Below are 72,089 nucleotides of genomic sequence, written 5' to 3'. Positions count from 1 at the left end.
GAGTGGTGTGGTGTCAGTCACTTGCAGTGTTGCTCACAGGGACCTGGGCCAAGGCCAACAACTCAATTCATGTTATTGGCTGAATAAGAAAAATGCCACTGGTGCTGACCTTGTCATAAATCCACAGCCCCTGTCCCCACGCCACCAGCTGTCCAGACCAGCCTTTTAAGGACTGATTGTATTTCTGGTTGCTAAAATTGTTTGGTTCTTTTGTTATTTCAACTCTGTGGTCTCAGAGGGACAAATTTCTCAATAATTTTGCCTTCTCATCCCCACTGTGTGCTGTGTGCCAGCAAGGCTGGAGAACAAGCCTGTCTTTAAATGAAAAAGCCCTGCCTTTTCCTCCTCACAGTCATACAGGTTAAACACGACTTCTCGCTTCTGTCATTCATCCTATTAAGAAAACCCCAGACTTCCAAGTGCACCCTCATTTGCCAGTTTCCAGGGGATGGCAGGCATTTATACCTGAATCATAAACCCTGAAGGAAGGGCCTTATCTGATGTGGTACACCAGGCTTAATGGGCTGGTCTGTGCAGCTGCAGCACCTTGGGTGAAAACTTCAACAGTGCCTCTTTAAAATAACCAGCTTGATGTTGCCTGCACTGTGCCGAAGGACACGGCTGTTTATGTTTAAAGACCTTGCACTTCACTGCTGCAAGTGGTTCTTTGGTGGCAGGATCTAATTGAGCAGTGTCCTAAACTGGTTGGATTCAGTTTGAAATTCCAGCTCTGCAGCAAGATTGAATGAGGTTGGACCAGTTATCACCCTGTCTTGCCTCTCTTGTAGGACGGAGATGCATTAATGTGTTGATGATGTAAGACTGAAGAAGACTTTGCTTGTAGCCATTATTGCTGAACCAGTTGTTCTGATGATTTATCCAGAAAGCCCTAAGTGTCCTTATAAAAGTAAAATTTCTCTGTCTTTTTTTTTTTTTTTTTAATTCTTGAGCAGATGGAAGACTTAGATGGAAAGGAATAAAAAACATAATTTGCCGAAGCTCTCAATTAATCATAATCAAGTTTGTGCATGTTATACTCTACAAGGGTAACAACAATGAAACACAAGGAGAAAAGGATGCTTTCCTCAGGCAGTTCTGGAGACATAAAAGCAATAAAGAAGCATACTTCAGAATAATGTGGAGATATATGACTGCCCTAAATAAAAATGCTTCTTTAACGTACTGTAAAAATAAAGATGTTTAGTTAGATTTATCATTCTTGTTACAAACACAAATTGATCCCTTGGACTACACCACTGGCTGTGAAAGTATCCAAGGGATGGTTGCAGCCCACTATTTTCTGTAATTACTCCAACATTGTTTTATTTGTTAAAGAGCTAACTGGATTATTCCTTGTTTTCACTCCAAGGTTAATATATGGGGCACTTGATCATGCAGATATGGATTTTTGACTTTTACACTATATTCAAGCATATTTATTTGGTATATTGAGAGGATTGTTTGCTTAGTATTTTCCATGAGTCACATCTAAACCTGTGAAAAGACATTTTTAAAACTAGTTTTACAAATAGCAACATGTGGTAATTGAAAGCCACCCCACTCCCCAAATCCGCTCTTGATTGACTTGAGAACATTCAAGACCAGTGAGATTCATTTCTGCAGCTTCATTCAACCATTGCAATGCGCAAATGAAACAATTGTTTTATTTGTAAGAGGAGATTATCCCTTGAAGGCAGATAGAAGGATACTGCCCACAGAACCCCATTTGCAGGCACAAAGAGCGCTTAGTCAATTTTTGGCAGTGATACTGAAGCTATTAGTTTTGGATATGAGTTCACTGATGTTCAGTGCTGTAGATTTCCAGTTAGTTCATGAAGGGCCTTTAAAGTTACACACAGAGCTTCATTAATTGCTTCAGAAAAGAAGCAACGAATATCAGGCCCTTAAAGTGTGTGTGCACAGAATGGCCATTGATTTCAATGAATGTTCCCCACTGGAGAGCTGGTCCTATGTCCTGGGAAGGCAATCACAGTTTGTACAGTAGTTGCATCAGCATTGCCTCAAAGTACAAGGGCTTCTGCAGGATCAGGCCCTGGTAGCTGTAATTTTTTTTTAAATTTCTTTCATTCTCTTTCTTTCTCTCTCTCTTTCTCTATATTGTCTATATACATGGTTTATGTACATGTCCACACACATACATGTGTATATATATATTTGTGATTCAGTGCATTAAAAGTTTAACAGTTAATGTGTTAAGTTAGAGACCAATAGAAGATGACAAAGTCAGGGCCTTTCAAAAGGAAAAAAATAGAAATTCAGTTCTCTAGTCTTAAAGAGTTTGTTTTTTTTTAATTTCCATTTGATAGAATAGTGCCTGAACATTTGTTCTACAATCACCTATCCATAAAGGAGAATTTCCTATGCCTTCCTTGCAAATGGCACAACCTCATGTGATCCCTGATCACAACAAATTGATTTATTTAAATAAAAATAATGATCTTTCCTTTCCCCAGCCCCTGCAGCAAAATCCCATGTAACCCCAATCAGCAAATTGATACAGTTATCTTTTTTTGCTCTCCTTTCTCCAACCCAAACAATACCACCCTGATCCCCAAGTAATAGGAAAATGATTTATGCAAACAAAAATAATTATCTTTCTTTGCTCTCCACCCTCCGACCGTATAATCTCAGAAGCTCCTTGCTTAACAAATTGATTTATTTAAATTAAACAAATAGTGATCTCCTTTTGACCTCTGTGGAGCACCTCTGTGGCAGACTCCTACCACTGCAACCATCTCACCCATATGCTTAGAAGGATGTATTTTAAAATATAACAGCACTTCAAACTAACCTTGATACTTTGTGACTCCTCTAATCAAAGCTTATGGGAGCTCTGTTCTTGTGAAATGAAATTAGGACACGTGTCATCTGAAAATTAGGAAAAGTAAGTTAAATGTCACTGGACATCACTGGCAAAACTTTTGAGGAGCAAGAGGCAGAGTCCTGCTTGTCAGTGGTTTCCTGCTTGACATGATCTTGTTCTGTGTTTGATAGTCCTGAAGGTGTATAAGTACATATATATGTACGTGTCATCCATGTATTTTTTTCCTGTGCTGGTTTTATTTTAATTTGTATTTTCTGTGCTGTCCAACCAATGCCTCTGTTTTGTGCAGCTGCTGCTTAAACAGTCATTTGGGCATTTTACAGAATTACATAATTATATGTGCCATAAGCAAAAGTGCAAATAGTCCCACTTAGCACCTAATCAGATGATATCTGTTGTGAAATGCTGGCAAAGAAGCCAATAGATATGACTTTGCTGTTAGCTCTGCTCCTTTGGAGGCGAGTATGGGCTGCAGCTGGAATTTGGCAGAGATGGAAGAGGGATTAAGTGATAGTGGGGGCCTGAGTGCATTGTGTACAGAAACATTCTTTCCTCCACCACTTTCTGTGCTGTGCCATGCTCAGAGCAGGACAGTGGTGTAAACCAGTCTCCCAGATTTTGAAATAGTTTGGTTTTTTGCAGTTCATTCACACTGTGTGTCTGCTTTGGTTTCAGACCCGCAGTGCTCCCCGACAGAAGACAGTGACATGATAGGAGTGGTGACACAAGGCTCTCACTGTTACATTCAATAATTGATTCTCCTGGATGGATTGTGACTCCCTAAAGGTTGCAAAGAGAGGTAAGAATGATTGGACAGTTTCAAAACCATTAGTTCCTTCCAAAGTCAGAAAGTTTTTACTCCTTTGCATCATTCTCCTCCATGTTCTCGCACTCTTTGGGTTGGAAATACATGGGAAAATTATTAAGAAGAGATTGTTTTATTAGCCAGGCATTTTTTTCATTCATTTTTGGGTAATTTTGAGTGTTTTTATTTTAAATGTTCAACACTGAATTGGGAATCACCATGTGAAAAAGCTGATTGTGTCAGTTTTTATGATTGTCACAAACTCTACATGGGAAATTCAAATTAAAAAGGAAAATGTTGCAGAAACTGCTTAAGTTTCAAAATAGAACTATAGATACCTCTTTTTTATTTTTTCCATTTGAAATATAATTTTTATTCTTCCAAAATCTAAATAATTGAGGTTTTTGCATCTGGACACCTTTGGAGACATGATCTCAAAATATACTTGGATATTAGTTTGAGAATTTTCTATTTCAAAGTTCAGTCCTTCCCATGCATTTTAATTACCTTTACTCCTGACTTGCACAAGCAAAATTAGGTGAGACTCACACTATAACATTATGCAAAAATGCTGCCATAAAAAAAAATAATAATCTTGCTCTGAAATTATACCTGGACGATTATTAGAGCTGCAGCCTTTTAAAAATTCAGTCACTGTCTATTGCCTTGCCAGAGAGGCAAGTATTTCTACAGATGGCTTGGAATTAGTGGAACATGAAATAATGTCAATGGTACTGGTAAGAGGATTAACCAGCAGTTCTGATGTTATTGAACGGTTTGCAGAGACCATATTAAACAGCCACATCAGTCCACAGGTCAGCCCTGCAGTTCTTCAGCTAAGCAAACACAGATGGAGGACTCCCTTTCATGGCCATCATTTCATGCCTTTGACATATGTTAGGCTCTTGGGACTCTGTGGCATATTTACAGCCTGAACATTAAAGATTCCTTTTCTTAGATCCTTAGTGGACACCGATATCTAAGTCAGCAGCAAAAGGAAAAAAAGGAACCCAGGACACTGGGGATGGACCCAGCAGCACAAATGTATCAGTGAGGAATTAAGCTGCTAGGAAGTTCCCTGATGAAATGCTAGGGCCTTTTTCAGTTGCTGACAAAAGTTCTCCTTAAGAATCCAGTCAGTTTTAAATCTCTTTTTCGTTCGGGTTGATCTTGTCTGTGTTTGGTCAAAGCTGCCTATGAAGTTGCAGTGGTTGAATTTCACAAGGAGAGAGGGTTCAGCTCATGTCAGCACTGCCAGGCTTCTGTGCTTGTTCAAAGTTTCTGCAAATCTGCTGGGAACTACAAATTGGCCAGAAGAAATTGAGGGAACAGTCTGTCTTACGAGATTCCCGCTCCTTTTCTATTCCAACAGAAGCTTTGGCACTTCTTTATTATTTTCCTCCGTTTTTTGTTTCTCTGAAACGAGGAGTCAGAAATAAAAAAAAATAAATAGCACAGCTATGTGATGAACAGGTATCTTTTAGATACACAAAATACATACTCATGTATGTCTAGTGAGCACAGGGTGGGACAGGTTCTTCTTGTCTATCTGAATACTTTTACCTGTCTCAATCCTGAAAACTTGTCAGTTTTCTGATAAAGATATAGGTATAGACATGCTTTGTTCAAAGTAAAATTCCTGAATGTAAAGGTTGCTGACAAAGAATTTGTATAGAAAGAAGATAAATCAAGTGATAAAATACAGAGCTTTTACTCAATAATTACTTAATATGGTGCAAATTTTAAGTGAAATTTCCATCATACAGCTGCTCCACGTGTAGCCACTTCTTCCTGAAAGAGGAAATAAGCACTCAACCAGAGAGTGTAACAATGAATTACATTCAACCTAGAAGTGCTTTAGCATGTCTTCAAGAGCTGCTGCCTGCTTCATTGATGGATTATAAGTTAGCGTGGAATCCCACAGGCATGTCAAGGTATTTATGGAGTGTTCTGATTGCTTGGACACTCCCAACAAATGTACAGTCAGAGCAGAAATCAGAGTATCACTGTCTCCCACTGTATTTTATTTATTTATATTTAGCGAGTGCTGGAATATTACAAACCACCAAGCACAGCTGTAGCTGGAATATACTTTCCAAAGCTTATTTACAGTAGCTCTCACTCACAATGGGTAATGGTATATTACTCCATAAGTAGTTCCATTGATTTCAAGAGATCCATTAGAGAGGTTCCACTCCTTGTACAGCTGAGTGTATCTTGATTTGGTCCCATGGTTGAAATGCAGAAAGAGCTCCTTTACTGCTGTGTTCTTAAATGCATCAACAGTTTGAAAAGAGCCCTACACCAAGCCCTCCCCCAAAAGCTCATAATAGTGCAAAATACTGATGAGGCTGGAGGCATAAGGTTTTGCAATATTTTATTTCCTTGCAGAAACAGTGATACATGTTCTTCAGTTATACATAGATGAATGTTCATTCCATGTGCTGTTTTCAGCTGTGTACTCACACCAGTCCAAAATCCCAAAGAGGAAAGTAAAAGCTGAGATTCACATCAGTAGCAGAGAACATCAGGTGATGTTGATTTAAAGAAAACATTAATCAATCCAGATTTGCTTGGAACGGGGCCCAGGTTCACTCAACAGGTTGGTGAACCTTAGCAAATGTTTCTGTGAATCTGTTCTGTGTTTTGACTTTGTAACATGATCTGAAATCATCTGAGTTTCATGTGGTTTTGTTGTGCACGTTTGGAACGCTCGTGGGGCGAATCCAGGGAAAGACAGAGGTGCTAAATTTTGCATGATGTGGAAAGGTAAGAAGTGTTTCAGTCTTCCTGACACTCCCTGACACCAAAGTGAACAACAGTTGATGCTGTCAGCACAGTTTTAAAAGAGGAGACAATCACTGTCTGTCAGGCTCCTTGAGTCTCCAGGAGTCTTTATTTTGGAGCCAACAGACAGTCTTCAAATCATATCCTGAAAAACCCTATCATGAGTTTTGGACTGTTAGATTCCTTTTCTCTGTTTCTGGTAAATGTCAAAAGTTTTACTGAATAGGCAGGTACTGGAGTTGTGAACAGTGTGTTATGTTTCTTGATGTATATTGGTTTGAAGAAGTTTTATAGTGCTTCTAAAAATTAGGTTTTTATGTTGAGTCTGTGGATGAACAACTTGTGTTTTAACTTTATTCAGTTTGTCTCTGAATTCATAAAAAGGTGTATTCAGCCTCCATAGCTGGATATAAAGTATTTAAGATCCATCTACACCAATCAGGTAAAAAATATGATGAGGTGACACTTTCTATTAATTTTATTTTTAGTCCAAGCTAGAGCCCAGAGCAATAAAGATGTGAGACACTCTGTGCGAAAAACAAAATCTAATTCATCAGAGGATGCCAAATTTTTCATTCTGTTTCAGGGTGAGCAACAGAATTTCGCTGGAGCTGAGATTTTGGAGACAAAGGCAGGTGGGAGGAGCTGTTTATTTTTTTACACTGATTCACATGTTTGTGGATCAGTGGGATGACTTAGGAGGAGCTTAGAGAAAAGGAGGCCAGTGAGTGTAGCTTAGTGGCCTGGCATATATATACAAGCTCAGAGTAGATAATTTAACTGTCTTTTCTGGCCTTAAACCTGAGGGAACTCAAAGGAAAAATCAAAGTCTGCAGAGGTTGTAGGTAAGAAAAAAATGTAACAGACTGGGGTGTCCTTTATTGCCCCTGAGGTTCAGCATTCCTTAGCACATCAAGCAGACTGGGGTACAGCCACGGAGGGAATGGTCCTGCCAGTCCATTCAGAAGTACATTAGGAAGGAAGAGCAGCTTGCCAGTAAAATTCAGGTTTAAATTGATCTCTTTATTCTCCTCTAAAAGAGTTCTGTTTGCACGCGCTCATATCATTGCATTTTTCCACTAAGGTTGTCTCGCTTATTTAACTTGACACAGGGAGCCCCCTCTGAGGTCTTTGAGATTCCAGCCAGCATTGGAAGTGACAGCCCAGATAAGGCAGGTAATCATATCAGACCTTGGGGGACCACACTGACTACTTTTTAATTGATAATTCCAAGTTTCTGTAATAAATTTATTTCTTAATTATGTACATCATGTCATACATGGTAGCTAATGATTACCACTAGTTTAAGTCTGCAGCCTTCAAGACATCTTTCTCCCTACCATATAATCACAATTTTCCTTCCAAATTAAGATTTCCTCAGAAAGAAAATGAACAAAACCTGCACATTAAATCCAATTCCTTCCAAATAAAATAAAAGTAGGTAAATTTAAGATTCTAAGTTAAGTAAGTGATTTTAATTAGTGGATAATTTCAGGAAGATCATAAAGCATTTAAATAACACTGAAGTTATGTATATTTAAGCAGTTTTATGGAGAATTAAAGTCTTAAATGGTAAATTTCATATGTAAATACAAAAGTCAATGCAAGAATGTTAATTGCTTTTCCTAAGTTTCTCACATGGCCTAGATGTTATGGGAGGTATCCAGAATTACATTCATAGGAATAATGTGCCCAATTCAAAGCTTATTAAAGTCCTTGGAATTTTTCCATGGATTTTAGCAGTCATTGTATGAAAACAACAAATGCTTTTCAATGTCTAACGTCCAGTACTGAGGAAGTCGCTTATATGTCAAAATTATATATGTGATGTCAGTATTCTAACATAATGGTAAATTTTTAGTTCAAAATTCCTTTTAATAGCCAAGAAATTTAAACTGACCTTGAGAACTTATCCAGTTACCTCTTTAACAAATAAAATTACATTTGGAGCAACAGACATTTTACACCAGCAGATTAGTTCATATAAAAGAAAACTTATACAGCAGGAGAAGCTGCTACAATTAGACAAGAAAATGTGCCAATAAATTGAATCATCAAGAATGTGAATTCTCCCATGCCTATCTGTAGGTCAGCAATACTCTTACATTAGTTTTGACTTAAATAGATCAAATGAAATCTTAATTTTACAGTTTGATACTAATGAAATGCGTAAGGCTTGAAAATAATGAAATTAAAATCGGGGGTAGGAAGGCTGAAAAGTCGTCATGTATACATTTTCTGAATTCCTTGTTGTAAGCCCCATGGAAATAAATGCCCTGTTGGAAGAATGAGCACACAATGTAGTCCTCAGCAGTTTTCTTTCATTCCCTGAAAACATTTGGTCTTCTGTGAGAGCATGGAAGAACCATGGGCACATCCCTCCCATGGCAGTGTCAGAATGTGGATGGATGTGATAACTTTCCATGCAGGCTTTTTATTCCATGAAGACATAGAAATCACATTGCAGGGACACCAGCAGTTAAAAAAACAAAAGTGTGAATACTGTCACTGGGGTCTCCTTGTGACTAAATTGTTGGCATGTGTGAGAAAAGTACCTCAAAGGGCTGGTAATTCTTAGTGGCCAAAAAAAAATCCAGAAAAAGCATTTTTTTTCATCTAGAGAAGGTTTTCCAGGGAAAAAGCTGTCCTGATGCAGGTGGGAGATGAGGCAATGCCCACATCTCCTGTGCCCCAGTGCCTGCTGGAGGCGATGCCAACCTCAAAGGCTGTCCAGAGCCTCCATGGGCATTTCTGGCAGAGGGACACGGCAGGAGTTCAGCCTCCTGGAGAAGCCACCCTGCCTGTCTGCGTGAGAGCAGGGCTGGAGGCAGCATAAACCTGGTCTTTTCTTTCTCTTCAAAGCATTTAACATCCCCATTACGCACAGTCCGAGGCACGCGATCCAGGACGTTGCTGTGCCTCTGTTTCTTCAGCTGTTGCATGGGGATATTATTATGCTCGTCTCAGATGCTGAGAGGGTTAATTAATTATGTTTATGAAACCCTTTGAGATTCTCAGATGAAAGGTGGCTTTGGAATTGTTAGGTGTTATTATAAGGAAAAAAGAATGATTTTATTGCTTTATGTTAATGGTTAACATCTGCACCACAAAACCTGCTTGATCACATAAAGATTCTGCTAAGCATTTAATCCTAATTTGCAGGCTGATGCATATTCATTTTATTTAGAAGATTAATTTAGTCATCAAAGGTTAATCTGCCTCGGGTTTGTAATTAGACAGAGCAGTGACTTGGTGTCTCTGGGCTCACCCAGGTTGCACTGGGTTTTCTGAGTGGGCAGGGCTGTAACTGTCACGTTTTCACTTCCAGGTAGTGCTCAGAGTGGGTTTAATTTGTGGAGAAATAGTGAGTGGTAAAAGCCTTGGCCAGTTTGAAGATTAAAAATAAAAGGAGAGGCACAAGCCAATAAACAGTCAATATAGTGAATCACAGAATGCTGCTTTGATTCATCCCTGGAAGGTTTACTCAATGTGGTGTCAGGGGGATAAGCAAGGGATTTTTTTGTATGAACACGTAGAACTGATTTAGCAGATTTCACAATTTTTGCTGTATGAATCCTGCTCCTCTTTCAAAATTACTGATTACCAGTATACAGAAAGTTTCTGAAATGAAAAACTGTGAGGCTTTCTGCTGAAAATCTCAGATTTTAACTTTTAGCTCCTGTTACGAGTCATTGTTAGAAGGTCATAAAATGTCACCTGTAGCTGCTTGTTCCCCTGAAAATTAATCCTTTTGTGCTTAAGTTTGGCTCCTTTAATCAGAGGTCACTAAAGAAAATGTGGTCCTTGTGGAGAACAAAAACCATGTTTCCTTTGCAGGTACACCAGAAGGCATCTTTAATTACTGTTTATGAAGCTGGCTGTGACTAAGTGTGAAGGATTATTAGTGCCAGGTACTGTCTTTTGAAGTGAGGAAGAACAGTGGCTGCCTCTGCCATGTGCTCATGGCTTGCCCTTTGTGCAGCAGTGGGGAGGGTGATATCAGAGGGTGTGTGCTGTGCCTCAGCACAGCGTGAGGCAGCCAGGTGGCCTCCAAAAATCTGGGGATGGGACACCAGGGTGGCTTGGGACGAGCTCATCCTCACTGTCAGGGTTGTCAGAGGGCAGCTCTGTGCCTCGGGGATGAAGCTCACGCAGGGCAGGACGTGGGGAGCTTGGAATGGGGGATGGAGCTGAAAATGGCAGAGGAAAACCTCGCAAATGGAAAATTTGTCACAAAAGTAGCGGTTTGCCCAATGTGAAATCAATACGTGCTGCAAAATAAGCGCTGTAAATGAAAATCATGATACTAGAATTTAGGAATTTGGCCAAAGCTTTACATTTCATTGCAGCTTGGCTTTGGTTGAGTTTAGAATCCAGATTCCATAGGGGTGGTTGCTCTTTTTCCCCAGCACAGCGCTCACATCTCTATTATGATTTGCCAATTTTCCCCTCCTCTTTCTGGTGCAGAACCTCAGAAGCATCCAAGAAGGGATTTTGAAGACCATAAACAGTTCTTAATTGAGAACAGCCCAGAATCAAGTTAAGTTCTAGCTTGACTACCAGAATATAAATGAAACTCTTTTATTAAAGCATTGTATTTTAATTTTTATGAAGAACAAGTGGCCTAACATGAAAAAGCTTTTAACATAGCAGTTATTTGCTTGATAGCTGATAAGTTAATTTTGGATGGGTGATTACATCTATTGCTTCTTGTCTTCTTCACTTTCATTTTTACTTGATCTAATAACTGTTTACTGATTTTCATTTGGGCTCGTGGTGAACTTCTAATTCAATTGGTAATAAATTCAGATTGGTTGAGGCCTGTTATTGCAATCAGGTTTCCCATTTCCAGTTTAAAAGGGCAGTGGAGTTTTACTGGTGTTTTGAAGGAAGTTGGAATTATTTTGAAACTGATGATTTGCAAAGCTGTTTGCAGGCTGACCGATTGGTAATCAACAGTGAGCACTTCTCTGTTCTTTACAAGAAGGATAACCAGCCATGCAATGAGAATACGTGATGGCAATTCACTAAAACCAGGAAAAAAACCCCCAACAGGCAGAGCAGGTGTCACTCTAGTCAAGTACTGAAAAATAATGTCACCCTTGCATTGTTCGAGCCCTTCATTGGTAGCCAAGAGACTGAAAGGGGAATTACACACGTTTGCTGCAGATTTTAGACAGTTTATGCTGTTTTAGTTCTCTCTTCAACCTGAGCCTTTAGTGTCTTCACTTGCATCTTAATCCTGAGCTGATTTGTCTGAATGGAAGACAGGTACCACTGAAATGTGGATCGTGAGCTTCATCTGTCATCCCTGCTGCTGTATCATTGACTTCAGTGAGCTTCCAGAGGAATGAGTCTGGCCCACAAGAGGATGTGAACTGTCAAGAAGATAAACCTCTTTCTCATCCATTTGAAATGTTTGTGGGAAAGAATGCCCTAAATATTTAGCAGCTTGTGTAATTTGAGAGGCAATGCAGGGGTTTTTTTAATTTTATTTTTCTCTCTACCTTTCCATTTTCTTTATTAAATAGAGGAAAACCTTGCCTTAGGCCCAGTGTGCTTATGACAGGGAAAAAATATCTGCCAGAATCTCTATTACTGCTCAGGCCTGTATATATTGCTATTGCTCTTGTATTTGTAATAGCAAAAAGCGACTATGTAGCTTATAAAAAATCCTATTTGCAGAAAAATATCCTCCTCCCTCCACTTTTTTCAAACCCAGCACAGTGTGTGAAGAATCCAGGAGCATTTATATTGGTTCTGTCAATGTAGCAGGGCTCAAAGCAGCATGGATGTAAGTACTGGGCACGTGTGCATTGAGTGATGCAGCTCCTGAAAACAGGAGGGAACAGAGATGTTTTAAGCTGCTTTAGCTTCCTCTCCTTTGCATTTTTGGGAGTCAGTGCAGCTGCACAGAGAACATCACTCAAATCTACTGCAGCCCAGCTTGGTTTCTGGTGGACAGAAGAAATAATGTGGGATTTGAGTGCTGCAAACCTCATATGTCCCCACTGGGGTCACCTATTTCAGCACTTCCAAAAGCAGCCAAGCTGATTGCTTGCTTCAGCCACCATCAAAGATCTTGCGCCTTCCTATTTCACTGCAAGGAGCTGCAGTGAGTCAGGCTTGGGTGGAGGGGGGAGATCCTCCACCCAGATTGCCAGCTCAAGCTTGCCAGGGCTTTATCTTGTGTTCTTAGGCAATGTGTTAGAGTTCTGCCTCTGGAAGGGCACAGGGTTGCACTCTTAGAGAAAAGCACAGTCCATCACCATCATGCACCAGTGCCTGGCTGCTGCCTCTTCAGTCCTGGGTGGAGCAGGACCCTGAGGGACCCCCATGTCTGTGCTTTAATGGAGCTGGTTTACATTTCATATGTGAAAGGGATGGCTCAAAGTTCATGAATATTCTCCCTGGGAGTGAGGCTGTCCGCTTGTGTGCACAATTGCAAATTCCCAGTCGGAGTGAATATGTAAAAATTCACATTTATGCACCATTAAATTTACATGATACTGTCCACAAAATCAACATTTTGGAGCTTTTAGACCATTCTTAGCATTTCTCCCCTGTGCAGGGTGACTCTGAAGCAGATTCTCCTTGACTGGGATATCTAGGCAGCAGGTCCCTGGCAGTGTATCTTTCTCTCCAAGAGCTGTGCCAGCTCCAAGACTGGTTGCTGGTACCTTCAAAGGATGAGAAGTTGGCACCTCCTTTGGCTCCTGTGCAACCAAGTGCTCTTCTTTCCCAGCAGAAGATCTCTGATTTCTGCCTTTGCCCTTGCCTAGGGCTGAGATGTCTTTATCACATTTACCCTGTGGGCACAGGAAGTGATATTATATAAGAAATAATTTTGCAACCCTATTTCTACTAATCATTGCCACTCCTACTGTAATAACAGACAGATGCAACATACACTATTCATGTTTCTATTATTTTTTGCTACAGTTTGCATGTGTTTTCCATTTAATTACAGTATATGAATTTCGTATCACTCATTTTTTCCCTTCTTGCATTTAAAATTGAATTTGATATCTGTGATATATAGATAGGCCTGTGGTAAATTGTTTGATGCACTGTACACTCTTAAGTCTGTCTCTGCAAATCTCTTAAGTGCTCTGAATGTTTTCCAGTTTTGTTGGTGATGCAATAGCATCTGGGATGGTATTGGAGTAGTTTCTGCACAGGGCAGAGGAGTAGCTTGAGCATTTAAAGAAACTTTGCTTGACAACAGTACCAACACCAAAACCAATCACAACCATTTTTAGTTGTTAGAGAACTCTTTGCAATTTATATCTCAAAACCAATTGCAAAGGACTTTGCAGGAGGAGAAAACTGAGGTGTACTGCTCAGTGATGACCAGGAAACCATCAACAGGGTAGTGACAGCACTGAAATAGGACCCACATTTTTGTGACTGACCCACTCAGTGGGAAACATAACAATTCAGGCTTGAAGATCTGTGCTGTGCTACTTGTTGGATCCTTTCTTTATCAACCTGTATTCCCATGTTTGAATTGAGCATGTTTTAAAACTTGAGAAAGGAGATTTCAGTCCAAGTTTTGCATGAAAGAGGCCTGCTGAACTAGAGAGAAACAAAGAAACATTGCTAACTGCTTTTTCCTACATTGAAATAATAGTGGAAATCTTACTAACAGTGGGCTCTGCCTCATCTGTAACTTCCCATGTGTTTCAGATAGAGTTGAATTGTCCTGCTCCTTACCAAGAGAAGAAAAACAGCATAAGAGTACTGGTGAATGGGCATGCTTTGGATTCACACTGAATCCTGGAAGCAGAATTGTCCCCTCTGGATGTACAAGTATCATGGTAACTCTCCTCCATGGTAACTCTCCTCAGGTAGTAGTCAAGTCTTGTTTTTTCTAAGGTGCAATGTCTGTCTGCAGTGTGCTCTACAGATCAATCAATCAACTGCCAATGACACGATTTTAAAACAATGGCTGGGTGCTTACTTAGTCCACACATAGCTCATAGAGGCTTTGAAGGATGATGCACTCTATCGAGTAAATAACTATAAATAAAACAGACTATTAAAACATCTTTAAATGTGCATTATGCCATCAAGCTATGCTGTTTGAAAAGGGCTGTGGTGTTTGGGAAAAATTAAACATTTTCAACACTGTCCAAATACATATTTCTACATAGTTTATGGTGTACAAAAGATATGTCTGTGACAACTCTTGGGCCCCAACAAGTTTTATTAATTATTCTTTGAATAAAGTATGCTTTCAGTACATGTTTGTTCAGCCAGGTGAATAATAAGACATTTCTCTTGGTGAGAGCTCTCCTGGTCAGTTCCAGCTGGACATGACCAGCACTAGGGCTGTTATCACCAGAAGTGTTTTTTCATTACTTGTGTGCCATCTAGGACCTGCAGATATTTTGGTATTCTGAATTCCCTAGACACTCAATATTAGATGATTTCAGTGTCCTAATTCCTGTTCAGTCAATGAGGAGCAGAGTCTGTGGGCTTTTGGCTTTGTTGTTTAATGGAGGGTACAGTGTGATGCTTGAGAGACAAAATTTCTTTAGATAAGAAACTTCAGAGTAGGGACCTTACTTTCCTGCTTGCCTGTGATGTTATCAAGCAATAATCCTTGTTAAGTAAGGATTAATGTTCAAACATGATCATGCTGATGAAATGTCTTTTTGGCTGGAAAGGAGACCTGGCAGAGTCTCCCTGTGCTGCCTTTGGATGGTTTTATAGACCTCGTTCACATGAGCCAGTTTGCCTGTGAGTGATGTGGGGGATCATCAGCTTCTCCCACTACCAAGAGGAGCATCTTGGGCTGAGATCTCACCTGCATGTAAGAATAATGCCTTACAAAAGCATCTTTGAGTTGTAAAGCTCCGAAACCAAGTTCTCTGTCAGCTCTAAAGTTGTTTTGGATTTCATCAGCTTGTTTTATCACATGCTAGAGAGTGCCAGTGTTAAGAAGACTTGTCTTAAGCAATCCTCTTAGTGTTCCTGAGAGAGGTGGTTATATTTTAAATATAGTGAGTCAATCTGTTGTCCATCTCTTATGGACAACTTGATCAGACCCCATGGGGCAAAGTTAATGGAGTCTTGTAATATCTAAAAAGCCCTTTTAGCAGCAGCACTGTTTATTTTTTGGTTGTACTGCTTATTTGCTAATTCCCATCTCATTGCAAAACTTTCTAGGTACTCTGATTTCATTATCTGACTTGTTAGGAGTGAACATGGCCCTTAAGGACTCCTCTATTTTTGGACAGTTGTCAATTTTACCAATTAAAAGAACGCCTTTGGATGGTTATCAGAAGCTGGAGCTGAAAACATGTTTGCAATTACTGATGACATAGCTGTTTCTATTTGCTGCTCTCTCTTTTAATTCCCAAAAGTGATATTTTTTTTGGCAGTAGATATGAGAAAATATGTCACTGTGTATAATTACAAAATGCTGTTCCTTTCTGTCTTGTAACTGTGGGGGGTTCATTGGTACAACACATTTGGTTCCTTCTTGTCTCACTCAACTGCATGACACACATTTAAGTGTATTATTAATTGTCATGTTAATAGTCATTATCATGTTAATTTCCATGGAATCATGTAATTCTGCATGCCTCCAAATTTATGTTCAAGGGTATATGCAAGCAGGAAAAAAACCCCACTGAATGGTTTCCTAGAACATTGCAATAAGCCTTAAATAAAATCACCTTTTGAACATTTTCCTCTAGGACACCTGGGTTTTTCCAACAGACTTTCACCCCACCATGATCATGGCTACAAAACAAGATTCATCCCTGGGAATGGGCTTTGTACAAAGCTGCTTTAAATGTTCATTGTGCTTTCAACCAGGTTCAAAATACAAATCCACAGTACTGGCTTTACTTTAATTTCCTAGGTTGCATCTGCCATCTTATCAGAGCAATCTGACTGCACTGAAGAAGCTGCATAATATTTTCAGTGGCCTGGATTTTTCACTTGATATATAACAAATATATAAATAATGGCTCCATAAGTATCTGTGAATTCTTCAGAAGATAGTTTTGCAAGAGAAAGTTCTACTAGAAACAGTAACTTAGGAAGGGCAAGTCTGTGGGATAAGAGGTGAACCTCAATTTAAATGACTGCTGCTTGGGAATTTAAAAGGATTGATACAAATATTTTGAGGACACAAACTCCTGAAATCAGTGAGAATTTTTTATTGGTTTTGAATGTGTATCAGACTTCCGTGCATGTTGTCTATATAAAAGAAAAGAGGGCACACAATGTCTGAAGTGCTCTAATTTTCCCAGAAAATAGTCCATCTAAGAAAAAAACTTGTCCACTTTTGAAGCATTAGTTACAAGGTGAGTGCACCTGCTGCAGTTTGTAGGTGGGTGGGTTCTTTCCTCTGATCCTGGTGACGTTTTAAGAGGTTTCAGATACGTTCATTATCCACTTTTACTTCTCTTTCTTAGAGAACCCCCAGGCTTAGGCAGAATGGAGGGTGGCCGTGGCTTCTTGCCGCGGCTGGGGGTTGTCACTCTGAGCAGGCGCGAGGCCATAGCACGAAACCAGGGTGGGGTCACAGCACTGGGAATTTTATTGTAGCATAAAAATAGCTCCCTGCCAAAGTCCTCAGAGAGGAATGTATTTCAAGGTCAGTTACACTCCACAATCATCTCAGAACATGCTTGTAAATAAATTGCATGGGCTTAGCTCTGCTGTCATTGACATTTCCCCCCAAGTAAATGCCAGGCTTGCTGTGGAGAAAATTCCACTGACTGAGAGCCCCACACCTGAGCAGGCTTAGAGCTTCTCTTCTCAGCTGGGATTTAGTAGTCTCAGTTCTAGGTGGCAGCAAAGCCCTTCTCAAACCCTCTGAGTTGCTTGGGGTACACCTGCCCTGGGTACTGGAGAGCAGAGGTTCCCGAGTCCCTGCTGGCCAGGGCAGTTCTGGGAGCAGCAGGGCTGCAAAAGCAGGGCACTGCTGCTCCAACAGGCACTGCTGCTGCTGCTGCTGGGGCTGAGCAGGGCTCTGGGGACAGCTGCCTCTCAGAGACTGCCTGTTTATTTGGGCTGGAGTTGCTTATTTTTCTGTGCTGCAGCTGCACTTCCCAGGGTAGGACTCTGCTGCTCCGTGTCTTTCTGTCTGGTGACAGTGTAGGCAGTTTCAGGCACAGGTGAACTCTTACCAAGCATTTGTGTATTTGCCTACAACAGCTGCTATTATTATTATTATTATTATTATTATTATTATTATTATTATTATTATTATTATATCAGCAGCAGCAGCAGCAGCTTGTATTCAGAAGTCATAAGTCTTATTTTAGGATAACAGACCTGCTTGAACACAGGCATTTGGAAGTGTGAATTAAAATATTGGTAATATGTTAGGATAGATGTTTTCGAACTTCTTTCTAAACAGAAATTAACATTTTATCTGAAAATAGTAATGGACAAAAATTCTTTAGGCTAGCAAGGTATATCATTTAGAACTCGATGATAGATTAATTATTTTCCATCAAGCAAACCAAAGAAGAATCCATAATAAAATTTTACAAGTTAGCTGCCACCAAGAATAAACTCAAGAGCACTATATGAAATGAATTGTGTGTTTTAACTGAATCTTCTCTCAGGACAATAACTCTAATGTAGAGCCAAGGTCTGAAGAGGTCACCTGCAGAAAACCCTCCTGGGGCATTTCAGAGGAGAAAGGAAATATTCTTCTCCCTGTCAGGTTCACTTCGTGTCCTAATATGTCTGAGGATGTGCATTGAAAACATAATCCACAGCCACCATTCTGAGTGGGGGTTTAGATAACAAGGGTCATTAAGGAATCTCTGAGGATGACAAACTTAACCCTGTATGAACTTAAGGACCATATCATGCTACTAATGCAAAGAGTAAGTCTGGTTGATTGTAATTGTGACTGAACTAAAATGTCACTTACCATTAAGATCAATTTCTCTTTTTTTAAGAATTGAAGCACTTCTCTAAAAATATGTGTAAGATCAAACCTGGCATCTATTGAACATAGTCTGCACTGCTCTTTTCCAGTGCTACGTGAGAGAACATCTGGATTTCCATATGTTTCCAAATGTTTGCCATATCTCACATTGTGTTTGCAGGACCAGGGTGTGGCAATCCAGTGCAGAATCCCAAATTAAAATACCTATTGAGAAACCTCTGCATTTGTCATCACAAGCATCCAACTCCACAACTTCTGCTCAGGCCCTTCAGGTGAACCAGGGTGTACCGTGACTCTTCCTGCGCCCGAAGGATGACGTGAGCTCCCAAAGAATGTGCAGCACTCCTGGCTCTGAGCTCAGAACCAGGGGTACTGCTGAGCTCTCAGGATGCTGCCCCTCAGCTGGCTGTGCTGGGGTGAAATGCTCCAAACCTGTTCTTGGGGATTCCTTCCCCTGTTAGCTGTGTGGAATGTCGGGATGTTCACGGGTTAGGATGGTTGGCCACTGGAACAGCCTCCCCAGGGCAGTGGTCACAGTGCTAAGCCTGAAAGAGCTCAAAAAGTGTTTGGACAAGCTCTCAGGCACATGTGGGATTGTTGGGATGTCCTGTGCAGGGCCAGGAGTTGGACTTGCTCCTTGTGGGTCCCTCCAGATCAGCCTATTCTGTGGTTCTGTCATTCTGTGATTCTGTGGTTCTGTAATTCTGTGCTTCTGTAATTCTGTGATTCTGTGGTTCTGTGATTCTGTAGTTCTGTAATTCTGTGGTTCTGTGTGCCATATACAGCGGAGAGAGTTTGAAGTTGCTTTGACAGTGACAGTGTGAAAGATTCCTGACACCTGGCACTATAAAAATCATTCCCTGAGCATTCTCAGACCTTTATGACAATGGCCCAATTTATGCCTGAATGAAGCAAAGATGCCACTTCAACTGCCCTCACCCAAATCCTCACACTTCATCCTACAAGCATGCCTTTGAGCCTTGAGCCTTGTGTGAATTTTTACAGCTCCATTCACTGGGATGTCATCAATTTGAACAATTAAAAATTACAATGATATTAAAATATCCAAGCAGCACTAGCTAGAAGTCAGCAAGGGTGAGAATTATCACATTCCTTGTCTCCAGTCATGTTGGGGCTCTTTGCTTGGTTTCTCTGCCCCTTGTCTTGCATCAGGGAGTCAGGGTGTCAAAGTTCTCATTTGCATTTTAGCTTCCTTGAACTCCTAAAAGTGAAGGAACTTGGCTAAGCATAGAGTTTCAGTATATTGTGTTTACTTAAGGGGATTTAGGTGCTTACAGAAAATGCTGGGTAGATAGAAACAAACTATAAGGATTGTGGGTAATTTTTTTTAAGCTATACTTCTCAGTTCCATTCAGTGAGAAGGGATTCATTTTCAGATTTCTAAGCTGTGGGTGTCTTTTGTTTAAAGTAAAAGAAAAAAAATATCCCTTGGGTGCCATTCATGGACAAGAATCATAGAAGAATCCTTCTCTGCTTTACAGCAAATTCAACTCTGTTTCTCAGTAGGGTCCATCTCTGTGTTGCTGAGTTGGTGTCAGGGTGCTGCAGATGACAAAGCCATTTCCTTTCTCCTGGGACCAGCATGAATTTTTGTCTCATTGGATTATTTTTTTTCAGAAGACTTTTTTGATTCCTGATGATTGGATGCACTGGCTTTATGGCTTTTTCTCCCCTCTTGGTTTGGTCACAAGACACAGTTACATTAATTTTTAGAGTGGTCCACAGTGCAGTATATAACTGAAGGCACTATGCAGCATAATGTCTTTGGGATGTTAATAGACACACAGTCACCAGGGAGGGACAAATTCATGTCCCTGGGAGACAGGAAATCCTGTTTTTTGGAGGGCTTGTGGTCTTGTGAAGAAATAGGTTCAGGCTAATAATCCTCTCAGTACGATAAATCAGGAGTGATTTCCTTGAACTCAAAAGGGGTCACAAAGAGATAAAACTAGTGACAGGAGAATCATTGCCCTTCTCTCTTAAGAGCAGACAGTTGGTTAAATTCCTTTGCTCCTCAGATAGTGTTGAATGTCATGCAAGTGATCATTGGGTCTGTGGGGAGTGGGATACAATCAGGATGTTAATGTGCTGGCAGTGGAGCTGTTTCTTCCCTGGTGTTGCCTGTGCTTTGACTCACCTTTGCTGCCAAAGTACTCCTTCAGTGCTCTTCATTTGTAACTCAAATCTTTGCCTACACACATTTGTGACTGAGATTTGTAAGAGACAATTTTATGCTTGAAAAGGGGAGAATTACTTTACAACTATACCTGTTGTCTGTGCAACTGCTTGACAACCTCGCAAGAATTCCTTTCACTCTGTGCCTCTGGTTCTCTTTGTCAGTAAGAAACAGAACATGTATAGTTCTAAGTGCTGAAAATCAAATACTGGCATGATATATTAGCTTCTCTCTACCCCCCTTCTGCCCCACCAGTGTTCTAAATATGGCTCTACTTTGAAATTAAGTGCACACAGAATATTCAGTTGCAGCACATTGCTGGCATACAGTTTATAAATTGTTAGTGTTTGGCAGCCCTTGGTTTTTAAATTCCTACTGATCACAAGTAGCTGGCACTAATCAGCTCCAATAGAGTTACGTTACTGTGTACCTTCTTAAATGGCTGGAGTGGAGATACACATCTAAAACCCAATATATAATAGCCACATGTCAGAAACACTTTACTCTGAGCAGGGTTTTTATTTTACTTTTTACATCTCTCACATTTTACATCTGGTTCAACAATTCTGAAGGAAACTACATCTGATGTGATAGCAGGAGATCTATATCACACATCTCAAACCTGCCAGAAATGCAATTTAAATATAGTTTTGGACAGAGTAAAAGAAGTATTATTGGTATCAGATGTTTGGGCAGTGAGAAGTTGAGCTCCATCCCCCCTTGGTCTTTTTTCATACAGAAGGAAATCATAATGTGAAATCCTAGTTGTGCTAAAACTTGTGAGAGCTTCGCTGCTGATTTCAGTCCTCCGTTTCACCTTGCAGTTGTAAGGTACTTGCCAAGTTCAAGCAAAAGTGTGAGGCTGGAGCAGCAAAGACAGACCTGGACATGGCCCTTTGCAGAGATGAGCTGGGTTTGAACTGGTTTCAGTGGGGATAACTGTCAGCTGTACTGTGTCACAGACTTCAGAGAGACCTTCTCCAGTATTTGGAGCCACAGAAAGTTTGTGCAGGGCAGGCTGGTTCTCATAGATGTCACTCCATTCCAGCTTATTTTCATGGTGCAACTTTAGAAATATCTGAAATTTCAGATAAGCTAGTTCAAGTCGGGAATTTTATGCCTTGGTCATCTGAGAGGGCACACACCACCTGAGCTGAACTTCTGAGGTTTGTGGGAATCATTCAGCAGCAGTGAAGGAGAACAGGACCCGCTGGCTGCGTCTGTCACACATTAGCACCTTCCATGGCTCACGTCTAAGGGGCTGCCTGCACGTCCTCCACACATGGCAGTGGGCTTAGTTGCTTGGAAATAGGAGAGCCTGTGCATTAAAGAGATGTAATTTTAAGACTGTTGTTACTTGGGGTTTGCTGAAAACCAGACCTCACAGATCCAGGGTACTGAGACCTGCTAATCAAAGCTGTCAGTCAGAGCTTGGGAATGTGTTCAGCCACTTGTGTGTCAGCAGTGTGCCAAAGCACCTATGCATGTGTCCCAAAAGCCTTTTGTTCTTGTGCTGGGTATGTAAGAGGTGTCACTGTGTGAGTCTGGGGCTGCCTGAACACACAAACCAGGATTCACTCAGTTATTAGGATCCTAATTGTTATTATTTCATCACTCCAGAGCCCTAATGAAGAGCAGGGGCCTCAGTGTGATGGACCCAATAAGGAGATGAGCTTCAGCTCCTGCTTTGAAGCATGCTATGTTTTTGTCTCATTACTTCTGATCATAATCCAACACCAAAAGAAATCAAAAGCTGTCTCTGAATTCAGTGAGGGCTCAGGGCACACGAAAGCTCTCAGGAAATGCTCAGTGTGTTGTCAGGATCAGGCCTGTAATGTGTAACTCCAGCCTAGAAAACTCATTTCCTTTGAAGCTCACTTGAGTGTTACTACTACACATCAGCATGTTGCACCACACAGAGTATATCAAATTTGATGTCATTTTTTTTTCTTCCTTTTTCCCTGGGAACCTGTAAATATCCTTTGGTAGCAAAACCAAAGAGGAATAAATTCTCCTCGATGTATTTACAAATGTGAGAAGCTTTTCAAGTTGTATTTGCAATTCTCTTTCTTGCAATGACCTCTATTTTCATAATCCTTCATGGAATATCATGGTTTAAAGAGCTTTCTCTCCCTGCTGTTTTTGTTAAAAGGTTTTTGGTGTGATATTTGGGAAGTCAAATTCTGCATTTAAATGTTGTGTTTTCACAGATATAAATGAAAGAGGCCATATTTATCTTTTTTCCCCTCTTTTCCCTTTTTCTGAGAACATCAAGCAATTGCACTTTTCTACATGCATTGTTAACTAAACCGTGAGAGCATACAGCAGCTTTAATAGTAAAGCAATTGTGATTACATCTTGCTTGTAATTACATTTATTTCCTCACATATGTCCAAAAAGGCAAGCATTAGTTTGGCCTGTATAGGCATGTGCTAATGGCAAGAAAATCATCTGGCAGCTTGACAGCAAGGAAAATAGCTTGCAGTCACTTAAAGTCTTTCATGTCATGGACACTTGCAAAGACTCTGAGCACTCAGGCTTTTGCTCTCATGCTTTTAAAATCGATTGCGTTCTGAGAGAAGGGGAATTTGCAATGTGCAGTGGATTTGCATCTAAATAATCCAAATATGAAGAGATACAATTGGCAAGGTACGGGTGTGTGATCACAGATGTGAAGAACCTGGTAATGGCACTCTACAGGACTAATCTACAAATATCCCTGGGCCCCTGCTCCGCTCTGTGCTAGCCTGGCAGAAACGCCTGCAGCTGTCCATGGAAAAAAAGGTGGGCAAATAAAGAGTCCCTGGCATCTGGAAGGACTCTGAGGCTCACTTGTATCCCACATTGCATCTCATTGATTTAATTGGCCTTTATGTACAGGACAGTGCAATCCAGGGTGACCCAGATGTTGTTCCTGTAGGAGCAGGGCTGTGCCAGCCCCGGCATTCCTGGCACAGGATGACCACACTGGTGAGTGTTCCTTTACAAGACCTGGCTAGAAGTTTTACAGACTGATTTATGACAAAGCTGAAATCGCATGCATTTTCTCAGTGCAGAAAAGTTTTATTGGAAATTATGAATGCTACAAAGTTCTTCAGAAGCTGCATGTAATGTTAAACTGAGTAGTGTCCCAAATGCTGTCTAGGAAGAGTGAGAATTTTTCAGTGTCTATAGAAGCCACAAACTAGGACAATTTGCAAGATTTTCTGAAACTAGAAGTACATTTGTATCTTCTATCTAGTCTGCTTGCCTTCCGGTACTATGGCTACCAAGAATCTCAACAAATTCACTGGATTGAGTGCCTAGCCAGAACAAATACACTCCCAGAAGGCATGCCTTGATCCCATGTTAGATCTTTCCCAGATTTGTGGTCACTCACACTTGATTGCCCACCATATCCGTGATCTATGACTACACAAATGATGTCCACAGCTGTGGACTTGACTGAAAATTCGTTCAAGAGTCGGTAAATACATGGACGAATCTGCACACTCAACTCAAACACAAGCTTGCAAATATGTCCAATTTGATATTTTTCTTGCTTAGCTAGAGAAAAGCCACTGTATAAGTCCTGTAGCCCTGTGCCAGCCAGCCAGCCAGACAGACAGGTATAAATGGTGCAGCTTCACTGTCAGGGCGGGTGGTCCCTGAGTTCCTGTTACCAGATGAGCCATCAGCCCTCTGGTTTTTGCTGAGTAATTGGGCTGGGCAGCCAGGGGAGACAAACTAATGCTCCTGCAAAGCTGGTTCAGCCCTCCAGGCAGCATGGACAAAGAAACAGCAAAATAATAATGGAACTTGCTTGTTGTCTGCAAGGGTCAGGCATGTTGTAGTTTTCTTGGGGCAATAAAGCTCCCAGTGAGTCCTGGTCTTCTTTGAGACATCCCTCGTTCTTTAGGTACTCACAAAATCATTAAATCTTTTAAAACGGATTTTTTGAGGGTAGCTGTGAGACACTATCGGACTAAAACTTTTTGTTTTAGGCTTTTTGTTTGTTTAGTTTAGTTTTTGGCTTCTTTGTAGCTTTATTGTGTTTATTATTCCCTGTCTCTCAAACCTCCCATTGAGCTGAAATCTTTCAGCAGCAATAGCTAGTAAATATCATTTACTTTCCAGAAAAAAGAGCCAAATCTCTCTCCTCCAGGCGTTATAAGGAAGGTAGGATTATTATTTGCTGTGGAAATGGGAGAATGCAGGAATTAGCATGGACACAATGATAAAATAAAGGTTCATGATCTGTGTTACCCTACAGAAATAAGGTTTATCTTCTGGCTAGAATCGAGGTCAAATTATGACATCTGAGTACTGGGTGAGGAAAAGCAGAAGGTTGGACTGGAGTTTTGGTCTGTTCTCTGTTCCAGAATTTAGGGAGTGCTGAGAAATCTGCCTTTAGATCTATTTCTGGATTTGTATGCTGTGTCTCCAAGAGTTATATTAGCTTTTTCCATTCTGCCATCTGAAAATGTTAATATTTAGGGGATTTTTTTCATAAAAACGGCAACAACATGGAAAATATTAACAGGAAACATTTTAGATGCTACAGGAAATTACAGCTGTGAAGAGTGTTTCATATTGTATTAGCAGGAGATTGAATGGAGCTTCTTCCCATCCAAACTTTTAAATCCGTGAAGAGGAGGAATGTCTTGACTCCGTGTACCTGCTCTGAAGGGGTATCAGATCTGTGAAGAACAGGTATTGTTTGCTTTGCTTTCACTGGCCTGGGAATCAGCAGAAACACTTGAGTTGTGCAACAGCTGCGTTGCACATCTGTGGGAATTGTGAATGAGGTGACAGAGATGTCACAGCTGACAGCCTGATATCCCAACTGGGGTGCTGTCAGTGGGACACACATGTTTGGCAGGCAGTGCTTGGTCCTGCCTGGATCCTGCTTTCTAAAGTGGAGGATGCTCTGTCCCCTGTCTCTCACATCAGGGAGGGCCCTTGGATTTTAGAGCTGCTCTCATGGGACAAGGGGGCTCTAGAGCCCACCTGAGTCTCCACCTCACCAGCAGCCTGGACCTGGCGAGGTCAGAGTGAGCAGTGAAGCTCCCTGAGCTGCTGATGAATGAAGCAGTGCTGAACTTTGTTTTGTTAGCAAGCTAGCATAAGTCTAGTCTGGTTATTTCAATATTAAATTTGAAGTTTCACAGTTTATATCGCTCAAGCATTATGGTGACTCACACTGGCTGGTAAGCTCTCAAATCCTGCCTGTGTTCCTACAGATGCAGTTTATTTTCTGACTTGCTTGACCTAGAGAGAACATTGCTGCTGGAGGAGCCTTTCCATGAGAAGAATAATGCTGCTGGGTGAGCCTTTCCATGAGAAGATGATGTGCTTGTTTCATCCTATTTAGAAATCTCTCTATATTCCATGCACAGAAATAGTAACAACAACAACAAAATAATTGAGGCTATCTCGAGAGAAATTCTCTGCTTTGGGAAGTGCATAAAATCAGAGGTAACCTCTGCTGCTGCTGTGTCTGTCCTCAGGCCTGTAGGGAACCCCGGGTTCCCTGGGAGCTGTACAGCTTTGCTCTGTTTGTGATCTAAGATCAGCCCTGCACTGGAGGAGTCAGCCCTGGCAGTGTGGGAGTGTGTTCTGTTCTCCCCAGCATCCCCTGCCCTCCCTGAATATCCACTTTGCACACCCACGGGATGGCATCCCTTCCACATGTGCTCACATCCGCAGAAGTGCTGTGCTCTGCAGGCTGCAAGGGCTGGATAGACCTCATCTGCCTCAAACTTAACAAATCCCCCTGTGCTTGGAAATAAAACAAACCTCAGAAGGGGGGAAAGTTCCCTCTTCTGAAATGATCAGATGCTATAATACAGTTTCTTTTGAGCCGAATTCTGTTGGGCAGACAGCTATTGATGTGGTCCCCATTGTCACTTAGGTATTTGGTCTATTCATTATTTTCATTTATATTGTTTATGTAGAGCACCTAGAGGCCTGTGATAAGCAAATTTCACCAAATAAAATAAGCCAACTTTAGTAGGTCAATTAGCATTCTCCAAAGATCATACATTTTAGCAGGGAGTTTTGCAGTTTACTGCTGTTGTCTAAGGAGAAAATGGAAAGTAGACCCCTCCCCTTGTATACAGTGTCAAATATCAGCTCTAAATTAGAATGTTACTTATTCTTACTGAAACTGGGAATTCATTGTATGAGCTGAGTAATCACAATGCTGTGCTCTGATTTTGTTTCTGGAGATCATCCAATGAAAACAGCCTGTTGTTACCTACTGGGAAGAAATAGGCAAATACAGTCGTGTCTCTAATATGTGTACACAGTATATCAGTGCTCTCCAGGTTGCTTGCTAAATGCAGCTTAAGAATGTTCTAAGATACAGACAGGGAGATTTGTAATGAGACCTGTGCAATGTATTTCTAGTGTCTGCTGTTTTCTTTATAGTTATAAAATCAATAAAACTTAGGTGTACCAAAGGATACAGCTCAGTAATAGAGCGTTGCAGGCTGGTGGAGGTTGTTCTGATGGGGAGTTTATTTTTGATTTGAACATTAAGAGCTTCCTGCTTTCTCTGCTTACACAACTTCTGACTGTTTTATTGCCCCCTTCTCTTTACTTGGTTGTCCTCTTCTAGGGGTCCTCTGAGATGCTTTTTTCTTCTACTTAAGTTTTCATTGGCTCTTTTGTGATGCCTCTCTGCTTTAAACTCTTTCCTCATTTTAGGTATCTTCTGATTGAGATTTCTTGCAATACTAAGAGTCCTAACATAAAACCAATTAATTGGTAATACTGCTGCAACAGGCAATGCAATATTTATGCTTTGTATGCCATGCTGTTTGTGCCTTTCATCCCAGTTTATGAAGGTTGACCTACCTAGAGTTGGGTATTTTTACCTTTATAGCTCTCCATCTGAGTAAGTGACCTAATCTTTACTCAAAGTTTTACTGACTTCTAGGTCTTGACTTGAGCCTGTTGATATGTTTCTGGTTTGCTAATTTAGACTTGAACTTCCTGCCAGACTCAGGCAGACCAAGCCATATAAGCTGTCTACCTTCACAGTGTGCCTCATGTCTGTTCTTCCAGTTGGCTGTGTTTGGGAAGCTGACCTCCCCAGGAATCCACCTTAGAAACTGGATGTTTTTTTTTTTTTGAGGGGCTAAGCTTGTTCTGACCAAAGAAATCACAGAAGAGGTGCATGAGTGGGCAGAACAGTTGGGAGGAAAGAACAGGGAGTAGCAGGATTGCTGCTGTCCAGACTCCTGGGTTCAAGGCTCGTGATCCTGGGTGAATTCCAAATGCACACAGAAACGCAGTGTGGGAGGAGCTGTGCCAGGGTATGGTCAAATCTGAATGCTGGGGTTCAGAGGTTTGGAGTCTCCACATCAGATACACAACCAATTCCATCCCAAGAACATCAGCTACATCCAACTGCTAATTGTGCATTGAAAGACTTTTAATCCTAGAATGTGAAATACCCAGCCCAAGTCAAAACAAAACTAAAAACCAACTACTACCCTAAATCTAGTGAGGTTTTATCTAATTTTTTTTTCCTGGGATATAATGAATTAAACATAGTATGAAATGCAAAAAGGTTACATTGAGACATATAATATTTGAAGGTTTAATTCATTTTTCTAGTGTATAAGACACAAGGCTATTAAATTTTTAAAGCAGTGATCTCCTGAAGTCCCTACTTTATGAGGGCTTTCTTCATAAAGATAAATGGTTTCCTTGCCAAATCAAATGCAGATTTGAAACAAATTAAGTTAATGTTCAATGGTACAAGGTAGAATGGATGGGGGAACTGTTTTATTTTGCATTGTAATAACCATATACACCTAAATCAATAGCTGTGGAAAAAAAAGGCAATAATATCACGTAACTGCAGGAAATGAAATATAGTGAGATGAAGGGGGGAGCGGGTTGCAGAATGAAAGGATTTGTATTGGAATAATGACATTTCATTAAAAAGGGAAGGAGTGCTATTGAATATAAGTCCATACCAGTAAATTCTATTTCTTATAATAACACTTGAGATGAGTTAAAGTTGCCCAAGTATTGTGATAAAGTATCTTGCTGGATTCCTTTCTTATATTATGCTGTAATTTTACGTTAAAAGAAAAATTTGAAATGTTAAAGAGGCAGTGCATGTTTTCTAAAGTGCTTTCTATTTCTCCTAATGTTTCATTTAACTTGTTATATTATCCTGTGCTCCTGCAATCTGAGCAGGAGGATGTTTATCAGTTTCGTTCTTCTGTAAGCTCGTGTTAAAGGGACAAAACAAAATGTGAATCTGGCAGTGGTGAAAGGCATTGGATTGAGAGTCCTGGGGATTAAAGCCCACTATTTATCTGCAGCACAGTCTCAGATGGTGGGTAACAATGAAGACTGAGAGAGGGTGAATCTCTGCAATACAGGGATCAGATTCCTGCCTGGTGCAAATCAGCAGCAGCCAGGGCTGATCCATTGGGTAATGGCACTGAACAGGAAAGGATGCAGCCTTTTTCAAAGTATTTCACAAAGAAATTGTTGTTCCTCTGAAGTCAATGACAAAAATCCCATTGATTTCATGGAAGTAGGGATTTTAACCTTGTTTTTTATTGTTTGTCACCCTGAAGTCTCCCTGAAAGACTCTCAGATAGAAAGGAAAATATTATATGTGCTTCACTTCAGTCACTTCCCTGATTTGTTTCCTTCTTTTGAGGTTGCCCACAAAGGGAAGAGTTCCACTGACTGGGCAAACTGAGAGACACATGTGGCTGCTAGAAATTAAACTGATACCCTGCTGTTCATGTCCCATGTGTCACATGAAGAGGAGTTCATTAGAGGGACAAATCCATTTTGTTCTTTTGTGGAAAGAGTATCTGCTCTTTCAGGATACTCTGAGACGTGGGTGTGTGGGCACCTCTCCTGAACCTCTGCCAAGCAATCATCTGGAAAATCACTTGTAGTGGTAAGAGGTGTACAGGATTGTAAAGAAAGCAGGATTGATAGTGTCATAATACTTCAGTGTCAGTGTCAGATAGAAACATTGTGGGACATGGATGTCATCTGTGTCAGAGCTTCTCTCTCCCCTTCCTGACACGCTGTGTGCAGCTGCATGGAACTCTTGTTATCCCTGTCAGCAGTTTCTGAGCTCTGCCTTCTTTTCCCAAAACCATAAAAGGGTCTCTATGAGGTGGCAGCAGAGCTAGACCTATATTTTTATATTAATTAGGAGAAGGTTTGGAACTTAACTGAGTTCCTAGAGTTGCTCGTGGTTGGGTACAGAGGAGCCCTTCAGGAGAATGTGGTACCTCCTTGTAGCATTCTCACACCACCATGTCCTGTTGTAGTCTGGTTCCTGTGGTGCACTTCTGGCAATTATAGAAATCCAGTAATGCTTCACTTAGATCTCCTGGACTCATTATGCAAATTTAATGTGGTCAGAAATGCATGAAAATCCAGAGGACATTTGGATAAGACTTGGCTTTTCATTTAGGGCCTAGGAAATTGCTGTGTCCTGTCTCCCCATCACAGAAGAGGCATTTTTGTGCAGAGCTTGTGACTGAAATTCTTTTGAGCAGACATCTGAACAATCCCCTGTGCACAGTTAAAGGATGAAACTTGTCCATACACACACAGCTCAGCATCCTCCTGTCCCCAGTGCAATTTGCATCTGTGCCGTTCCTCCTTATACCCTGCACAGCCAATGAGCCATCCCTTTGTGTGAGCCAGTGGGGGTCTTGCTTTGAGTTATTTTTGTAGTCATAATCAGCTCTGTGCTTCACTTGTTGGTTCATTTGTTTCAATAAGAATGGGCAAAGCATTCTCAGGCAAATTTCAGACCTCATTCAGTCTGCAGAGTCTCATCCCTATGAGCATTATGGAGAGGTACATAGCTGTACTTGAGCTTGTCTCAGTTCCTTAGTCTGCTTCAAAATAAGGTCCAAAGTGGAGCTTCCTGAAGCAAATCAGCTTTTCAGAGCTGTGTATTGTGAAATTGGTACTCATCTCTACCAGCAGGAATTGATCCTGTGTGCTGAGCAATCCTAATAATGTACCTTACCCCTGAGTGTGTCACAGGCTGCACTTTTCATGCAAAAAGTATCAGTTTCAGGCACATGATTTTTATTCTCTCCTTTCATACATTCATCAGCTAAGGTGTCACCAGATTTTTGCCAAGGGGCCAGGGGTAACTGATAGCATCTGAGGAGATTTGGCTGTCTCCCACTCAGGATATGAGTGAAATGGTTTGCTCAGTGAAATTAATTTTTTTTTTAAATAAAAAAAAGCTACCAAATATATCCAGGCTCTCATAAAAAATGTCACAAGGAGTTTTATTTTAGAATATGTACAACTAATCAACCTCTGATTCGTGCATTGCTATCACATTTTCTGGTCTCTGTTTCCTCTGGATAGGACACTTGGGATGTGATCCTTTCAATTGCTTTTAATTTTACTCCCCATGAAATTAATTGTTGACAAGTCCTAGAATCTGAGCCACTCAAACCAACTGTTCATGGATTTCTCATGTACACGTACCAGTAACATTCATAAGTCACATTGTACTATGAATTGTATAAGTCAGTTGGAGAACAGAAAGAGTGCTGTATGGTTTATCTAAATAATAAACACAGTTGTAATGGTAAACATTCACTCTGAACTTTCCAAGAACATCTTGCAGCATAAAAAAATTTACTGCAGAAATTCTCGGATAGTGTTTTTAGATAATGGTTAAATGTAAGAATTTCACTGTGTTGCAGCAACAGTAAAAAAAGATGAAATATATTGAATAAAGATTTTATTTTGAGTTATTTGCTCAGCTCTGTAGCACCATCAATTTTTTCTCCCTATATAAAAATAATGAAGTCAATAAATGTGTTTAGGTGACCTCTGAGACATACAAAAAGGATGTTATGAGATGGGTGAATACTGGATACAGTATTTCATTCAGATGCTGAACAGCTGTTGTGCTAGACAGTGCTGGCATCCTATTTTTCACCACTGGTGCTAATGCAAATTGTGCTCTGATTGTATTTATATTCTGTCATATTGTGGGAATGTGAAAAAGACTGTTGGCCTGTCAGCCCTTGTGTCCCACCTGGTTATGCCATTTGCTAATGTGCAATTGCAGAATTGCAGACAGTCAGGAGCCTCGGCCACCAGAGTGGGAGCCTGCGCTCAGACTGGCCCAGCCCCTGCTGACAACCAGGCCTGGTGGCTGAATTGGGCTCCAGCCTCTTCCAAAACCACTGGGCCCTGCTGTCCTGATGATTCCAACAGGCACGTGACAGACAGGCACTGGTTTTGGTTTTTTCCCCCTCTGGTAAAGTAGATTTTATTCAAATGCATTTAAAAACATCTGGACTCTGTCCTGACCCTGTCACTGTGGGCTGTTAATTGTTCTTTTCCAAATCAGTGATCCCAGCTCGCTGCACATCGTGTCAGTGAGCAGCAGGGATTTGTTAGGGATCAGATTTGCCTGTGTGTGTTCAGAACATCCCCTGTGCATCAGAAAATGGGAGGGGAGGACCCTTTGTTCTTCCCTTACCTGTGTGCTGCTCCTGTCAGGGTGCCTGCCCTGGAACCTGTCTTGTCATCAGTGCTACATGTTCATAGAAAATGTGAAAGTATTTTTCAAGGAAATATACAAATTAGCACTTTTTAATATACAAATTAGCACAAATTAACACAATTACAAATAAGACTAATTCTTATGCAGATTTAATATTTACACCTGTGGTGACTATTTCCTTTACAGGATGATGAAAAAGGAAATATGCATTAACATTAACAATTAGCAATATGATGAGAATTCTGTGTTTGATTAACCACATTTTCTATATGTTTTCTCTGAGTTCAGTATTTATTTTCTTTTCAGTCTGACAGCTGTACAAAAGTAGGTGCACACCTTGTCACTTTCAGAATGGTCTCTGTTGTGAATTGACTTAGGGTGTGTGATTTGCCCTGCAGCATCTTTTTAAAGTAATTAGTATAAATCAGTCAATAGATTTGTGTTAATGACACCAGCAAAATTGCAGTAGTTTGGAAAACACTGCACTCTATTATATGTTATCCTCTTTAAGTGCCATTGGTTTAAAATGTGAGAGAATTATCAATTTTAAAAGGTAGATCACTGGTACTTTGATTAAGCAGCTTTTGTTTTAGAGAGCTCCATGCTTTTATTCAGGACACAGTTGACACTACCTGCAGATTTCTGTTTATTTCATGGAATCACAGAATAATGAATTATTTGGGTTGGAAGGAACCTTAAAGATCATTTCGTTCCAATGAGACACCTTCCACTTAAAAAAAATACTTTCAAAATATTGCTTCATAAACCTCTCACACTGAAAATAAGGCTAGAGAAGAATCCTTTTGACTTGCATACAAGTGACCTCTTCAAAACTAAGTTGGGGATTTGTTAGTCAAAAGGCAAGTTCCAATGTCCATTTTGGCATGTCAGGCTCCAGTTTAAATTCTTGGGTGCACTTCTTTCACCCATAATCCATGAGTGGTTCTTTGCCACTTATTGAATCCTTGCTAGATGAGTCCAACTTTTTTTTTGTTTTTTTTTAGGGGAGTGGGATATATTTTCAGTCCCTGCCTTTGTCAGATTTTGTGGTTTTGCAACTCCTGTGTTTCTGTTTTCTTTTCAAAGTAAGTCTGCCCTTTGTGACCTCGGGGAGACTGTCTCTAGTGAGGCTCAGTGCCATGAGAAATGCTCTCAGAAGCATTTCTAGGAGCCTTCACTCCTTCACACTCATGTCCTAGAGTCCTCTTGCTTGTTACTTGTGTGAATAACAAAAAATGTTTTTTTAAGTAGTTTGGACAATTTAATCAAAACTGAAAATAGTCTTAGATCCTGAATAGGTACCAGCTTTGAAAATGCTGATTACAGTAGCTCTGTCATCCCCAACATAAATTTTTCCTGCCTTTCTAGCTGTGTACAAAAAACAAGCTGTTTAGACAAAAAAAAAAAAAGCCAGGAACTTTAAAAAAAATATCTGTAATTAAGCAATCATAACAGCCTTTAAATAAATACAGCTTGCATTTACATTTTAACATGCACTTCTGGTGTTTGTTTAACTTTATTTCTTTTTCACCCCATTTCAACATGGTAGAAAATGTACAGCAGGATTCCTGAGTGCCTCCAGTGCCCCAGCCTGTCAGAGCCTGTGAGCTGCTCCTCAGAGCCCTCTGGACTCAGGCTGGCAGCATGCCTGACACTGTCACTGCTTAGCACTAGTGGGTTTGAACAGAAAAGCCAACCATTTAGAAAGGCACATTGTTCTGCCCATGCCCAGATCAGAATCTATTAAAGCAATTAAAACTCAATTGTGATCAGAAATGGTGTGTGTTCATCTCAGGCCTCGGCTGTGGAAAGTTCAGATTCCCAGAGCTGGAGATCTGGGCTGGTTTTTCACACTTATTTATCTTGTTCAGAACAATGGGTGTGCTTCTCGAGATCGGATGCCTTTGAGAATCTGATCATGTCACTTTATTTATTTATGTAGATTTGTGTGTGCACAAGTATATAAAACATGCCCAGAAACAAGCATGCACACATACATGGCCGCTCCAGGGTCTGGATTTTCAAAGGAGCCTAGGAGAATTCAGTGAGAGATGGGTGTCTAATTAAAATTCATATCCTCCCTGCCTTTGGCATAACTTAAGCCTGCAGCTAAGTTAATACCAAAACATGACTGAAGGGCAGCAGGATAACTCAGTAATGCCCACAAGAAGGCAGGCAAATTAGCCTTCCTTTCATCAGCCTCACATTTTCTCATTTCTTATTTTCAAAGATGGAAGTAAAATTACAAAGGAATGCCAAATCTCTTTAAAATACCACCCTTATATGGGATGCTTTAGATTGTCTGGGGTCAGGACCTATCTCTGCTTATTCATGTGTCCAGACAGCAAAAAGTGTCTGATTTTTGTTGGGACTTCACTGTACTGTTGCACTGGTGTATGAAAACCATAGCCAGGTAACCAAAGACTTTTGGGCACCTGTAAAATCATAATGTAAGCTGTAAAATCATAGTAGAAACAGTGCATCTTTCTGTTCAATATACTGCATCCCACACAATCAGACAAAAAACTCCCCTGATTTAGGATTTCCCAGAATGTGGTTGCTCATCTACATGTACAAAAAGAAAATCTTACATCCTGGAAGATGCTTTACCAAGCCTTTTTTTTTTATGATAGTGCACAGTACAGTTTACATTCCAGCCCTGGTCCCAAGAGGGAGGAGGGCACTGAGTTCAGTGCCTCTGCTTTATCCAACTCAGATGCTCCAGACAGCCCACCAGGGTGCAAAATGGAAAAATGGAATGCAGCCTTAAGAAAGACTTTTACACCACCACGGATCTTGAATTCTTCACTGCCCAGGATATCCTCAACAGGTAATTTGGGGAAAAAAAAAAACAAAACAGTAGAGAAGATTATAATTTTTGTTTTCTGGAGACCACTGTGGGGAGGGAGGAATCTGAATGCCCCTCTTTTCTTGCCTGGGTGAGCGACAGGTTTGCACACCTACGACAGAATTGTTTCTCCAGCTGCTGCATTTTAAAAGAAAGTGTCTGCAAATACATTTTGCGAGAAATGCAATGGTTTCTGTTTTCCTTAGAAAATATTTACAGCACTGGCCATCTAAGGAGAGACTTTTTAATTCTCATGTCCTGCCAAGACATAGTAAGAAGTCACTTCCAAATCAGTCCCCCTGAGCTGGTACTTGGGTATCCAAGGAGACAAATCATGGCACAGGGGACACACCTGGGCAGGTGTCACTTTGCTACCTCTGACCAGGAGTACAGGAGCCCTGAAAGGGATGGGGGCTTGGCTCCCAATTTTGCACTTTTCCTCATGGAATCTGCCTGAGTAGTATTTACCCAGGGGCACTGAGCCACAAGGGAGAGTGTATCAGAGCTAATAGGGCCCAGTGTTTTCTTCCCTGTTTATTGGTGTCAATCTGTGCTTTTTTTTTTAGTGTGAGCTGCTTTATGGACTTAGAAAGAATGAATCCCAAACCTCTTTCTTTTCCAGAACCACTCAGGTTTGCTGCAGTTCTCTCACTTGTGCTCTTGGATGGTACTGACAGTAGAGAAAGGATTTTTAATTAAAGGGAAAAAAAGGTATTAACAATACCTTACATCAAAGCAACTGGTCTCTAACCTGAGCAGCCCAGGATGCTTGCCCCTGCTAGGCTCCTGGACAAACACACTTCACCACTGTGATCTTAAGAGGCTGAAGTATCTTTCAGACAAGCTCATTCCTTAGACTTAATTAAAACCTAGTTCGCTCCTTTATTCAATTTATGAGGCCTAGCCAGTAGGATTAAGCGATTACAGGCAAAAAGCCCCATTTGTGAAACACTCATAAGCTCAAGCTGCTAGACTGCTCAGTTGTACTCCATTAAATTAATAAGGAATGAATAGACTGATCCATTATGAATAAAGCTGTGGGGAGCCTCAGCATTGCCTCAGACTCTCTGCACACTCCTTAGAGAACATTTGTGCAAAATGATTATGTTCATATTCATTCAATTGGAATTCTATAAAAGTGGAATGCATAAATTACTCTAAAGATGGGGAGTTTATCTTAAACATTAACTATGTGTGTGAATTAATAAGACTATTATAAAACCATTAGCATTCAGTGTATTTACCTACGTATGCTGCATACCTAAACTAAATTCAACAATTGTTCCTAATTGCTATTCTTGTTGTGTGATCAAGCTGTGGTTCATTTTCCCTTGTAGTCATAATATTTATGATTGCAGTTTTTCCTGTGAAAACTTCTCGATCTCCCCTTTCCCCCCACCAGCTTTTCACTTGCTCCTGCAGTTTTTGTATTGGGAAGTGAAAGATCAACAGATGTTTACAGATGTGTTAAAATAAAGCACTGACTATCCCCTGAAAATATATATGTGCCAACCAAACCTTTATCTTTTACAGAGTTTTAGTTGGAGAAGCATGTCAGTGACTCCTGGGTGAGTCTCCCCTGAATCTTGTGCTGTTCAGCAAAATCCCAGTTTCAAATTGCAGAGGGTACAAAACTCATCCACCATTCTTTGCCATGTTGTGAACATGCACAGTCTGTTTCTTCTGGAAGAACTCCAAATGAAAGGTAAAAAGCAAACCCAAAAATGAAAATGAGAGGGTGCCTTACTGGGAAAAAAAAAAAAAAAACAACCAAAAAATAAAAAGTTTTTAGAGGACTTTGCAAACAAGGAGTTAAAATGAACGAACACAGGTTAGTTGCTCAGGTTATAAAAGCAGGAGCTGAGACAGGCAGTGGCAGGGGTGTGCTGCAGGATGAGAGAAGGGCTCAGGGCTGAGCTGCTGGGACAGACACTGAGCAGGCAACCTGTCCTCCTGCCCTGCATCTCCCTTCCCATCCTTTGACACTTTCTGACAGAGAAGCAGACCCTGTGGGGCTGTAGAGTGGATTCACCAGGGGCTGGACTGAAGCCAAAGGACTGCATTATTAGGGCTGGTTTGATGTGGTATCAGTGAGATGGCAGCAGGGGTATCCAGGCACGGTGTTATTTTCAGAGCTGTTCCTGAGCAGAGCGAGGAAGTTCCGTGTTAACACAGGTTACCTGGCATGTCTGACCTTCATTGTTCCCAGTGGAAACAGTGACAGTCTATTAGTCCTCCACAAGGGATATCACTGTCTCACAGCAGCTCTGAAAATCCCCCAGGACACTCCTGGAACAACAGTAATTCTGCAGGAGTTCACACAATGTTAGAGCTCTGTGAAATGTTTGCAACAAATCTTTGCCTGGACTGGAGAGGGGGATGTGGTGGGAAGGGGGAGAGGGAGAGCTTTGAACTCAGCTGCATTTGAGAGGAGACACTAACCTTGCAGGCAAGTCAGACCAGGTGGGGCTTTTGCCACAGGAAAATCTTGCTAATTCTCTTGAAATGAAACAGCCAAATGGATAAAAGAGGGTGGAAATTAGTTTTTTAGCTTAATCTTGCTTCTGAAGTAGAATATCAACCTTTAAATCTGAATTTTAAACTGAAAGACAAAGAATTTAAACAGTGAAACTCGTAGGGGCTAAAAGCCAAAGAAACCAATTTTCAGCTGAACATTTAGGAAATGGAGTGACAGAGTTTTAATACAGCTTATAGGAAGTAGAAGCTGAATCAAAGTATGATTGCCTTTGATGCAAAAATAATGCTATGGCTTGAAAAAAGTCTGTAGCTTTTTACACATTGAGTAGCTGCTAAGATCTTTTAATGGCTGTACTTTTAGAATGAAAGGGCAGGAGTAAAGAAACTTTTAGGTCCACTACTGGATTTCTTAGACCCAATCTTCTCCTCTTTGCTTATTATCCTTTCCAACGTGTTGTTCCTCTCAAACATTCCTGCAGCCTGTGGCATGGTTGTGTGGTGTGTCCTGGCCTCAAACTCAGCCCAGCCCACAAGGGCAGCAGTGATGCCTGTGCACAGGTAACCTGACAGGTGTCCTAGGCTCCAGTAAAGACAAACATGGGCTATGTTCAAGGTAACCTGGAGCTGCTGCTCTGGAGATTTTTCACCTGGGGGGTTTACCTCAAGGCACAGAGTTACTTGATGCCATTAGGGCCCCCGGATGACTTAATCCAGGCTTGATCGAAAGGATTAATAAATGAATTCTTGACAGAGCCAGCATGTGAAATCTGTATTGGAGAAAGGCTTATTCTTTGGCCTGGCTCCAAGAGAAACTAATCATCATGAACTTCATGCAGATTTACGATTATTCTTTCTGTAGAAAGGGTTAGGCCAGAGCTCTCTGGCAGTGCTGGAAAATCTGCACAAAAGGAGAAAGCCAAACACTCACATTGCATGTGGGCTTGTTTCTTTGAGATCCTTCCCTTGGATTTTCTGCATTTTCACAGAAAACTGATATAAGAGCACTATCATGTATTAAACCAGATAGAATCATTACGCTCCTCTCTACTCCAGGAGACAGAAATATCATACACTCTTATTTTTCCAAGGGAGATGATATCATGGAATAAAGTGATAAGAAAGAAAGCTACCGTGATAGTATGAAATATGTCCACTGGCTGCCTTCAGCACAGTAATCTTTTATATTCAAACTATTACTCAAAGTAGGGATTATTGAAATGCTGTTCTTCTGTAGCACTCTCTTGGGTGATCTATGGAACCTTGTAGAAGTCAGTGAAAGGAATCTTATCATTTCTTCTTGTTCCTTTAAAAAATGGTAATAAAATAATCTATATATTACATTTCAGAACACATATATACATGTATTGGAAATGCAGTATGATAGTGCGGGTTTAAAAAGTGCTATTTTATTATCAGATTTCTAATAATCTTTTAAAATATCCTGGAAAAAAAGGAAAAACTGCAACCTGTACATCCAGAACTTTGGGCTTTCTTTTCTTTTTTTTTTATTGGAAGCTGGTTGAAGACTTTTTGTAATCTATTTCCAACATTGCATTTGCACATATGTTTGGATTTGTTAGGTTATCTCCTATTTTGTTAAACAAAGTTGTGGAACAGTCATTAAAATGAAGACTGAACCTTTGTCCAGGAGCTTTGCTCCTTAGTCTTGAGATAGCTTTTTGCTTTTTCTTTTTAATGCTAAATTTTTCACGTTACAGCATTATTTTCTTGACTCTTACATACAAAAAAGGACATAATGAGGGGACAGAGATAAGACAGGGGCTGTGGAATTCTTTAATTTTACAAAGCAACAGACCAGTGGTCTGAAAGATCCAATATCTATCCCAAAAGAAAATTAAAATCACTTGGTCAGCCAGGCAGTGCAAGATGACCACAATTCTGTGATTCCCTTACATGATTAGGGTATTCTAGAGCCATGGGGATTGTTAATCCTTGTGATTTAAACTACATAGTCTAACTACAGATGTTGCTGCTTTGTAGATTCTGCATTATTTGGATCCCATTAGTGTGTGACCGGGTTTATGAGCTGCAGGATGTGTGATGTGTGAATGGGTGTACAAGGACAGGGAGTGGCTCCTGCTTGTGGGGCTGCATAAAGGCTGAGCTCATTTTGTGCACGTGTGCTAATTAGACATGAAATCCAAGATCATCAACCTTTTGAAAGATTGATTTGATCAATGGTTATACCCCAGATAATGCCCTCAGGAGTATACATGTCCCAGGATATCCACTTTTCTTGTATTGTAATGATTTTTGTTGGATTTTGTATGCCCAGGACCACTGATTCAACCATGACATGGAAGCAGAAGAGCCACAGCATGTGGAGCTGAAGAATCATTTCCTCCTGTGCTCAGGACAGGTATTTATTTATTATTAACAGTTTGTCATAGAAAATTAAGCAAGGTGATTTTTCTAGTTATGAGATGAAGGAGAGGGGCCTATTTATTCTGTCATCTTCTATAACCTTTTTGGGCAGTATGGATCACTTGCATTCCTTAAGATGATTGGATAAAACATTCCTGTCCAACTTCTCAAAGAGATTCCTTCCTTGTCTCAGTGAAGCAACAGGGAATGAGATGGATACACTTAATAGACTTGTCTTTGGATATTTTGCATTCCAATGTTAATATATCACATGTATATATGTGTCCCCCTTGAAAACAAGCAAAACACTGAGGAGAAACACCACCCATGCTTAAACATCACAGGAGTCCCAGGGAGGAGACCTCAGTAATAATGTTTGCTATGTTGGATGTATACATTTAACTGTATGATTAGGGACTCTGGGAGGTGTAGAAACTCCAACCTAGTGGAATGAACCACCCTCCTCTATGAGAGTCTGTTGAGTGCAGGCTGGAGCTGGGGTAGAAGAGGTATTTGATGTGTGAGGAGCCAGCACACCCCAGTATGTCCCTTTTGTCACGTTCACTGTGGTGCTTGCTGATAGAAACCAGTGGGAATCCTTCTAAAGTGGGGCTTCTGTGGGTCTTCTAATGAGTCAACTACTCTCCAAAAATACTTCTGATGAAAGCACAGTGCTCTCAGGAGAGGGATAAAGGTCACCTTGGTAAAAAATGATAGCTGTGTTGCAGTCAAGGGAAAAGTTCTAAGGTTTCCAAAGTTTGAATAGGGATAAGTGGCCCGTTAGGTAATTTTCCATTTCTTGTAATATCTTGCCTTTTTTTTTTTAGCCAATTTGCCCTCTCCCTGCATGCTCTATTTTGACCAGTTTCCCTGGAAGACTGCTAGAAACCCAGCATGTGCTAAAGACCTGCAAATCAGATGATCATGTAACAATGATTTTCCAGTTCCAGCTGCGTGTATCTCTGGCTGCCTGGTACGAGCAGGAGTCCACTGGGTACCCAGTGTGTCACACCAGTCCCAGTGCACTGACATTTTGTTGTCCTGTGGCTGTATCATGAATTAAGGGCTGAAGCCACACTGTCTCTGCTGGGCTGCAAGCACATAATTCCAATGAGCAGTATCCCCCACAGGGTAATAAACTCTTTAATAACAGTAATGCAGCAACCACAATAATGAAAAAAGTGATTACATTCTACATAAAAATATAAAAGCTCATTTGATCCTAAGGTCCCCAGTGGCATATTACCTGGACTTTTATTTAAAATATAACATTTCTTACATCTTATTCAGGTCCTTTGTTAGTGCTAATATAAAACACCAGTAAAATTGTCATTGGAGGAATTTAATAAGGAGTGGGTATGGCTCAACAGTGCATGCTGCTAATTCTGAGTCATTCCACGAATCTAATCTAGAAAAACACAAGATGCTCTGCTTGAGTGTTTCAGTCCTGGACCCCACTTTGCATATGCAAGGCAGATCAGAAGATCCCTTCTTTGGAAGCAGGGCTCTTTCCTAAAATAGGAGTGCTTCTACAAGTGCTCGAGTTTCCTGAAATGTGAGAGTCCCTTCTTCTACTTGCTCTTCATTCTTGATGGTTTCCCTGCAAATCCAGGCTAACTCCAGAGATCTAGAGTGACACCTGGGGATTTTCTTCCAAGCATATGTCAGGGATTCTAAAATCAGAAGCCAGCCAAACCTTAGTCTATAATCCACCTTGCTATATTTCTGTTATATCTAATACTGGGAGGAAACCAACCCTGTTAAGTATTGCTTTCCTCCCAGTATCCATAGTAGAGACATCACTGAGCCCATGGTCAGACTTCAAAAGAATCAGAATTCCAGCAGCAATCTTTTTTGCACTGTCCCTTCTTGTAATCTGTACAGTTGAGGAGAAATATATTCAGACTTGTTCCATTTCCTTTATTTTTCTGTCAGTACCACATGATTTCCTGCTGGAGGCTCCAGCCTTCCCATCATGTCACTGAGGAGTTAATCCCCTGTGCTGTAAGTAAGAACATATGGCAAACCATTACTCATCAGCCAGTGCCTGGACACAGTTTTGTTCTAGAAAGTGGGCTGGCCAAGATGCTGAGTGGAAGGATGGGGTTTTTAATAAAAGTTTTTATCAGGGTTTTAAATGTTCTCAAATCAGAGACAGATCTGAAGATTTAGAAAGTGTGTGAGCAGGTAAAGTGCATTAGTAAATCCCCCTGTGAGGTTTAACAAGGGCGTTGTGGTGGCCTTGGAGGTTGTGATGTAAAATAAGCTTCTGCTTCCCTTTGTATGGAAGCTTCACGTGGTCTCAGAAGCCAAGGGCCTGCCTTCATTTCTGGGTGTGCAAATTGCTTTCTATCAAATGGAAATAAACTAATTCAGGTAAAAAAAAAAAAAACATTACCATTTTGGTGGGGTTTTTTTCCCAAGTATATGAATATGTTGACTGTAATTCCAGGAGCTCCCTTAAAAATTTATGTGGCCATTTGCCATCATCTAGACCTCCTCTTCACATGACATAGTCCCTCCAGCAGTTGTTGAACCCACAAGAAATGTCATATATGTTGTAACTCTCTCTGACCCTGTTCTTCCTCCCATTCTTTGATCATATCCATTGCTTGTCTCACTTGGTGTGTATGATCAATCACAGCTCTAGGGCAAGGATTTAATATGTTATGCCTCTGTTTTAATATGCAAATAGGCATGTGATGCAACAGGATGGGTGTTTCTGGGTGTTAATGAAAAATAAACACATAATGGTAATCAAGGCAATGGACTGCCTGAAATGGAGGTGATAGAGGGGAATGCCTTTTCAAGGTAGCGTCTGCCAAATATCCTTTTACCTGAAGAGAAAGAGAGAATTCCCCACAAAGAGAGAAGTCACGTTAGAAAGCTTTCTTGTGTTCTTCTTCAGGGTGTGGCTGCAGCACCAACCAAGATTTTTAAACATCTTTTTTTTTTTTGAAGTGATGAGCCTTTTAAAAATAATATTGCATGGGTAGCCTTGGTGAATAGGAATTGAGGGAGATGTGCTACTATGCTTGTTCTCTTACTAGTCATTGACTGGAAATGCTCACAAAAGGAATAAAAAGTACATTTGCCTTGTTAATACAATTTGTATTACATATTCATAAACCATTTCATAAAGCTCCCAAGGAAAAATTCAATTGTACTGAAAGCACATAATGGTGGAGTGGCCATACAGAAAACAGGCAGCATGTTGCAGAATTAACTGCACAATGAATGAAATGCAATGTCTATAATAAACCCATTCAGATATAAATTATGGGAGAGTAGATGAAATGTTTGTTAAGCAATAAAGCTTGCAACCGTACATATGAAATTGAATGGGATTTATCATAAAATATTGTGTAGGATACAGTCTGAATATGTGTTACAAATTGGCTGAATTAAAAATAATCCAAGGAAAGCAAGCTTTTGGGAGACTGAAAATTTTAGGAAATGAGTTCATAAGCTGTTTAGCTCTGACCCAAAGTCCCCCGGTGCCAAGAAAAAGAGAGGCATAAGAAAAATAAGAAAAAAAAAGCATAAGAGAAAGAAAAAGAGAGGCATAAGAAAAATAAGAACAGAATAATTTCTTAGAGGACCACAGTTATGTTGTCTTAATTTTAACCTCCTAAATTTTGTCTAGTAATCAGACTCCCTGTTGAACTAACAGTATCTCACTGGAGTAGAGTGTAGAGAATTTGGCCCAGCAGTGTTTGGTTAGTGTGATTTACAGTGGAAGATTCTCCCCCCAACTATTTATCTCAGCAAGGCTGTTGTACTGAGGGCGGGATAGATGATATTTTGGTTGGACCTTAAAGAGATATGTGGTATGTTTTCCCAAAAGACTTTACCAGATATCTCAATACAAACAACAGAGTTGCTGAAGAACACATTCTGTGGGATTCCATACCAAGCTTGACTGAAGTCCACTTCTCAAAATGACAGAGCCTATGCTTTTGCTCAATTTTCATAAACTGAAAATACTTACAGTTTTCACAATGTGATGGAAATATTGTACTTGTGAACAACAACCAAGAAAATCACCAAACCCTTAGAATTAAATTTAAAATTCAAGTACATGTTTTTGGGGTACAGGGGATAAAAAGAGAGTGCATAATTTCCAACCACAAATAACAATTGTAGCTATGGAAACATAGGACAACCTAAGAAAAAGAAATAAGAGCTGTAGAATCTGTGCCTGAGAAGGTTAAGAACATTATCCCTTTTCTTAATCTTACCTAGATGCTTTTCAAGTCTTTTCTCTCCTTTTGAAGCAATGAATAATGACCACTTCTCAAAGTAGTTAAATGTATATAAAAGAATCTGGAAGCCAGAATACAGAGTGCTGTTTCTGTAAGGGCTTTAAGATGGTTGCTCTGATTTATTGTTAGAAGATCCTGCCCCTAGACTAGACATGAGTGCAGCCAAGTGACATGGCCTTTGTAGGTCTGTTGACCCTGAGACCTTTTTTACTGTAGGTGTGTGTCACTGTGGTGACATTCCATAGAGTTTGTCACACTGAAGGAGTAAATACATAACTTCACCCTGAGTAACACCTGAGTCACCAGCAGATCTCCTTTAATCTCTTTGCCTATGCAGCCCAACGCTGCCTCCACTGTTTCATAAATAAAGGGGTCCCTCTTCTCAAAGCCACAGGAAGAGAACACTTCCACTTATTACCCAGCAGTGTTTTAATCCCAAGAGACAATGCCAAGCTATTTCAATGGTCCATTACTGTAGAGTTACGTCTAAGTGAGGAGAAATTAGCTCAAGTAGACTCCATTTTGCTTCTCTGCTGAATGGACGTATTTCCCATGTGTCAGAGATTCCGTGGATTTCTTTTGTTCCCATTTTTTCACTGGAAAAACCACACTGAGTACAAACATACATCGGCATCCCGCAGTGTATCAAGAGGCCCTAGTAATCTTACCCTTTTAAGAAACGTGGCATGTGCCCAGCACTTTTGGATTGCATTTTATTTGTAGGAATACAGGCTATGAAAACCCTCTTCCCCACTGAGGAAGAAAAGCCTGTTAACTTGTCAGCCTGCATCTGAAAGGCCAAGGGTTCAAAGCTGCTCATCAGTGTTGGTTGACATTCCCCCTTAGAGCCTTAGGAAGTATCAAGTTTGCCAGTTATTGACTGCATTGCTGAGTTATCTCTTGTATAAGCACAATTTCCATAAAGGACATAAGGCCGGGGACATGTTCACCAGGCGTTTTAAGACATGGTTGATTTGATTTTCTCATTTCTTGTTTTCTCCAAACATATTTCTCTCAAATATTAAATCCTAACAATATTATTGATTGTGTTCTGCTCATGGAGCAATAGCATCTATTTGGATTTTTACTTTTTTTTTTTTTTCCTTAATGATTTGCTCAGGGCATGAAAGGAAGTAGAGGTGATGAAATACCTTTGTCCCTTGGAGATGAGGGCATTCCAATGGAGACCAGCTGCATGGCAATATGGGACCTGTTAGCACCATGACAGACCAGGCAGAGTCCCTGAGCACAAAACCTTTCTCTGCCTTTCAGGAGGAGAGTCAGGACTTCACATCTAGACCTTAATAGTAAAGCACCATGTTTTTCTTCAATTAGCAAATAAATTCCCTCATGATTTGAATAATTCCGGAGGAAAATTCTCCAGGAGCACAATAATTGTAAAGTCAGTTGAGGGGAAAAACATGCCATGTATAATCTGCCCTGGGCAAAGAAAATGCATCAGGTTTTGAAATGCTGAATGCTGGCAATTCAGCAGAAAGTGAGTTGTGGACAGAAACAGAGTGTTCAGCTGGTAGGACAACAGCGAGGATGTTTCAGTCAATTCTGTCTTTTTCCTGTTTACTGTGTGATTGCAAGTGAAGAGGTAATACCACTCAAAGAGGCAAATTTCGTTCTTAGATTCATGCGCATAATTATCAGTGACCTTTTATATCTGAGAGAGAATTGATTTTGATGAGAGCTCTACCTCCTGCTCTTCGTGCAGGGTCTTGCCCAATTTGTTTTACATGCTCAACAGTCATTATTTGGATGAACCAATCATGGAGATGGGCTATTATTGATAGATCTTCCAGGAAACATGTCAAAGGTAAGTAAAAATAAATAAAACATGAAATTAACATGAACATGGGTTTTTCCTAATCAGATACATGTTTCAGTAGCTCTTGCTCAAGAGGCACAGTTTAACCAGGAGAATGCCATTGATATGAAAGGTTTATTAAGAAAAGCAATTCAACATATATGTCATACACAAGGGAATACTGAAAAAAAAATCCTCTAAAAAACATTTGTTGAAAAATGCACAGACCTGTATCAAACCATCTTCTAAGGTTCTTTAAAATGTTATAGCAAGCTTTGTTTTTCTGAAACAGATCTGATCTTGAGGAACTGCCAGGCTTTCTGGCACAGCAGAGCAGGAGGTCAAAGGACTTTTATGACCCATGTTTAATGTCCACTTAGCAGGTGAGAGAAACAGGAATTTCTCAAGCTCATGTGTCCAGTCATTTTTGGTGTAATGACTCAATGCCAAGTCCTGCATCTTCTGGAAGAATCTTTCTTGGGCACAGGAGGAGCTCTCATCTTTGTGACTCAGATGGAAGAGTGCTTTGTGTCTTGCAGAGTGAAGGTCCAGATCTTGGTCTGGATGGTTGACAGTGGTGCAGTGTATGCCGGAATTTCTCTCTGGCTTTATGAAAAGGAGTAGATGCTCAGTGCCCACGTGTCTCTACTTGTTTATGCACAAAACTGGGCTCTTGAAATTAACAAATGCTTTTCAAGAATTTTGTACAAACAGTTTGCTTCAGTGAGTCAGTAGCTGAGGTATGAATAGAGCCCAGGGCTCCTCACTCCTGGCCCTGTGCACCAACCACCAAGACCATTTACTTTTCTAGCCTGCGCCAGAGTGAAGATGTGAAAATACCACAAGCAAAACTTTTTATTTTTAATTTTTTTCAACTTTTCCACTCAGTTCTGCAGACTCAGGCAGTTTGGTCAGCTCTCCACGTTGAGTGAGAAGTTAATATTGGCTTTGCCGTGGAGTTTTTCACTTCTAGGTGTATGAAAGATGAGTCTTTCCTCTTGCTTTCCCCACTGACCTCTGCTTGAAGGTGAGTGGAGATGTGTGCTGGCTTACTTTTGCTTTGAAGAAACTGGTGCAGAAGGAGAGGGGAGTGAGGAAAATTTGGCCCATTGGGGTTCTGGCCCTGAGCTCCTGTTGGCAAAGAGCGAAGAGGATGGGGAGAAGAGGGAGGCCAGGAATAGTAAATGGCCCCACAGTCCCCATCTGTGCTGTTGATTCCATCCTCTGGTGATCCAGCCAGGGGATCAACAGGCCAGTTGTGCCCAGTCATTAAGGAGAGGCATGTCTGTAATTAATGGCAAAGGGCCTGATACAATAAAAGACATGTCTGCCTTTTCCACTGCGAAGCCCGCATAGGGCTGCGAAAGACGCCAAAGAAAATCAATGTTAAGCAGCTTGTATGGATTTGTGCAGACCTTTACAGTGCCAAAGTCCAGACATATTTCTTGTTGAGCTGAGTCCTCATATGTTTTATTTATAATTTAATGCTAAAATTTATGAAGGAGGTGCATGGCAGAGGGAGAACCCATAACCTTGTCATTTCTTTTCTTAAAGCAGCAGCTACTAGATCTAGGAAAGAATTACGTCCTCCTCCTTCTATCTGACTCCCCAGCATAAAACTTCACATGATAGAAATTTTATTCAGTCTGCATGTGTTTTCAGTGAATCAGCTGTACAGCTGAGGTGCCTGTTGCATATCACACAAGTTTTTATCAAAATCACTAACTGCCAATCACTTCCCCGAAACTAAATCACCTCAGCTGTTATTCATCAAGCATGCCATGTTGCATTATGGGCTTTCATAACTCAGACACTTAAGGTATGAAAGAAATTAATTGCCTGTATTATTTTCCATAAAAACAAATAAACAGCAGTAGGTGCCTTTTTAAACGCAATTGGAGGATTGATTTTTAAATCAAATTGTATTTCATGAGAGTTCAAGCACTCACCACTAGAAGCTATAATCTTGGAACTTTAAATATAGATGCTGTAATTCCAGAATGTCACATGCTTTAAACATTGAAGTATAAACCATTGCCATAAGAAAATGTTGTGGTTTAACCCCAGCTGGCAAATAATCACACAACTGATCTCTCCCTCCCCCAGTTCATGGGGAAGAGAATTGGAAGAATAAATGTGTGAAATATTGTGGGTTGAGATAATTTTAATAGGTAAAGCAAAAGCCACACAAGCAAGCAAAGCAAAACAAGGAATTCATTCACCACTTCCCATGGCAGGCAGGTGTCCAACCATTCCCAGGAAAGCAGGGCTCCATCATGTGTGACGGTGTCTTGGGAAGACAAATGTCAGAACACAAAACGTACCCCCTTCCTTCTTCTTCCCTCAGTTTTATATGCTGGAATATGATTCCAAATGACTTGGAATATCCCTTGGGTCAGTTGGGATCAGCTTTTCCAGCTGTGTCCCCTCACAATCCCTTGTACCCCACCCAATCTCCTCACTGGTGGGGTGAGGAGCAGAAAGGGCCTTGACTCTGTGTAAGTTCTGCTCAGAAATAACAAAAACATCCCTGAATTATCAACGCTGTTTTCAGCACCAATCCAAAACACAGCCCATACCACCTACTGTGAAGAAAACAAACTCAACTCTGGGCAAAACCAGCCCAGAAAATAAAAGGGGTACACATAAAAATATATTAAACATGACAGCAACATTAACAGCCTTGTTTGGAGAGAGGAAGTTTTCTTAAAAGAGTACATTATTTACTGGTCTCTACTGTATCGTTCCACCATGATGTCAGGATTGCATTTTTCCTGGATGTGTGGATCTGACATCAGCCATGTTTGTATTGCCATGCTCAGCTGAGACACCAAGGTGCAGGATTTCAGCTGGCATGAATCCAACCAGATCAGCACTGCAGCGCCAGCTGAGCTTAATTGAACTGTGCTGGAAACCTAAAAGGGATGAAGCTGCCAGGGAAACAACACAGGTTCCTGCAATGGAGAAGACCCAGTGACAGGAAGAACCTCAAAATGTTTTGTTCTGCTAAATTGCCAAGAACAGGTAGGAGTCCAAAACTCATACAAGACTTATGGGTAAGAATGCAATAGCTGCAAATATTTTTGTGTTCAGTTAAATTACCCAAATGACCTGGTTCAGCAGAATGTGAGCTGGGAGTCTCAGGGAAATGTCTGTCACATGAGATATTTAGTTAAATTTTGTTAAACAGTTAAATATTACCACTTTTATAAGCAAAAAGAACAGAAACTCCACCTAATCCAAAACACCTCACATTTTCTTTAACAAAAACGTGTTTCCTGTTTCATCTCTCCCCTTTTTTTGGAGGCCTCAGATATGTCAGTTGTTTAAAAGATGTGACTGCCCTTATAAATGTATCGAAGATAAGCTAGGTTGTAAAGGATTCAGGTTCATGAACTGTGTTTATACAGTCTATTGTTTAGTACTCATGAATAATTGATTCTTGTCCTTCCTGCACAAATATTCAATCAGATACCATTCAAATTGATAGCAGGTGTCTGATCTAGGAAAAAATGGCAATGTTCTTTGACTGGAGATGTGATTGTAATACAATTCTACTCCAGCCATGGGGTAAAGAGGACTGTCACACATTTCAAATGGGACCTGTTGAGAGGGAGAGTTTCTAATTAAAACAGCATACCGTGTAATTGTCTGGCATGTTTTGGGTAAGCAACCATCCCAAAGAATGCTTATTACATTTTATTTTTATGTGTGTATGTGTGAAATGGAGGACAGATCATAATTTTTAAAAATTGCTTGTTTCTGGTGAGGGGTTTGGTTATGCAGACAAGAATAGTTCTATGTAGTCTGTAATTCCATAGTATCCTTATATACTCAGTATTAAAAGTCTGACTCTGATTTCCCCAAGACCATGTGATGACCAGGAGACATAGAATAATTGCATTATGTGATATATTATTTGAGATCCAGGAAGAAGGTGCCTATTCCTTAAAGCACAGATTCTTTTCCAATGAATTACAACTTTCCACTACTGGTAGCTTCCTGTAAGTCACTTTATATACTACAGGAAAAAAAAAAGGTGCATAGAAACAGAGCAGGGAGCAGGACCTGCTTTTATATCCTTGAACCTTGGAGCACTGCTCATTTCTTGCTAGGGGAGGTTTGTGGATGTGAGCAAAGTTATGCCTGATATGGAAAGAGGAGCTGCAGAGTGAATATAGATATATAACTGGAATTTTGCTCCCAGGCACGTGAAAATAAGTCTGAGGAGTCAGAGGTCCAATATGTTCCAGCAAAAGTGAATACAAGTCTGATCATTGAATTAATCAAGACAAAAATCAGTTCTAAGTTGGGGTTAGGAAATACAGGGTATAGTCCACTTGTGATTAACTGATATTAGTAGGAACTCTGGAAGATCCATTGAGCAAATATCTACGTTGTTTTTATTTTTTGGCCATTGTCATCCTAAAAATGTTTGTGGGAGGCCTCAGCCTTTGGAAGGATGTGTAAGAGCAGGGGTGATGTGCTCATGTGCTTTGCATCAGGGACCCAAAGCACTGTGCTATGAAGAACAAAAGTGCTTCAATTCCTTCTCATTTTTACCCAGTCCATGGTAATCTGCAATCTGCAAAGGTGTTTTTAGGGTCAGTGTTTTTACTTTGTTGTGCTGCTTCCCCTGTGTCCTCCCACCCCTGAGTTTAATGCTTAGACTGATAATTGGAGGCTCTGACAATTGTTTTCTTCTGGTTGCTAGTAAGGACAGTTTTCCATATCTCTTTATTTACAGGACTTTATATTTTCATCCTCTTTTCTATCACAATGGCTCTGTAGGTGTAGAAAAGAGGTTCTGTTGTGTAGAATTCATGTCCATTCAGTCTTTGTACGCACACATTTGACTACCAACATGGAAAGTTAATGTTGTTTACAGGTTGGGTCTGCTCAGGACACAAACATTGGTCCAATGAATGGTTGGTCACACCAGGATGAGACTTTTTTGTAGTCTCTTAGATTTACAGATTTGAACCAGGCAGCTGTTGGCACTGCATAGTTCTCCCACATTTTTCAGCTCACCAGCACTCATGTATTTCCAGAAAATGAATTCAGCCATGGAGTGTTAACTCTCATGGTTTATCTGCATCTTAATTGTGGCTGGCAGTTCTTCAATGATATCAAGTACCTGCCCCATGTCTCTCTCAAACCCTCAGACCCATCTTACAACCCTCTGGTGCACTGGATCCCTCCTTTAGAGCTGTCTCACAGCTGTCCATGCACTTGTTCCATGCTGTCCCCCAACACTGAGAGGCATTCCAGAAAGATGCACCTGCCATATGAGTGCCAGCACCAAGGTGTGTTTCAGAGGGCTTTGCTCTTGTCAATTGAAAAGCCCTCACTGGGTTGCTCATTTGGGTAAAATGTTTCTGCTCTGGAACAACATAAAATGTAGAAGTTCCTTTTCTTTTCTCTGTTGAATACTAAGCAACTGCCTGTTTGTGAAGGTTCAAACAAATGCTTCACTTACACTCTGTCTGCTCAGCACTCCAGCGCATAAAACCTCGTATTTTTAGGGAGTGCAGACCCTGAAGCCAGTAGCACACTAAAATGCTCAATCTTCCATAAATATTACCCTTCCCCTGACCGTCCTTCATTTTCCATGCTGGATTCCACTTCTGAATCTATTCATTTTGAATAGGCAGCAAAATCCTTCCCTGGAATAGACAACACAGGTACACCTTGCCAGCTGTAGCAGTTCGTAATGTATATATTATTGAAATATATATTGGCAGGGGTCTCTGAAACCACAGCAGAATTAGTTGTACCCAGAGAAACATACTTTCTTTCAGTGGCCTGAGTAGCCAATAATTACTAAAAATATCCTCCCCCTTTCCATAATTTCAGAAGATAACATAGTCTTTAGTTAGTTAGTGCACAAGTGACATAAAACATGAATCAGCTCTTCATAAAGACTTCCTTTTCCTGTAGTACCTTACAACTCTTCAGATGGGGCAGCTCACAAAAACAGCAATTTATTTCTAAGGGCATTTAATGCTTGCTAAAGGTTTCAATTTGCCTGCCTTCCACTACTAGTGAAAGGTTCCCTTCAACTAAGCACAAACCTGCAACCCATCCTGCAATCACCTTACTCACATGGGGAACCCTAGAACTGCACATGTGGAACCCTTGAACTGCACATGTGGAACTTGATAACTGCAGTGATGTTTCCATCCCACTGCCAGAAACACGGTGGGGAAGGGGTGGCAAGGCTGGGACCTGGTCCCTGGCTCTGCTTCTCACTTCTCTCTCCTGTTCCTTGGGAAGGACTGACAGCTTTGATGACTGAGATGTGACCTTGCAGTGGTATTTGTGAGGCACTGGCAGGGTGATACTGTGGGAGGCAAACAGAGAAGGGTAATTCCCTTGCAACTCAGAAAATGGCATTTGCATTATTTTTTCTGGCAGTCTCTGCACGCCACCTCAGGAGTGCTCCATAGCTTGTAAATTGTTGCTTGTATCAGTGTGTTTACAACTTTAAGGGCTCTGAAGAGCTGTCATACATACCAGTTCTTGAGTGCTTATGAGTTTATTTGGAATTGATGTGTATTTACAATAGTCAAACCACAGCGTGAACTATATGCTGTGCACTCGAGGAGCGACCAGGCTGGAAGTTGGTGCAAGAGATGTGTTGGATAGAAGAAAACATCTTGAAATGCTACAGTAATGAGCATAAAACCCCAAAGTCAAAGCTTTTGGACTCTGCAGGTATTCCTCAACTCTGAATTCTTCCCTTTTTTCTTTCCAATAAACCAGGATTTGGTGGTGTATTCCTCACACTGCATTGGTTAGACACCACTTTCTAGGAAAACCCACCTGATAAGTGTCAGCTGCTGGAAGATATCACTGACCTCTCCAATCCTTTGAAGCTACACACTCTGGCATCTTTAGGAGTATTTTTTACCCCTATACTTATTCTTCTGACAATTCAACTCCATGAATTTGCTCATTCTTGAGTGTGCAAAGCCAGGAAGCAGAGCTGGGTGTCACCAAGTATGTGGGTTCTGCCTGACCTGCAGTGGGAACCTCACCTCTGGATTTGCTTGGAGTGGGGAGCTGGATGGCTTCTGTGTATTCATTTTGAATTTTTAGCTATCTAACTCTCTCTCTAGGAAGTTCTTAGAATAAGTCCATCAATCATTCAATTTCATAGGCATGAAACACAAGCATGGGTTGATGTTCAGCAAATGCTAAATTATATTCTGACAATTGGGAGAATGAGGGAAGACATAATCATAAAAAAGTGTAAGTGTTCTATGTACCTTTTTCAAAGGAGAAAAACAAGGGTTCTGGAATTCCTAAACAAGTCATTCCAATCACTATTCCTGAAAATACACTGGAACAAGTCTTAAAAAAATATCTAACTATTCAGATGATAAGAGGGTTGTAAAAGGTAATATAAGATTGAAGTGATTTGTTCTCAGCAAATCCATCTGACTTCTTTCTCTGAAAGAATAACTAGCCTGGGGAAAGGGGTAAGATGTTGCTGAATTGTCCTGATTTCAGCTTTTGGTTTTGTCACACATAATGTCCTTGTGGGAAAAGAAAATTGCAGTGGAATGTGCACAGCTAAAGAACTACACTGGGCACCGTATTTTACATATCAAGAAAGCATATTAAATTGAGTGGAGGGTGACAGGAAAATCTGAAATTTATAGAACATGATCTATGAAGAAAAGTTGTGGAAACTGATAAACCTACAGAGAAATCATGGTGATAGTCTTTCTAATATGAGAAAGTTATGCAAAGGCTGGTGCTTATTGTTCTCCTTCCACTTGAGGGAATTCAAAAGAAACCAATTTAATTTTCAGCCAAGATGCATTAGGATGACTGGGAGGAAAACTTTCTAACCACAGGGGGAATTGAGTAATGATGCAGACTTCATCAGAGGGTTTCCAGAGCAGGCTAGACAGATGTTAGGGGGGTCTGGCACTACTAAAGATTCCAAGGCTGGGGAGGTCCTGCCCAGGCCCAGGTTATTACCTGAGTACAGCAGCCCAGGAGGAAAGAGTAAAAGCTACTGCCAAGAGACTAAGAATGAGCAGTGGTTTTATCAGATGGTGATAAATGGCTCTTTCTTAGAGATGGGGATGACATTAGTTTCTAAAAAAATAAAGTTCTTTCATCCTGAATTGATGGTGATATATACATTTTAATATATGTAGGAGAGCACAATGTAAAATGTTACAAAGACACAGCATGCTAGTGATAGTCTATCACAGACTCTGTTTATATATTGTGAAAATAGCCCTAACTTCTTATTTTAAACATCAGTTACACAGTGATCTAATAAAAGATTAGGGTTTTCTAAAATAACTTTTACTAGATTTACATACATTTTTAGTTCACATACAAATTTTTGTAGGCCTCCTGAGAACTTACAATAATAGGACAGGAGAGAATGATGCAGTATTCATTTTAATTTGCTTGTCTTGGAATGCCCTTTGCTGTTTATATTACAGATTTCAATATACATCTCAGAGGATCAGAGCAAGTATAAATATCTATACCAATTTAAAAATGTACCATTTTTAGAACCTGTCATATATTTTCTGGTAAGGCATGCTATTCATCATCTTCTGAGGACCATTTTTCTTAGAAATATGTAAAAGCATATATACAACTAACGTACAGCATCCCAAAAGCTGTAGCTGGGATCATAAATTAAACCCAAAGTGCTCAATTTTAACTGTACCTTTTTGTGGTGGCTGTCTGGATCTGAGAGTGCTTTCAAATGTGAATGAGATGAGTTTCACAAAGTTCCATAGAAGTTGATAGCTATTATTTGGCTTATGTCTATTATTGCATAATATAATCCTCCAGAGAAAATGCTGATTTTAAGATTATTACCCAGCTTGCTTCTGAAGCCTAAACTGAAAATCTGGTTATGTGTCTAAGGTAATTTAAGAGTTTATTCTCTTTATTCCCCCACCTCCTTACCTTCTGTAACTTCTAGTACTGGAATGAGCAGCAGAATGACATTAACATCATAATTTTTGGTGCATAGAGATTTTTACAGCTTTTGGTCACTCTCAGTGAGTCTCTATTCTAAAAAAAAGTACCCAGACAATGTGTACTGAGGAATGAATCAGTTGTAGGATATCACTTTGGTGTGCTGTCACTTGGCTGTTCTCATTTCCACTTGCTCCTTGGCAGTGACCTGTCTGCAGTTGCAGCTGAGCTGACTTTAAAAGTTTCTATCAATAACATTGCACAGGAACACATAAAGGAAATATAAATTACTGGTAATGGTGGTGCTCAGGAGTGCTGAACCTTTAGCTCATTTATTGAACAGTTAAATATTGCCACTTTTGTAAGCTAAGGGAAAAAAAAAGGAAACTTCACTAAATCCAAAACTTCTCATTTTGTCTTGCATAAAGGCATTTGTTTGCTCTTTCATCCCCCATTCTGTCTGCCATGGAGGTCATCTGTGGTGTGTCTGTTGAGATCCTCAGCAGCCAAAATGTATTAGAGCTGCCACAAAGTTGATTAAATGTACAAAAATTGTGTCAAAAATGACTAGCAGACCACTACTGCTGGGTTATTGATGCTGTGCTCCAGACTTTAAACAGTTAAGAAAACCAATTAGCATCAAGCAAGCGTACAATACCATTTTGTTCTGTAATTCTACCTGTCACTTTTTTATTTCCCATTTCATTCTCATCTTTCTTCATAATTGGATACAAAAATACCAAGCTGTAACTACTTGTGTGAAGAAAGATGAGAGGCAGACTCTGAACAGATCAGCGTGTGCAGGAGGAGCTATGCCTTGTGAAAACCCAAAACCAGTTGGAAAGTGATGATTCAACCAGTAATGAACAGTGGTGATGGATGGGATGGACTGGGAGGCCAGAAAGAGCTGAGTGGTGTGGCTGAGCTGCTCCAGTGGTCACTGTGTTTTACAGACCAGTGCTTGCACCTCTGTGTTGGGCAGTGTCTGTTGAGGAAACAGCAGTAGCCATAAACCACTCAGCAATATTCTATATATACCAATGAAGATTTGAAGACAAGGACACTGGGTTATGTATTTCATTCTTTTGCTTTACTGAGAACGTGAAAAACAACAAAAAGCAGGTGGCCAGTGGGACTGGTGTAACATCTCCTTTGACACAGATTGCATTCCAACATTTTTAATAACTCATTTTCCCAAGGGTGGGGTGATGAGGATGCTCCAAATAGTCCATGATTATTTTTTTTTAAAGGCTTGCAGAGCAGGCAGAAGGCAGCCCTATTTGCTTGTCTGATGCACTTGAAAATCCTCAAGGCACATGGATGAAGGCACTTGTTTATGGGCATCATTTCCAGATGCACTTTGCAATCAGTAATGTTTTCCTAGGAAGTGAAGTATTGTATGAAGTTCTGTTGCTGTGGGTAACTCCTGCAGTGTGTAACTGGTGGATCTCTGATTTTTCAAGGAAGGGATGGTCTCTTCTTATTTCTAATAGAAAAAGATATATCAAACATTCTATTTACAATGTTGATGAATAAAAGGAATGTTTTCTGCCTTGGTCAAATAGAATAGGAACATTTGGGAAATTTTTATTATGTCCTTGTTCTTCTTTAATCAAGTACTTCAACTATTTTTGGTTCTCATTTCTGGAATTTTGCTTCTGCTTCAGTAACTTGCACTGACTGCACTGCAAGGAGAACCTCGTCCTTTTCTTGCACCCCATTGCCCTGTGTGGTGTGGAACTTTGGGGAGTCTTTCTGCATTTTCCATGACACTAAAATGATCTTGCCTTTCCTTTCTGACTTGCAATATATCTTGATCATTTATGCTTTATTTATTTATTTAAGGAGGAGATGCTTTCCCACCATCAGAGTGGAAAATGGTTATCCCAAATTCATCTTTGCCTTGTCTTCTGGGGCTAAAAGGAATGTCCAAATCATAAGTCTGCTCTTTCAGTGATAAGATTTTCATCATTCTCTTTTCTTGCATTTAGGAGTGTCTAAACAACTTAAAATGATTTCAAGGTAATAAAAATAGCCAATAATTTATGCCCATCCAGATAGTCTGACTCTGCAATTGCTCATGTATTTTTTGGAAGTGATTCACTTCTAGAATTTCTTTGACCCCTTAACCAGAAGAGAGGGACAGACTGACATAGCTGAAGCCACAGCTCAAGGTCAGTATAATTAATATTATTTCATATGCAGCTTTTAATTTGAAGAACTTGAGGGGTAGGATCCCAGTTTATCCAAAACTTATAACTCAAGTGTATGAAGTCAGGAGGCAGCTGTGAGAGCTGAGGCTAAGAATGCACTTTAGTTTTTTTTCTGAGCTGGGGAGCACTCTTATTCCCTCATAATATAATATTTTGCACAACCCAAACATGTAGGTCAAGAGGCCAGAAAATTAGCACCGAGTTATAACACTCCTGTAAGGGGGTTTGATGAAAATAAAACCTAAAACCATTCATATGTTTTAAATGGTTTCCCTTCCCTCCATTCATGCAGTGATACAGAACAGCTGGCCATGAAACCTGGCTGCATATTTGTTAAACAGGAACAGATTACTAAATCAAATTTGTTGACCAATTTTCAAGTATGTGGCCTTGAGATATTAAAAAAAAAAACCAAAAAACCCCCAAAAAGATGTAGGGGGGTTTACATTGCCTAAAGAGAGAAGGGGTAAGAGGCCAGTGATAGGAACATTTCGTGGTGGTGGGATTTGGCAGGGGGGGAGGGAATCGAATCGCTAACTTTCGCGTGAGTACCCAGCTAAAACCTCAGGGAATTTTATATAGTGCATGTTGTCAGTATTTTAATCATCCACAGCTGTCAAAACTCTTGTAACCCGCCTCTTCTATTTAAAATGTGTCTTCTAGGCATAAAATAATTAAAGGTGCAGGACCATAAGGTAGGCTCAGAGCCGCTGCAATGTGACAAAACTCCACATATGAAAGGCATTATTTCAGGAAGTTTTAAATATAAATTTTGTTTTGTCAGAAGGCTGCAGGGCACACATTTTCTATACTGTCAAGCTTGATAGTAACAATATTTATATTTCAAATAAAAAGATTAAATTGCAGTCTTATGTGTTTCTGGTTTTCACATAGTTTTTACCAGTGTATCATAGTGTTCCATATCAGTGTGTCATCGAAACTTTTTTTTTTGCTGACACCAGTTTTGCTTTATTGTAATATTAAGTCTTGTACTGTCAGTCCCTGAATTGAAATAATGAGGGCAGACAGTAGTTTAGTTGACTAGCCTATATCTTCCCTTTCCTCCCCCCACCAAAAAAAAAACCAAAACCCTGAAAACAACACAAAATAAAAATGAATTCGTTCAGAAAGACAGTTGTAAAGACAGAGATTTGGAGCCTACAGATGTGATAAAATGGCTTTGTGTGTGTGTGTGCACATGTGTATTTGTGCAGCCTTGTCTCGTCCTCATGCTCAATACCCCACCTTGCAGAGCTGCCTTCGTGTGCCTACCAAGCAATGTCCACTTTGCAAAAAAATTAAAACTTAGTGGAAGAGGAGGGGAATTCATAATTTCTGAATATTTTCAACTTTATTTATAAAGTTGAAAATATTTATTATTTTTAATATTAAAAAACTAACCCAAAAAAAAGAGTGTCTTGGTTGGTTTGAGCTGTCTGGCTGGCAAGGCTTTTGTGCCACTGCTTTTTTTCTGTTAGTTATGAACTTTCTGCTGGTGCCCATGGGCCCTTTGCTGTTCATTGTTCAGAGCTGGAGCCCGGGGCTGGGCTGGTGGCATCTGTGCAGCATCAGGGCTTGACAGAACAATGGGCAGAAATGGGAAGGGGTTCTGACTCAGGCTTGTGTTGGAAGGACCAATTGGAGTCACTGGGGCTGGGTTTGCTCCTTTTGGGTCGAAATCTGAATATTTCATCACAGCCCTTTTGTGTTTGCAACTGGCAAAGGCTTTCTGTGCTAATTCCCCTGGTTTTACCTCTGGTGGTGGTGAGGATTTCCCCCCAGTGTCTGACAGTGCTGGCTGATGTATAACAAATTGTCTGACCATGATCTCTTTGGTGAACTGGGCTTATCAGAAAACTGATTAAAAATTTGGGTGTTACAGAAATTCCTCCAGAGCCGCTGTCATCTTAGGTGTGGTATGGGCTTCATTCTTCTCTCTGTGTTTCTGCACATTGGCCCTTCTTCCTGTCACTTTAAGCCTTTGGTCTGTCATTTGGCCAGTTGTGACTTTACAATAATGAAAGCTTTGATTTTTTTTTTTACATTAAAATGAGCTTTGAGGTGTTTTGTTTTGTTTTAATTGCTACTGATATACCTCAATAAACATATTTTGTTTCCTTCCATAAGCAGTCAAGAAGTTTCTGGTCCATTGTAGAAATTAGCTGGAAAGCTTCACAGATTCTATAAAGCACATGATGTTGAAATGTCAGTGGAAAGGTTGTGTTCACTGAAGATCAGACATGCCTTTTCCATGTATACATCCATGTCTCTGTGCTCCTATATGCTTTGCAAAAGCCTGCAGGATTAATCAAAACAGGAACAATAGGGAAAGATATTTAAAAGTAAAGTTATGCACAAGTGCAAGACTTTTGTATGGAAAAGGAGACAACAGGTGGCACTACCCATTCTGTCCTCACAGTCTGAGCTCAGTTAACACTCCCAGACACATTTTTTTTCCAGTTTGAACTGATGGATATACAAATTAGGCTATTGCAGCACACACATCTCAAATGAGGGAGCATTTGGAAACATCTGGTTTCATTACACCAGGTAACACCTGCATGAAATTACATCTGTATGGAAAGTCCTTTAACAGAATTTAGTAATTAAAGTGAGGCAATCTAATCAAAAAAAGGCATAGAGAAGGTGATACATGAAGTTTTGTTCTCTGCCATGTAAATAAACTGCATTAGTATATTGGGTCTTTCAAGAAACAGTTAACATCAACAGCTTTCAATTGAATAGATTTCATGTTAAAAACAGCCTTCCACAGTATATCCCCAATATATATTCTGATCTTCCAAACAGATCTCCAGGGTGCTGTTTGGATTTATTGCATTTAATGGCATATTGTTTGGAGTGTGCAATGTGTGGGTCCGACTGAGTTTTACTGGGGGATTCTGTGGCCCAATTTCCTTTCAATATGTAGCTGTGTCCGTTTCAAATTTTGCTTTAAGGCCTTGTGCAGACTTTGTTTTATACCTTATCAACTGGTTTTTAAAATGTCTAGGCTGACTTTGACCTGAGCATCAGCAAGGAGCTCTCCCAGAGGAGGAATGTGGGGCCTGGGGGCTCTGTGGTGGTTGGGGGTTTCTCTGTGTGTTGTTGCTGTGTCTGAGCCTGGAACCAGCTCCAAGTGGAGTTTCTGGGATCAATTCTTAGTTCTCTTGTGATCCTCAGGAAAGGAGATGATTTCTCTGTCCTGGACTAGGTTCTGTGTTAGCCCTGCATAGGGTATGGGCACTTCTGGCTTTGTTTGCCTGAGATTTTACCATCTGGCAGTGTCACCTGGAAAGCATAAATACAGCCATTGTTTCAGGGGTTCTGTCAGGGGATGCATATATTTTCCTTGTCAGAAAGAATAGAATAAAGGATCCAGCAGAAATCACAAAAAAATTGCTGCTACTGTTAGAAAGTGATAAAGGATGGCAAGGTTAACACTCCTAGATTTAGGATGAGTTCCAGCAATTCTTTATGGAGCTGTTTGACATTTTTTCCCATGCATTTTTTTTCTCTGAAAGTTGATTTTTTTTTGTCCAGAGTAAAAAAAAAAAAAAATACATGCAAAATTTTCATCTTGAACGTGGATGCCCTTGCCAAGATTATTAAATTTTCCAAAACTTCCCTGGAGAAAGAATAATCCTTGGAGCATAGCTGGAAGTCAAGGACTCATCTTGAAATCAGCTTTTTGGTAGAGTGTTTCCCTGCCTGCTCTTGAAACAGCATATTGTTAATCACCTGACCTTTGAAGGAGTGCAGCTGATTTGTTCAGGCTCTTTCATCCACGTTAATCCAGATGTGCCTTTTTAAACCATGTTCCTCCTGTTGATCTATTGATGTTCTCAGAATCCCTTTCTGTGCACGTGCCCTCGAGGCTGGGCCACAGAGCAGGGCAGGATTGGGGTGAGCCAGGAGAGCTTGGGAGCCCAAAGGTCACCTTGCCAGCAGTCTCCTGTTTGAAAGGAGAATTTTGCACTGGTTACCTGTGCTGATTGCTGCTGCTGCTCTCTTTTGCCACAACTGAGGCCCAAACACAGTTTTTTTGTGTAAGCTGCAGGTACAGCCAGGAGCAGCCTTTGATGTCTCTCTTTCTCAAGGCCCCTTAATGCTTCAATCCCAGTGTCAAGTGAGTGCATGGAATTGTGGCTCCACAATACCCCAAAAAAGTCTTTGCCTCCTTCTCCAGCATCTGTAAATACAGTTGAGGTAGTGAGATAGTGTTCCCTTGCTCTTTAAGAAGGGAAAAAAAAAAAAAAAAAGAAAAACAAAGAAGGCAGTGGCAGTAAACTTTCTGCAGAGCTTTAGCCTACCAAAGATTTAAAGGATTGACATTTGCATTACATTTTTCCCCCACCCAGTCTCCTCATTAGCTGGATATCTTTATTCTCTAAATATTTACCACCTAAACCAAATTTACAGTTTAATTTGCTGCATAAAATCATTTATTGACTGATAAAGCTCATTACTAAGGCCTAGCCCAAGCTGTAGCCTGCCACGACAGTTTTAATTCTTGTAGCAGCAGGCTACTGCAGGAGAAAAACAATCCTGTCACGTTAATGGCAGGGGTCTGAATTATTCAAATACACTAAATCCTCCCAGAACAGTTCCCCTGCTCATAATTTGTCTTTTCCCACCAACAATTAACTAGCAATATTCAAAGTTAACAATGCCAACTCTTTTGAAATCTTGGGGAAAATGGAAATATAGACATGCAAGAAATGTTTTTAGAGAAGAATACATTTAAAGACCAGTGCTGGGAGACTTCTAGGGATTATAATCAGTTAAATGGACCCACTGCTTCCTCTATCTAGCCCAGAAGGAATTTTCTGGATCTTTGTGTGTGTACAGATGTGTTTGGTGCTGAGTTCTGGTGTGAGGTGGCACAGATGCAGGGCTGCTTACACCTGCCCATGGCCCTTTCCATGGCACTCCTGCTGGCTGATGTTTGTCAGTTCTGTTATCTCAGAGAAGGAGTTTCCTCTTCCATCTCCTCTCTTCTGTCAGAGCTTTTGCTGTCATTGTGATTATGAGTTATTCTAAATAATTGCAGTACTAACTAAAATACTGGGCCAAAACCATGCAAGAGGCTATGAAAAGAGTGAAAACAGAGATCTGTGTGGATGTTCCTGGTACAGGTCATCTTGGGGAAGCTGAAGGTCTGAATCTGTCCCAGTTAGGAGACTCAGAGCATTCTTTCCAAGTCAGGCCACAGAATTTAGGCTGGCTGGTGGTCTTTATACAAGTCTCTGATTAGGGCAATTTACAAAGTCAAGACAAATTGAGGCTGTCTGATCTGCTGTGCGTGTTAACCCACTGGCCAATTTGATTTTCAGAATAAAGTTTAATGTTTTCATAATTGGTTTTTCTTACCAGCTCTGTGGGGTGATGGACCCACTCCTGCATTCATGAACAAAGAGGGGTTTGGGATCACTCCAGTGACAGTGAGGAGGAGCTCTAGTTCCCTGTAGGGACCAACAATTTCATTCCACAGAGGACAATCCAATTCAGGTTTGTCCTGTATGTGTGACAACCACAGGCCATATATCACAGTCAGTGATGGGCAATAGGAAAGTCTTTAGCATTCTGGTGTCTCATATAAATATTGCTTCCACATAGCACTTTACACTCTTTCAGAACTGTAAGTCCATATTTCCCCTGTCCCATTCATTTTCTCCCTTCAATTTCTGTGGCAGTTCCAGTGCAGAATAGCTTCTTGTGCAGGCCTTCAAAGTGAAAATGATGGCTCCAATTTGTGACCAAATAGCTTTGACATTGTCTGTACATTTGCTTGAGTTTATAAAAGACTTTGGTTTTCTTATTTAATCCTTTGATGTAGAAGCAGTCTGAAAAATCAGTAATTCTTTCTGGTGTTCCCTAACTGACAATTTTAACTCTCCCATGAAATCCTTAGTTTTTAAACTCATAATGTGTCTTTTTATCCCTTCCTACAGCACACAGAGTGCTTTAATGCTGTGAAATCTTAGATCTCTGTGAAAGTGCATAAAGATAGGAGGAAGTTAAAATATATAAAAAAGAATATAGAAGATTGTGCATTATTTGCTACTCATCTATATCAGCATTTCACAAGATGTGGGCCATAGCTCCTCTGGTGATGGTCTGGAAAACGACTGAAATTCTCCTTCATTCTCATTTAATTTAAAGGTTAAGTCTGTGTTTCTAGTCCACTCCCTGGGTGGTGGTTGAGTGGGCAGTAGCACCTGCTGAATTGATATGTCTTTATTTGATCTGATATCTCCAGTGAGGAATGTATGTGCTGCAGGAACAGAGGGCACTATAGAAGGTTATGGATGTGCTTTCTGAGTAGCTATAATCTCTCCTATTAATACACCCACAACAGTGGAACAGGACTTTGGCTCTAAAACCTCTATTGCTGAAGATAAAAGGGAATTATCAGTAGGACTGAGGCTCCTACCCAGTTTGGACTGGCAGTGTTAGGACTGATCTCTGATATGGGCTCATGTGTGTGCTCTCCCTGGGTGCTGTATGTGCTGAGATTCCCCCTGGTGCCTGAGAGCAGTGGAGGGGACTCTGGTGGTGCTGATTTGCCCCAGCAGCTATGGGCAGTGTTAGAAATCCATTCTTACTGGACACTGGCCCACTGTCAATGTCCTCTTCTGTTCTGCTGACATGCTACCACTGCAGCTAAAGCCATCCTTTGTGGTTTAAACACAGCTGTGATGGATAATCCACTGCAAACTCTTTCTTTTATAATGAAGGTAATTTTAAAGCATCACCTTCTCTCATAGAAGTTATCCATGTTCACAGAAAATTGCTTATCATCCTCATCTGTTTCCTTTACTTCTGTGCTATCTTTTGTGATGGGTTTCTCATCTCACCTTTCCAGAATACCTGTGGTGTCACCTCTTTGTCCTGTAACAGTTTTATGGGAAAGACTGAGTAGACCTTGGGCATCCTGAAACCAGACACCTTGTTCAGCTGTCTCACATCAAGTTTTATCAGAAAACATTGTATGCAGAATTTCTGAGAGCACGCTGGGGTAGCTTGAAGGTAAAGCCTTCCTTCGAACTTCCCATCTCCTTAGCTCTTCTTCCTATAGAATCTCAGTATTTTCTTGCATTTATCTCTGCTTCTGCTATCCCAGAGCTCAGGGCAGTCACCTGACTGTTTAATTTGTCTCTGGAAAGAAGCAATGTCTATGAAAAGAAGCATCAGGACCACGTGCACCTGGGCCGTTCACCTGTGCAGTGTCAGTGGCCCCACCGTGTTTGGAGCTGCTGCTCTGAATCAAGGGGGCACAGAGAGTTCAGTGGGGCTCTGCTGCTTTCCTCTGCCTTGCTGGGACCTTGCTGCAATCCCAGAGCACTCATTTCCAGCTCCCTTTGACCGTCTGCCCCTGGTTGTCACGGGCTAGAACGAAGCCTGTGGGGAACTTGACCTGTGCTTGTTTACTCCAAACGTGCCCACAACTGCAGTGAACCCTCGCTGCTCTGAACATGCTGTTCCAGCTCCTCTCTGTGTCTGAGGCTTGGAGGCTGGAGCTGGTTAATTGTGGCAAATGTGGTTTTCTGGGACATCTAAGGGTTATGTCACTTTTCTAAAAATCTCTTTGATCTTGAATCAAAAGAAGGGGGTGGGTTTTTAATGTCATCTTAACTGTGTGGCTTTTACAAATTAAAAACCTTCTTGAAATTGGTTATACAATATGTGCTTGTGTTTCTCTAAGACTGATGAGACCACCTTTGACTCTAAGCTGCTTTTTCTAGCAGATCATCAGAAAAACTCTGGTAATGAACAGTTAGGAAAAGCTAGAGGGAGCTTTTGAAATAAGAACTGTGCTTTTCTCTGTATTTTGCGAGCCAAGGCTTTAATTTACAATAAGCACAATAAGGGCAGATATGAAGCTGCTAGTGTGCCATCTCATGTCAGCAAGCAAAGTAGTAGAAGGAAATACATATTTATCCTGTCCTTGTCACTAGAATCATCACAGTCATAGGTAATTAGTATCTAGAGTCCGAATCATATCCCACTGATTTGTCCAGAATCTTAGAAATTACTAATTTTGGATTAAACTGATTGTGTCTTACTACCTTGTAGCTCTGTAAGCATTTGCAGAATCTCAGGAATGTTTTTTCTCAATTGTTTGCACCTTATAAACCCATTTATGTCAGTTGTGAGCTGGGACCATGTGGCTGAGAAGGGCTTTAAATTAATGGAGTCTTTCCTGTAGATCTTTTAGGCTTCACTACAGCAAATGCAAGCCTACTGAATTCTGCTCTTGACATACTTCTGTGTAGATATTTCCTTTGGAGTAGTCTGTGGACTTCAAAATATCTCTGAAATATAAGTGGGAAATCACTTTTCTAATTTATGGAATGGATTTTGCATTTTGTGAAATGGGTGAAATGTAAAAAATGTATTTTTATCCAGTTTGAAAATCAGATTTTGCATCTCTAGTACCCTATAACCTTATTTGCTTTCCTTGTAGGTATTCTATTCCCAATCACTGAATATGTTTGATTTCTGTTAAGTATGTATACATGAGACAAAGATTACTATTATTCAAAACAACCAATTCTTTGGTACAACTAGGATTTGAGGAATAACTAAAAACCCTTTTAAGAGACTGCATTTGCTGTGAGATAAACTCCCCCAAGTTCTGAAAAAATCTGTCTTAACATCAGGATTTTGGTTTAGCAACCCAGAATGACTAGCTGGCAATGGCAAATTTAATCAGGATTAAAAATACAAAGTTCAGAAACCAATGGCAACCAGTATTTTTCTGAGTTTCTTTGCAGATGGGGTGTTAATTTTAAAAGCTGAGCAGGAACCATTTTGAAAATCTGCCTGGTTCTTTTCTCCCTTTGCTGATGTGGGAAAGTAGACGACCCGGCTCTGCACCATTCCTGGTGCCAAAAAACCTCCTGGTCTTCCACTGCTTGGGAGCTGTAGGCACAAAGTGGTGTTGAGAGAAATGCCCCCGAGCAACTGCCATGATCTCACGTCTCTGTTGGTATGACATAGCCTTGCTGGCTCCTGCAGCCCTGCTTGACTCAAGGCTGCTGGGTACACCTCATTTCTTCTACCTGGGCTTTTAAAAGGCTCATCTGATAAGGTCTGAGCAGCTTATCTGCTTTACTACACCTCAAACTTACTTCTCTCTGTCCTAAATGGAACTTTTCTGCTGTTCAGTTTGAGAGCTGCTTTGTGAGGAAGTTGGTCTTCTGTTCCTATTATTAAATATGTGGGATTCTTTGGGGGCACATCACAGAGATTTGAGCTTTTCTTGTGTTGAATTCTTCTCTTGGATACAAACGCACAATTCCCAGAGTGATCTGCAGAGAATTAATCTGTCATTAGCAATATTGGGTGTAGTGCCTCTAATTCCCATGCACCACCCTGAAAATTTCCACCACCCCCACAAATGGAAAAGAAAAAGAGGACTATTCCATTTATTCTTTTTTATATGTAAATGAGACTTAAAATAATTGTTTGATAATGACATGGGTTTTTTGTTGTTGTTTGGAAATATCTCTTGACAATAATTTATCCTGCAATTATTGTTGCTTAGTCCTATCCTTATAATTAAGGCCAAGAAAGTGTTGTTCATCACCTCATTAAATGCTTTCTCTTTCAGGATGCCTGACTCCCTTTAACACAGCCAAGAGCTGATAAAGCCACTTGTATGCAGAGCTGGCTGCCTGCAGATCTTTGATCTTTTTTTTCCCCCTTCTTCAAGAATATGACTTTGTGAAGTAGTTGGTGCTGCAGTTTCAGTTTGTTGTTTTAAACAGCTCAGTTGCTATAAATACTCATTCACTTTGATTTTCAATTGCCCTTGTAAGACAATTGTTTTCTTGTTGGATTCCCACTGAATAGATAGCCCTCCTGCCTTTTTCTTTTTTTAAAATGTTATTAAAATATAACCCTCTTTTTAAGCTTTTCTACAGCTCACCTCTTCCTGAAAAGGTGAAATTTTTGCTCTAACCAGTGCTAATGACTGAAGAATTCTTTGCGCTTGTGTTATGCATTTCCCTTGGTTTTAATGGTGGCAAAGGGGTGAAGGAAATGTCCTGACAGAGGCCATGCAGGCAATCAAAAATATCTCTTAGACTCTTGTCAGAATTATTTGACAGAAATCTCACTTCATTCTGTTTTATTTTTCCTCCTTTCTGCATTTTTTTTTCACATTGAATGTAGAGCTGTTCCAAAAAATCTATTTCTAGAAGCTTTTCTGTTGTCTGAGATATCAGTGGCCATGCTCCTGCAGAGATTCTTCCCCCTGTGAACTCCTTTGTGCACCCTGAGTCCTCTGTCATCACTGAGGAAGGGTGCTTGTGGAAACCTCAGCTAAGGGCTGAAGAAGGGAAATTTTAGCTGTTTTAAAAACTCAAGTACCTTAAAGGTCCTCATGCCCTTCCATCCCCCCAAAGAAGCTCTCAATTGTGTATCTAATACTGTAATTCACATATTTCCAAGGTCTGTAAGTTGTATTTTTAATAGTATTATGCTTTAGGACAAATGAGCTTTTTGCTCTTTCCGGGCTCAGGATGAGGAACAAAATAAGAACCTTGAAGAAACTCCAGCTAGGAGGAGAGAAAGGTACATCCTCTTGCTGTTTCCTGCCATGCCTTGCTATTCCTGGCATGTTCACATTTCTTTTGTTTCATCCCTTACATGGTGACTTTCATTCTGGAGCTCCTTTTTGTCTATTTTTCCTTCAGCTTCTCCCAGATGGAGCAAAGACCTTTGCAAGTTTGAGGGACATACAAATGACATGACCTGAATTAGGAAGGGGCCTTGTGTGAGCAGAGGTAAGGAGTTTTGTGAGCAGAGGCAGGGAGGCTTTGAACACATGCCACATAAGGTGTGTGTTTATATAAATGTGTGTGGGGAAACAAAGTGCCCTCCTCTGGGACATTTCCTCTTCCAGACAGTTTAATAACTGAAGCTGAGATTGCTCCTTACACCTCTGCTTCATCTTATCCCATGGTAAGACAAAGTAACAGCCAGTGAATTAATAAGTCCATGGTGCTTTATATTAGGCAAGTGCCAGTGCACTACATTGGCAACCATTTATTAACTATTATTCAGTGTTTTGTACAACTCTCATCTGCCTCATGAAAATTGCCTATCAATGACCAAGAGCACAAAGGCAGCAGCACAGGTTTAGGATCATGAGTCATCCTTTGGTTTCCAAGGGGCTTCTCACCCACTAAAGTTTGCTTTCTGGTTCAGGGATTTTGATGAATTAGGGCCTAATAGCTGGGTGGAGCAGAGGGATTATTTTAGCAGTGATGAGGGCAGGTAGGGAAGCTCCTGAAACCAAAAGGAATGGCAGGCATTCCTGGATAAGCCACTTAACTGATTAAAATGACCCAGTGATTCATTTAAATAAGAGTTTACTTGCTCAGGCTTGAAGTGGCTAGTAATAGTTGATCTTGACTATTTGTTTAATCTAATGTAAGTGACTTGCAGTGTTAGAACAAACAGCTGTTTTCACACCTGAAAGACTGTTGTTTAAAATAAGTTTAAATTTTACCCCATAACTTTCCTTCTTATGCATTGCAGTCCTTGGCTAGAGAAGGTTTGGATGTTTCTTCTGCTTTAATAAAATGCAGAGCTGGTGGCAGGGAATAAAGGGAGATTGTGGTGAATAGGAGTGGGACCACTTGTTCTGTGCTGGAGGAGGAGAGTGCCCTGGCACCTTGGATCCTATGAGAGGTTTGTGTTCACAGCCTCTTGTGATGGTCCCAGGACATACTCTGCTGTTCAATTAAGAGCAACAGCTTCTGCATTCATGCAGCAGCTAAAGATGTTCAAGGAGAAAAAATCTTCTGGGAATTATTAAATGTGAAGCCACCACTTGGACCAGGAGACTTAAGCAGTTGGGCAGTGCTGGTCTGGTCCCATAGATGTCAGTGATCCACACTACAAATCCTGCTCCTTACAGTATTGTCTGTTCCAGACATTCCCTGAGCTGTACAAATGAAAGGATCTTCCAAATCATTGACTGGAGAGCCCTTCTCCTCTTTACCTCTTGTAATGTGCAGCTGGGCAGCCTTGCTTTTATCACTAAAGCCTCTTAAATGAGTCACTGGTGCTGCATGGCTGTGTGTTTCAGTGGCTTACAGATCCTGCAGAACCCCTGAGAGCAGCTTTAGAGTGGTAGCTACCTGGCAGCATAAATCTCTCAAACATTAGCTAAAATCCAGTCCAGACAGAGTGGTGAATTCCAGATGATCAAGTGCACCTTGGCATGGATGTATTGTGCACATGGAAATAGGACTGTGCTCCCAAGAATCCTGGTTTTCTCAGCTCATATGGGCTACACCTGGGCTCTGTTGACAGTGCAGCCATGAAGGTTCACAGGAACAAATCTCAGCTGTCACTTTGCTATTTGTTCCTGGAAATGTGTGAGGGGTACTTTTGTTTCTTACGTTGGGAAACCTAAATGTTCCCCCAGGAATTAATCTGTCACTGTGAACAATCAGTTGTTTGATTATTTTTAAAATTTCTTTTAACATCAATAGATACCTAATAGAAAAAAAGCAGAATGTTTTTTCAGATTTTGTTTGACTGTCTGAAACCAAACTAAATATTAGAAATAGAGTAAAATTTGAAGTACTGCCTTAAAATTTAAATTAAGGAGCTGGAGATCCCCAGACATCTGTTCTTCCTTATTCAGGTCACTGGGCAAAGGACTGTCCAACACTGTTTCTTTTGCCCTGTCTGGTCAAAGAAATGCTAATTTTTGCTATTTTTTCATCCTGCATTTGTTGGTTTTCTAGTGTGGAATCTATGACATTAAAACTGGTAGAATAGTTCTGGCACTTTTCATAATCATTTGTACTCAGATGATGAATTAAAAGTGGCTTCTGATTTGGTGTGTGCCTGTTGCACACTGTGATCAGCTCAGGAGCTGTAACTGGAAATGCCATTTCTATCTGTTGAACACCACAGCACTTCCATATCCCATATCCATGAGGGCCAGGCTTCAGCATGAAGCCATGAGAGCATTTAACTCCTTTTGATACTAAAATCTTGCTTATATTAATGATTGAATAAATATCTTGTATGTGGATTATGGTTTGTGCTTTCCAAAGTGGTAATTTCCCCTGGAAGTAAAAGTTGCTGCTATCCATGATCACTTAAAGAGCTGACCATCAGTCTGACCATCAGTTCAGCAAATCTTCTGTGGGCCTGATTGTGATCTTGCCTAAATCTGTCACATATAACCTTTATTATGATATATAACACTGTTGTTACTCCTGCTCATCCCAGGAGAAGGGAGAGGAGGATATGTCCTGCTGCTGTGGTGGCTACCTGAGACATCAGCATGATGTATTTTCTAGGAATATTTCACTCTTGTGAAAAATGGCTTAAATTTCATTTTCTGAACTGTGTTGGGATCAGGATGAAGCTGTGTGCATTTTGCTGTCTGAAACACTCCTTTCCATATTCATCTTTAGTTTCCTGTATGACATTCGAAGCTTTTGAGCAATCTTGATTTCAGTAAAACTGAGCATTGCCTTTATCACTTTGAGTCTTGCTTGTTAACTTCTTCATCCTGCATTCACTGATGACAAGCAGGGCTCCCACTGACTTTCATGGTGCAGAGTAAAGACCTTATCTATGGCTGGAGTAATCAAATTTAGTTTTCTTTTCAGGTATGTGCATGTCTTTGATTCTCAGGTTATCAGTTATGAGAAATTTCAAAATCTCTTTTAATCAGGATTAGTACAGCCAGGGACATATTTGCCAAGGTTCTGTTTTGAAGCACGTTTGCCAGTATGGGTGAATGCAAAGTTTAATCTCCTTGGCAGTGTGTGACTTCCATGAAAAATGCTATGGATAACAAATATATATGGGTTGTAGTGATACTGATCTCTTATGAATCATTAGTGTGTCCCACCCGCTTATTTTATTTAAACCATTTAAGATTAATAAAAGAGTTGTGGCTTTTAGTGCAATCATTGTGGACTGTGCTGGGGCTAAAATTCTGGTGGCAAAATTCCTGAGCTAACTGCTTTCCACTCTCAAGTTAAATTTTAAAAACCATTATGATGATTAATCCTGGCTAATTATTGTTGTCATGAACACTAAACCAAATGTGGGGCCTCCAGACTGTCTCATGTCATGCTGCCTCATTGATTATTTTATTCCCTCCTTGAAATATGTTCTGGGAAGAGTAGCAGACTATAGTCTTCATGACATGTCCTCAAGTGCTCTGGGAGTTAAACATCAATTTCTATTTACATTTAATGAGCAAAAAAATTAAAACAAAAGGTCTAAAAACCAGAATAAACATAATCATCTAGGATTCCAGAGTCTGGATCCCATGGTGCTTGTGGCTTACATATTTTGTGGCTTGTAGCACATAGGGGGGAGGAAAACAGCTGAAACATTTCTTTCACCTTTCAGGGCTCAACCAGTGTAGCCCATGTTCATCCTTCTGCTCCCAGTTATAATTCTGTGTAAAGAGTTCTGGGTGAGGCTCAGGCTGAACTCTGAGTTTTTTGTTGCTGCCTTGGTCAATGAGATGATGGTGCAGTGGGGAATGAGCTATTCCTTCAGCAGCAGAGATGTGAGAACAAATAAGGTTTCCTGTAATGCAGTCATTATCCTAATGGACTAATTCTCTGTAGTGACTTGAGACAATTTTCTTTTCTCATTTCCTGCCTTTTTTTTTTTTCTGAGGGTGTTTTTGGGTTTTTTGTTTGTTTGTTTTGCTTTGTTTTGTTTTCTTTCACCTTCCCTGCCTCCTACTCCTCCTTGTTCTACTTTTCTGGATGTCTTTTGACCCCTCCTCTGTAATTCTCAGGACGTTTTATGTGTTTGCAGTCAGACATTGCTTCTGTCCACACTCAGGTCCCTCCATTTCACTTGGATCACCAATGCTGTGGATAGCTGGCTCAGGATCATGATCTCCTACAGCTTCACAGCACTGCTGACGCACATGGCTGAGAGTTTTTCTACAAATAAAATGGATTTAAAAATTCAGGAGGGAAGGTGGTGATGCACCATTCCCCCTGCTGTGTCTGGAGCAGGTAGTCCATT

This window comes from Molothrus ater, chromosome 12, assembly GCF_012460135.2.
Source record: "Molothrus ater isolate BHLD 08-10-18 breed brown headed cowbird chromosome 12, BPBGC_Mater_1.1, whole genome shotgun sequence".
NCBI lineage: Eukaryota > Metazoa > Chordata > Aves > Passeriformes > Icteridae > Molothrus > Molothrus ater.
Note: the sequence above shows the minus strand (reverse complement) of the source record.